Source organism: Vicia villosa, linkage group LG7 (genome assembly GCF_029867415.1).
Source record: "Vicia villosa cultivar HV-30 ecotype Madison, WI linkage group LG7, Vvil1.0, whole genome shotgun sequence".
NCBI classification, from domain to species: Eukaryota; Viridiplantae; Streptophyta; class Magnoliopsida; order Fabales; family Fabaceae; genus Vicia; species Vicia villosa.
In genome coordinates, this window is record NC_081186.1 from 91,110,252 (window position 1) to 91,173,680 (window position 63,429).

The 63,429-nt window shown below is 32.2% G+C and overlaps 3 protein-coding genes across 6 annotated transcripts; 2 read left to right on the forward strand and 1 right to left on the reverse strand.

Annotated features, from left to right (window-relative positions):
* Positions 1-437: 437 nt before the first annotated feature.
* LOC131619673 (uncharacterized) lies at positions 438-1,056 on the forward strand. The gene has a single exon (XM_058890745.1). It carries the CDS (start codon positions 438-440, stop codon positions 951-953), a length of 516 nt encoding a protein of 171 aa, XP_058746728.1. The 3' UTR covers positions 954-1,056.
* Positions 1,057-16,428: 15,372 nt separating this feature from the next.
* Positions 16,429-17,018, reverse strand: LOC131617815 (uncharacterized). The gene has a single exon (XM_058889067.1). The coding sequence runs from the start codon at positions 16,981-16,983 to the stop codon at positions 16,468-16,470; it is 516 nt and encodes a 171-aa protein (XP_058745050.1). The 5' UTR covers positions 16,984-17,018; the 3' UTR covers positions 16,429-16,467.
* Positions 17,019-24,229: 7,211 nt separating this feature from the next.
* Positions 24,230-28,150, forward strand: LOC131617816 (uncharacterized). 4 transcript variants are annotated; one of them, XR_009288684.1, is made up of 6 exons: positions 24,230-25,074; positions 25,320-25,480; positions 25,897-26,193; positions 26,334-26,556; positions 26,701-27,165; positions 27,283-28,150. XR_009288684.1 is itself a non-coding variant. In XM_058889068.1 (5 exons), the coding sequence occupies exons 1-4, from the start codon at positions 25,287-25,289 to the stop codon at positions 26,345-26,347; spliced, it is 402 nt and encodes a 133-aa protein (XP_058745051.1). In that variant the 5' UTR covers positions 24,230-25,286; the 3' UTR covers positions 26,348-26,556; positions 26,701-28,150. The 4 variants fall into 4 exon arrangements, 1 of the variants encoding a protein (XP_058745051.1); XR_009288683.1 differs by having other exon boundaries at positions 26,701-27,145; XR_009288682.1 differs by having other exon boundaries at positions 26,701-28,150.
* The last annotated feature ends 35,279 nt before the right edge of the window (positions 28,151-63,429 follow it).

Sequence of the window (63,429 nt, forward strand, 5' to 3'; positions counted from 1 at the left end):
CAAGTTCCACTATTTGTCTCTCTTTTCGCCTTTATGTCTTGTGTGTATATATATATATATATATATATATATATATATATATATATATATATATATATATATATATATATATATATAGGGGATGTATCAAGTAGGAGGAATTTTTAAATAAGAAATAAGAGCATTCAATCCTAACTATTGGATTAATCAAGAGAGAGAAATTAAATTATTTATTAAAATATTAATATAATTATTATTTCTCTCTCTTGATTAATCAAATGGTTAGCATTGAATGCTCTTATCTCTTATTTAAAAACCCTCTACTTGATACATTCCCTATATATATATATATATATATATATATATATGTCTACAGCCTCACACTCATTCTCATGCTTATTCTTCCTACCCAACTTCTTTCACCTTTGTTTTCCTCTCTATCATCAATCATCAAAACCATGAACAAAGTTGATAAATCTCAAACTATAGTTCTCTTTTTCCTTGCTATTCTACTTATGATCACATCCTTTTTACCTTCCTCTCTAAGACCTACTTACCTTTACTTAATCTTCAACATCCTTATCATTGCACTTGCTGCTCAAGCCGGACTTCTCTCAGCCTTCTCTGAGCCTTCACAAGATACAAAACATCATGTTTTTGTGTCTTCTGCATGGCAACATACAATGCAAGAACCAAAAGAGAAGGAAGCTTCATGCATAAACAGTGCAAACTCTATCTCTGAAGAACAAAAAGTCAAGAAGGTTGTTTGTGTTGGTGAAAGTAAAGTTGATAAGGTGAAAAGATGTCCATCTATGCCAAGTCTTTTTTATATAGGAGATGAAGAAGATGATTTGGAAGTAGAAGATGAGATTTGTGGTGTTAATGGACAAGAACTTTTTGCAAAAGCTGAAACTTTTATTGGAAATTTCTACAAACAGTTGAAGATGCAAAGAGAAGAGTCTTGTGCTTCTTAGAAAGCATATTTAAGAGTTATAGTTAGTTTTTTTTTTTTTTATCTTTCTGAGGAATAAATAATTGTCTAGTTGTGAGGATCCATTGTACAGATTTTGATCTGGAAATAGAGGTTATGTTATGTTAGTTCTGTTTGCAAATATTCAATTTTCTATTATCATATTATGAAGTTTGTTTTAATTAAAAGAATATTGAAAAATTGCACTTACTTTCTTGGAGACATGTTTAAACTATATTTATATATAGACAGAAAAAATTATTTATTTAATTAGGTGAAACTCATAATCTTGTTTTGTTTTACTATGGGGAGTTATAACTTTGACTTAGTTGCTAGAGTATCACTACAAGATATCATCTCCCCAGCTACATATTTTAGCGACGTGGAAAACACGTGGCTGATTATTTCCAGTAGCGACGTGAAAAACACTTCGGAACGTGTTTTTAAATTTTAAATAACTTTATAGCCATAAAGTAATTAGAAGTCAGACATTGGGGTATGTGAAAAAAGTTGCGACGTGGGATACACATCGCTACATTAAGTTTATAAATTAAAATATAAAAAGCTATAACATTCACATAAGGGAAGATTCAAATTTTAAAAAAATTGGTTGTGACGTTACAAACACGTCGCAACATTTAGAAGCAAAACACAACGTTACACTGAAGTGACTGGGTGACAGCATTGCAGGCAGAGACATTAATTAAATGTTACCGTTGTCATGTTGCGACATGAGTCTCACATGGCAAATAGCGACGTGATTCTCACGTCACTACTTTGTGTATTTATTTACGCCATTCACTTCACTCCACTAGCACTCATCAGGATTTATCTGCGTTTCTCTCCCAAAACAAAAAAACCAGTAACCTTCCTCCCACAAAATCCTCAATTGCATACCAATTCAATCTTCATACCTTTCAATCCCAAATATTTTTCACAAATTTCACATATTTTTATATCAAAGGTAAGTTACATCAGTATATCAAAGGTAAGTTAAACGTGCTCCTGCGACATAGCAGCCCACGTCGCTATTGTTTGATTGTGACGTGATTTTTAACATTGCGGCGTGGCATCCACGTCGCTGTAGAGCATTTTTTTTGGTAGTATATAGTGATAATTAAGGAGGAGGGTGTTTAATTTTCTACTAAAAATTACTAACTATACTAATACTCATCAAACAAAATATTATACTTAGCTATTTGGTGAAGTTTTGGGAGTCATTTGCAGGCTAATGACATTTTAATTGTGACAAAAATATTAGGGGTGTTTGCGGGCCGGTTTGATTCGGTTTTGAGAGAATTCGATATCCAAACCGATTAAAATTAAATGGATTGATTTGGATTGGATTTGCCAATTTTTGCAATAATGCCCAAACCAAACCGAACCAAAAAACAACAATTTGGTTTGGGTTGGATTGATCAGGTAGATAAAATAATGCAAGAATATTTGAAAAAAATAACACTACGCCAAAATTGGCTTTTAAAAGCGCACCTACAACAGCGCTTATTCACAAAAGCGCTTTCGTAGGTTTGGTTAAAAACAAAATAAAAAAACACGCTAGAAAAGCGCTCTTAAAGGGGGGGCAATGAAAGCGCTTTTCAAAAGCGCTCTTATAGGAGGTGGCTATGAAAGCGCTTTCCAAAAGCGCTCTTAAAGGGTGGGGTATGAAAGCGCTTTTGAAAGCGCTCTTAAAGGGGGGGGGGGGTTACGAAAGCGCTTTTAAAGAGAAAGCGCTGGTATAGAGTGGCCTATGAAAGCGCTTCTGAAAAGCGCTCTTGTAGCCCTCATTAAATATTTTTAAAACTAAAACACGCTCTTTTATTTTAATTTCCAGAAACATTCTGAAAGTTCTTCTTCTTCCTCTCACGCTCTGAAAGTTCTTCTTCTTCCTCTCACGCTCTAAAACACGTCTGAACCACTGACAGCGCTTCTCAACCACTCTCCGTCGTCTTCTCACCTTCAGGCCACCGCCGCCGCCGCCGCTGCCGCCGCCGTTCTTTGGGTGGGATTTTAGGGTTTTCTTGGTCAAAATCAACATCTTCTTGCTGCTTCTGTTCAGGTAAAATCTTCCCACTATTCTGGTCTGGTTTAGGCAATTTCTGTTTAGGGATTTTAGGAATTTAGGGATTTTAGGATTTTAGAACTTGTAATTGCAAATGAAATTTCTGGTCTGGTTTGAAGACAGTAATGAAGTCAGTGATACATTCTTCTGTTATGGATATCAATAGAAAAATTAAGAGAAATATAATGTCTTAAAATGCTAGAAAGCAACACACTTACTGATTGATACATAATTTTGAACTAAAGTGTTGCTACTCTTGGACATTTTCTTCCACTCTTACCACATTTCATTTAGAAATGTAACTGAGTTTTTGAATACAAAACTACTTGCTGTTGCTGCCTAAATTAAGGTATCTCAAAAAATGAAAACAGAGACAATAAACATCATCGACTTCTGTGAAAGTTCTATTTTAAAATATTTGTACGGTGATACTACATATATGGTTATAACATATGTTAAATAAATAAATATTAAGTGACATAAACTTCAAAAGATAGGTTTTTATTTTTTTTAATTTGTAATTATAACTAGATTGCTTCTGTTGATGATGATGTGAGTTCTAGTTTTGTTTTTGTTTTTGTTTTTGTTATTTAGTGATGATGTGAGTTATAGTTTTGTGATGCATTTGTGTAGTTTATGTCAATGGTGATGAAGGTTAAAGGTTATTATAGTAATGGTGAAATTATAGTAAGGCAATTTCATGGGTTTATGGATGGTTATTTGGTTGTGGGTTTATTATTATTCTATTAAGTGTACTTTTATAGTTACTTTGAAGTCTATGGTTTCTACTTCTAAAATCATAGTAGTTTGTGCTACAGATTGCATATAGTTCCTTCACTTTTATGATATTTGTATTTAACTGCATCGTGCGTGTGTGTTTAATTTTACAGTTACTTTGAAGTCTCTGGTTTCTACTTGTACAACGCCGATTCAAACCTACCCATCTCCCACATCAAGTCTAACTCAGGTTACTATCCCTTTCTTCTTGCTTATAGTTTGTTATTTTCTGCTTATAGTTTATTGTTTATGGTTCTATTTAATATCAATTTAGTGTCTCTCAACCATTTTTTTGGTTTGTGGACTTATATTACCTTGAAATAAGGTAAGGTCTTCTTTAAGAAATCGGGTATTCTGATTAGGTATTCTGATTAGGTATTCTATTATGATGATAGCTATTTATTATCTTGACAGAATTCCTTAGTACCTGATAGAGAAACCAAGAAGCATTTGTTTAGCTTAATTAAGTCATGGATAAGACATGGATGAGATCAAACCGATTGTCGAAAGAGTACGAGAAAGGGGTATGGGAATTCGTTGAGTTTGCGGTTAAGCACTCCGAAGACCCGCTTCGAATGCCGTGTCCTTGCTTGGGTTGCTGTTATGGGGATAAGGTTGACGGGAAACAGTTGGGATCCCATTTACTACGGTTTGGAATTGATAGAAGTTATACATGTTGGACAATGCATGGTGAGAAAAGTAACAGGAATGCTGGGTCGAGTTGTAATAGGAAGTATGCTTCAAACGACGATTGCACAGACACATACGATTGCGATCGAGTCGAAGAGATTGCAGAAGCGCTTGAAGAAGATCTTGCGGATTGTCCCAAAATGTTTGAGAGGTTGGTAAGCGATGCAGAGAAACCGTTGTATGATGGTTGTTCAAAATTCACAAGATTGTCTGCGGTGTTAAAGTTGTACAACTTAAAGGCGGACAATGGATGGTCGGATAAAAGTTTCACAGAGTTATTAGCCCTTATGAAAGATATGCTACCAGAGGATAATGTTCTTCCCAATCGAACGTATGAAGCCAAAAAGATGTTGTCCTCTATTGGCATGAGCTATGATAAGATACATGCATGTCCAAACGATTGCGTTTTGTTTCGAAACGAGTATGCAGCGTTGAATGAGTGTCCTAAATGTGGTGCCCCTCGATATAAGAAAAAGTTGTCTCCTGCTAAAGTCTTATGGTATTTTCCTATAATTCCGAGATTTAGACGCATGTATCGTAGTGAGACCGATTCAAGACACTTGACTTGGCATGCAGATGAAAGAATTATTGATGGAAAGTTGCGACATCCGGCAGACTCACCACAATGGATGAAAGTTGATACTGATTATCCTGAATTTGCAAAAGAAGCAAGAAACCTTCGATTGTCATTGTCTACTGATGGAATGAACCCGCATGGTATTCAAAGTATCTCGCATAGCACATGGCCTGTGATTCTTATGATCTATAACCTACCTCCGTGGCTATGTATGAAGCGTAAGTACATGATGTTATCAATGCTAATTTCTGGGCCTAAACAACCAGGAAATGACATAGACGTATACTTGGCACCGTTAATCGAAGATTTAAAGTTTTTGTGGGACAACGGTGTGGAGGTTTACGATGGGTATAGGAAGGAAAGTTTCAACTTGAGGGCGATGTTGTTTGGAACAATTAATGATTTTCCAGCATACGGAAATCTATCCGGGTACAGCAATAAAGGTCAAAAGGCGTGTCCCGTTTGTGAAGATGAAACCGATACGACACGATTGGATCTTTGTCAGAAGAATGTCTTTCTCGGTCATCGTAGATTCTTAAATTCTAATCATCACTACCGTGGGTGGAGAAAAGCATTCAACGGAAAGGCCGAACATGGTACAGCCCCGCCTTTTTTGTCAGGTGATCAAATTTTTGAAAAGGTGAAAGATGTGAGCACTCAGTTTGGCAAGCCTTTTGCACATTCACTTGTCAAGGGTGGGTGGAAGAAGAAGTCCATTTTTTTTGAACTTCCATATTGGAAGTCGTTGTACGTAAGACATTTCCTGGATGTTATGCATATTGAAAAAAATGTATTTGACAGCGTTATAGGTACGTTACTCAATATACCAGGAAAGTCTAAGGATGGCGTTAACATAAGGAATGACATGGCAAACATGGGGATGAGAACTGAATTGAGACCCGTGACGAAAGGAAGACGAACATATCTGCCACCTGCTGTTTACACTCTATCTAGAAAGGAGAAGAAAACATTGTGTAAGTTCCTCAGTGAAGTTAAAGTTCCAGAAGGCTACTCTTCAGATATTAGAAGACTTGTGTCCATGAAAGACCTCAAGTTAAAGAGTTTGAAGACGCATGATTGTCATGTTATAATGGAACATTTTTTACCAATAGGTATACGTTCTATTCTGCCAGAAAAAGTAAGAAGCGCAATAACTAAGCTGTGTTTCTTCTTCAGGTCAATTTGCAGTAAGGTGGTCGATCCCGCGATCTTACCAACATTGCAAAAAGAGATAGTTGTTACTTTATGTGATCTTGAAATGTATTTTCCTCCCTCGTTTTTTGACATAATGGTTCATCTAGTCGTTCATCTTGTGAAAGAGACACAATTGTGCGGACCAGCTTATATGAGATGGATGTACCCTGCTGAACGTTATATGAAAATATTAAAAGGGTACGTGAAAAACAGAAGTCGACCGGAGGGTTGTATTGCCGAACGATACGTTGTTGAAGAAGCGGTTGAGTTTTGTACTGAATATCTGTCAAATGTTCAATCAATTGGACTCCCCAAATCTCATATTGTCGAAAAAAAGAAGGAAAAAGGCTAATTGGAAATAAAGTTGTGACAGTATCAATGGTCGAACGGGATCAAGCGCACTTGTATGTTCTGCACAATGAGATTGAGGTTGAGCCGTATGTTGAAATGCACAAGGTTGTTCTCCGAGATTTAAATCCAAATAGAAATGAGAACTGGATAGTACGAGAGCACAATCGAAGTTTCATTCCGTGGTTTAGGGATCATATTTATTCAAAGTATCGTTCAGATCCTGCTTCAGTAACAGAAAGGTTGAGATGTTTAGCCTATGGTCCAACTGTAATTGTGCTTTCTTATAGCGCATACGCTATTAATGGATACACATTTTATACCAAAGAACAGGATGATAAAAGTACTATGCAAAATAGTGGTGTTACCTTGGTAGCTGAAGCAATGCACATATCAAGTGCGAATGACTTAAATCCGAAATTTGCAAATTTGTCATATTTTGGGGTTATCGAGCGCATTTTGGTGTTTGATTACGCGAAGTTTCAGATTCCTGTATTTGGTTGCAAGTGGGTTGAAAATAATAGTGGCATACGAATGGATAAGTCAGGATTTTTGCAAGTGGATCTCAATAGGGTAGGGTACAAAGATGAGCCTTTCATTTTAGCCTCTCAAGCTAAACAAGTGTTCTATGTCAATGATCCGACAAGTACGAAATGGTCTATAGTGCTTTTATCTAACAAAATAGTAGATGAAAACATTGAAGATCAAGGTGATATTGGTGTTGGCATTGAATCTTGTACAAGAAACGATCAAAATGAGAATGAATCTTGTACTAGAAATGATCATAATGAGGGTATTTGGATCAATCCAACCGTCCGCGTTGTTAAGAGACGCGTAGAACACAATCCTACCAAGAAAAGAAAGAGACGTTAGTGATAAAGGTAATAGTATACATATTCCGACTAATTTGTTTTATTCAATTTGTACCGATTGTTTTAATCAATAGTATAGTACTTATTCAATTTTGGTGCATATTCTCGTTTTGTACATAACTTTTGAACCATGTATCCGTTTGTCGACTTCTTTACATGTAACTATACTATTTTGACGATTCCGGAGCTGCTCATGCACTTATATGTTCATTTCGGGACTGTTTTTTTATCGGTTTTGCTTCTGCCCGTAATCAAAAGTCGGGCTTAGGGTCTGAATTTCGGAAAACCGACTTTATTTTTGAGTCCGTGGGGACGTTTTACCATAGCCATGTAAATTTCGTTCAATTCCGACAACTTTATTTGTTGACGCTTATTTTGATTTGTACCGATTTCGTTTCCGATTTACTTGTACATGCATGGTTTGACTTCCATTTTACTTGTATAGATTGTTAGCTTATTAATAGTGTACTAATGTGCTTTAGTTTGTTTGATACAGGTTAAATGGCTCCGGATAGAGATGCTCCACCTGAAAACTCACAAGAAAGAGATGCTCAAGAAAGAGATGCCACGGATACAAATGCTCCACCTGATACTGAAGCAAAAGAAGTTGCACGAGGCATCACTATCATGAAGGGAATCGTTCGACATAGAGACCAAGGATTAGTATACCGATTGGAATGGAATTCTGATAAACAAGCAATTGGTCCTAATTCTGCAAAGTTGACAAGTTATATTGGTACACTTGTTCGTATGCATATTCCGGTCTCCGTAGCTAGATGGAATATGAAAAGCAAAGACTTGGATGAGAAAAAAGACGCGATTTGGGACGAGCTTCAGGTATATATCATATATGGTTAATTGTTGTTATTATCTTGACGATAAATTGTTTAAATTACTTATACTAACACACTATGCGTATGTTTTTTTGCAGAGGACTTTTGAGATACCAGATGATCGTAGACGCTACATACTTGGTTTGGCCGGCAAAAGATATAGAGGGTGGAAAGCTTTTTTGACAAACACTTATCTTAAGGATAAAGATGGAAACTTTCTTGAAGAGGCACCGGGACGGCCAAAAAAGTATGAGATCTTCATTGGTGAAGAAGATTGGGCTAAGTTTGTAGAGCAAAGAGATGAAGATTTTCGGAAAAGGAGTGCCAAGAATAGTGCGAGAGCATCCAAACCCGCATATCCATACAAAAAAGGGCGTTTGGGATATGCACGCTTGGCGGAATTGCAAGCACAAGTCTCTGAATTGCAAAGAGATAAAGAGGCGTATATGAGAGAAAAGTGCAACACTTCATCGGTGAAAGAAACTAGTGATAAGGCTAGTATCAACTATCAAAGGAAATTTCCCGAGGTAATTATAATTTTTTTTCCTTTTAAATTGTTCTATTTTATTAATGATAATGACTTTATATTTACTATTGGTTTAGGGCATTTCATCTTGCCAACTATACTTATCGGAACCGAGTTATCGACTAGTTGGCAAGGGAAAAGTGCACAACACTTTGGGAGATTTACTTCACCATAGACCGCTCCCGGATGGACACCTGAAAGTATCGGTGGATGTTGTAGTAGATCATGATGCGATGCTACCGGTACCTGACATGGTCTCAGAGACGACATTGCTGCGAGATGCAATAGGATCATTTGTTGCATGGCCCTCGGAGCTCATTACCATTAGTGATGAGGTATATTGAAAACGATTATGAATCATTTAGTTTTCGAATGTCAATTCTAAACCGTTTATTAATTATTTTTTACATTTTAATTTTAGACTGCTCCTATAAAACCCACAGTTAAGGGTAAAGGGATTTTACAGGAGGAGGAGTCCGTTGCATCACTAAAAGAGGTACATTTAAAGTGTTAATAATTAATCTGAATCTAAATCTGCATGATTTTATATTTTACATAACTTATATGATTTTTAGGCATCCGCTCGAGAGTCACAACAAGTGACGCAGCAAGTTCGTACCGTACCACCCACTGGTCCTCCGAAGCCAGCGGGAAAAAAAGGCGGTGCTTTTGTGCCTCGGTACCGGTCGACGCTCGCAACAATGGTTGATATGTCCGATTTGACGGATGGTGCTTTACGTGAAATCGTTATGGATGAGAGTGTCTTCGGTATTGAATTCAAGTCACTTATTACACTTGATGACTTGGAGGAGATTTTTAAGCATGATCAACTAGGCGTCAATAACATGCACTCATACATTCGGTAATATTCCCTCATCCGATATATTATTTAATTAGTCCCACAATATAATTTATTTACACATTTCAATGAAAATAATCTAATGTTTATTATGTTTTTATTTAAGGTTGTTGTATGACAGAGTGTTGCGCGGGACTCCGTTGTCTAACAGATTCCGTTTCGTGTCTTCCGCCCACTGCAGCGGAATGGCAATTGATTCGGAACCGGAATCAGTTAGACAGTGCTTAGTAGATAGATTCATGTCCACCGGCAATACAGAATGTCTGCATCTTTGGGCGTATAATACCCGACCAGTAGGGTTAGTTTCTCATTCTTTGTTCATCTAATCTCTGTTTCTTTTGTGTATAGCAAAATTTTCATATAACCTATTGTTTTTATTTATAGAGCACACTGGTTGCTGCTTGCTATCAACCCTATAAGGGAAGTCGTGTATTATCTGAATTCGGTAAATGGTGAATGGACCAATTATCCGGCCATGAAGGACATCGTTGATTTGTAAGTGGGATCGTTCTAAATATATATTCGTGTATATTTATATATATATATTTACTTATTTGTGGGATTGATCTAAACATATGCTTTTATATATTTGTTAATTAGATCAATACAAGTGTTCCGAAGTCAACGGGACGCACAGGTATCCCGAACTAAATCTAGCAACATTACTTGGATCCAAGTGCAGGTACATTATTTTTCACAATGTTGCTTATAATATATTTATGCTACTTGATAAAACAATGCACAACTATAGAATCTTATTTGTTTTTCTATGTAGTGCCCGCAACAGAAAAACAGTTACGATTGCGGATACTTTGTATTGAGGTTTATGAAAGAAATCCTTCAGGCAAATCAATTAGAGATTCCGATCACGGTATGAATTTATAACTTAAGATAATTTCATATAATTTATTACATTTAACTAAATGTATCATTCATATTTTGTTTTTGTTTTGTAGTACCTTGACGAATTCCGTGCCACTGGATACCCGAGACTTAAGTTGGAAGAAATAAAAGAGGATTTGTGTCATTTTTATATTAAGCGCTTTTTCATGTAGGATTTGTGTCGAATTGAAGTACTATAATATTATTGATGTTGTAATGATGTATATATATATAATATTGGATATTATAATGGTATTATATTAGTATATATATATATATATTGTCTTACCGATGGCTGAAATAATATCGTCGAAAATAAATTACAGGTCGAAAATATTACAGGCTGAAAACATATTACAGGTCGAAAATATTACAGGTCGACTGGGAGGATTAAATTACAGGCTGCACATTAAAATACCTCAATTAGCTACTAAAGCGCTTTTTAAAAAAGCGCTCTTAAAGGCCAACATACTAAAGCGCTTCTTTTTAAAAGCGCTGCCAAAGATTACTAAAAAAGCAAAAAAAAAAAAAAAAACAACATACTAAAGCGCTTTTGTAAAAGCGCTCTTATAGGGGGGGCTATCAGAGCGCTTTTTCTGGAAAAAGCGCTCTTAAAGCCCACCCTATAAGAGCGCTTTTACAGAAGCGCTTTAGTATGTTGCGTTTTTTTTTTAATTTTTTCTCTCACAGGTGGGCCTATCACAGCGCTTTTCTGGAAAAAGCGCACTTAAAGGGGGGCCTACCAGAGCGCTTTTTCCTGAAAAGCGCTCTTAAAGGGGGGCCTACAAGAGCGCTTTTTCCAGAAAAGCGCTCTTATAGGGGGGCCTACCAGAGCGCTTTTAAAAGCGCTTTCGTAGCCTATGCCAGCGCTGGCTTTGGCAGCGCTTTAAAGCGCTGTTAAAGGCCAAAAAAAGCGCTTTAGTAGCCCTTCCTCGTTGTAGTGTAACTTATTTATAAAAATTAATTTTTCATAATAATATAATTATTTTTGTATAAATAGTGTTCAATTGTAAATATTAGACTAACAATTTTTCTTTAATAGATTCAAAAATATCTAATAAGATAAATATCTAACATTAAGACTTTTGAATCTATAACTTATCATTTGAGTTAGTATGATAATGAATGTGTTTCATAACTCTATGCTCAGTGACCATATTACACTAAGAATTTTTTAATAACAAATTAAAATATCATAATTTGTCCACATACGACGTTTCACTTTTTTTCTTATCGAAGTTGAATACTTGATAGTAATTTTCGTGATAATTAATTATGGTTGGTTTGAGTTGGACTTGCGGGTAGAAAATTGAAAATTCGATACCGAACCAATTGTCATTGGATTTCATTGGTTTGGTTCAGTTCTTGCCCGAACTGAAAAAATATCCAACCCAAACACTATGGTTTGGTTCAGATTTACCCAAACCAATGAACACCCCTAAAAAAATATAGAACAATTTATTTTACAAGAGTTTAACATTTACAAATATGTAACATTAAATACTTTTCTCCCCTCTTGTCATCAAACACAAAATTTTGGGAAAGATATTAAAGTGACAAAAAGTTAAAACAACGAAAAAAGAAAAGAAAAAAAAAAGAAACTCAACAATAAAGCAAAAAGTTGTTTGATATGAAAGTTGGTTCAAATACAAGACTCATAATAAATTTATCAACTCAACCTTCTAAGAGGTTTCATGATCCCATTCGATGAGCAATACTATCAACGTCAACACTTTAAACACATCCGTCATTACCTTGATCACATTCGTTAAAAGACACCTTCAATGTCTTGATAAAAAACATCAAGATTGATAAACGCCACCACATAACCACTTCTTTTTGTATACCCAATGTATACACATGCTTTGCACAACTTTATTGAATCTGCAAGGAAGACTCCTTCAAAGCTATGAAACATTCCTTTTTCTTTATTAATGTAGAGCTTTAGATTTCTTTGTACATTCTTTAGGTTAAGCTATTTAATGAAGAATTCATATGATCGATGAATTTGTAATCCAATATAGTATCATAAATGCCCTTGCACAAGAATTCGTTAGTAGCACCGAATCGACAAAAACATACAAAAGAAAAAAAAGAAGAAAAAATGTGCTCAGTTTGAAACAGAGTTGTATCATCCTTCCTTCTTAAAAACTTATTTTCAAGTAGAAAATTTATTAAACTAACCAAGCTTAGGATCTTGTTTCAAATCGTAAAGAGCCCTTTTCATTTTGAAAACTTGAGTAAAGAGTGTTTTATACAATCGGGAAGATGGTCAACATACATTTGCTTATGGATGTAACCGTGTAACGAAGCTTTTTTTTGTTCGTGAAGATCAGCTCGTAAAATCTACATAATGATTCTTGAGCCCAGTTAGGTGAAAAACTATCAATTTGAGATCAATCCGATTAAAATCTCTCTTGGTTTCTAAGTTTAGCATGGTATAAAAGCTTAGTCGGTTTGAGATCATCCCGGTAAAAATATCGTCATGGTTCATGGTCAACCTGTGTAAAACCTCAGTTGGTTTTGGAAGATAGAAAACTCAAAACTTCCAGTTTAGTTCAAGATTATCCTTGAAAATCTCTGTTTGTTTTGGAGACTAACTGCTCTAAGCTTTGTTCGTTGTTTGGTTAGAAGTTAGCCTAAAAATTTCATTTCTTTGTATAAGTAGGTTCGTGGACACATCCTTCAAAAGTCTCTCATGTTTAGTGGATACTCTTAAGAATAATTCTTGGAGACAGGAGTAGGTCATTCTTAGACCAAACTTGTATAATTCTCTAGTGTTCTTCTCTTCCATTATCTCTTTTATTTTTCAGTACTTTTCTTTCCTTTGATTTTCTATTGCCTATTTATGTATTTGTTTTGCAAAATATTTTCAAATCAATAGCTTAAAAGGTTTAGCTCAAACATAAACAAACACTTCCTAAGGAAAAATAATTCTTAAAGCATTGTGGCTAAAGATGTGTGAGAAAATGAAAAATATTTTAGAGAAAAAATAAGAGAGAGGAAGGTAAAATATCTCACATTTTTTGGATGATGAGAAATGAGGGGGGAAGACCTCTATATATAGGCCAAAGGATCCCTCAAAAAAGAAATAATACATGGGCAAGTATTAACTCACCTAATCGATTAGGTACCATAAATAAACAATTGTTTGTACCACAAGTCATCCTTCAACTTTATTTAGAGGAAAGGTTTAATTATATTTCTTGTGCATCTTTGACCGCTTGAACCAACTTTATCACCTGCTTGTTGTTGTCATCAAAGGATATTACATATTCAGGAGTTGTCACCATCAAAACCATGATGTTATCAAGGCTAGGCATATTTTGCTTATCTGTGAGCTTTGGTCACTTTCTGATTAGTCCTACAAGCACATAGTTCCCTTTTGATTATGACAACTCATCTATCATGGATGTTGTAAAATAAAAACACCAAGTTATGGTTTATCCCAAGTGTGATGTCTTAATGTTAATAACATTAGTGGGTCTTTCAACAGTTCAATTTGACAAGGCATGGACAAAACCAATTTTGATAATGTGTGAGTAGATTAAGAACTGTTTAATGAATAACTTTGTTATCAATTAAGTTAAGCTTGATAAATGAAAAGACAATGTCATGTCCATGCCTAGAAAAAGACTTATTAAATATGTTTTATTGAATTGTCGATGGCGGCCATAGAGTATGGGTGACATATGGCAAGTTAACCATTTATTCAACAGAAGTTACTGTTGATCTTGGGTAAAAAAGTTATTTAGGGTATTTTTGGGTTTTAGTGGGTGTACTTTGTAGACATTTTGTGGCTTCTATGAATTATCAAAACCCGAGCCTTGAATTATATGTTGATTCTTGTTATATGAGGGAGGGATATCAAATATGTTATGATTACAATGTAAGTTTCATCAATGGTATAGACCTGCGGTCGATGTTGATGTTGAAGGGTGTCTACCACCAACTTATAAGAAGGGTCCAGATAGGCCAAAGAAGTTAAGGTTTAGAGAACATGATGAAATAGGATCAAGGATGAGGAGGTCTGGTCACTACAAAAAATAATATAAATAGCGGAGGTCTAATGTATCTTATAGATGTATCTAATGTGATAAATTTGATCATAATAGAAATGTCAAGGAACATGACCCTAAATCTTTGAAAAGAAAGGCAAATTATTATTGTTTTGATATTTTAAACAGACTGGTAAACAATCCTAGCTTGTTTTCTGTGATTAATTGCACGAATTCGTTTATTTTGGTGCAAATTAAAGAAAAACTCCAAAAACAATGAGTAAAACCAAGAGTTTTGTAGCTACTCAAGGAACAAGTGTAACAAATGAAATCAGTTAGCAAAATGTGTTTGATGACCCTGAAATAGATGATTCAATTGAATAGCTTATTGATGAGCTTAATGATGCAACTGATCCAAAACCTACAAAGTCCAAGACAAAAACTCCTAAGTCCATGACACCAAAACGTTTTAAGCACATTTGTTCGTAACAAGAAATCATGGGAAGAAATTTTAAGACAACTTACTCAACATGAAAGCTAGAAGTCAGTTTTTTGTTTTGTGTTTTGTGTTATGCGTTAATTAATGTATTTTAAAGGTCCAATAATGGTGAAATTTGGAATTTTGCCTATTGAATGGGGGGAGAAAATGCAAGATAAAGGTGAATTTCTAAGGATTTAGGGTTCAAGGGAGTGAAATGTATCTAGAAAATGATTAATCAAAATTAATTTCCAACTAATAAAATTTTAAATGCCACATGTTTTAAATTTGAAATTAAAATAATAAAAAATACAGTATGTCAATGCCATATCAAATATTTTGATAACTAAATTTAATGAAACACAAAAAAAAAAAAAAGAGAGAATATTCAAAATCCAATGAAAAATATTTTTTCTACCTGACACGAGATAATAGATATTAACACAAAAATTAAAATATAAAATTTATCACCATCGACTATCTAACATTGTGGATCGCTGAAAATGAAATCCCAACACTTTCGAATATTCTATGCATGTTTTTGACTAAAAATCATTCGATTATGATTAAAAAAAACATCCAACATACTTTTTATTATAATAAACACAAGTTGGTCCTTTATCAGTCATGCATGACTTAAGAAACACAAGAAAACAACAACGAATATTATTTTGTATTTTAATAGTTTACTCTAAGTTACAATAAGTAGCATCAATATCTTTCATAATCATATTTAAAAACAAGCTTATTATTAAATATGGAACAAAAATATGTACAAGCTCAAGACAAATATTTTGATAGTTATGCAGGCTGCAGCAACTAGTCATGCATAAAATATAATTAGTTTTTTAATTCGGCAATTAAGTTAAAATAAATCAAATTTAAAATATAATTGTTATGTATTGTCCGTGTAAAAAGTTTTACACTGTCAATCTATCCCAACTATTCATAATTATTATTTTATGGGTTTAATGGACATGCACGTGTAAAATAATTTTATACTATCATCTAATTGGAATATAATATTCTGTCATGTCATATAAATTATTTAAAATGTTTCTGCCATATCATATAAATTATTTAAAATTTTCAGTATGACTGCAGAACACATGATAATCATTGGTTGATATGCATATTCTTTTTCTCCTTACTTTATATATAATTAAAATAAAAGTCAAACATTATTTAAGATCTTAAAATTTGACGGTTACGATTACACCGTCGGTATATTCCAATTAAATTCTCATTTTAATTAACATAAAGTATAATCTGATAATGAAAATTAAATATTGGAAACAGAACTAACATTACATTATCTCCAATTCTAGATCAAAATATTTACAATGGATCCTCATCAGAACTAGAAAAGTATTCATTCAGAAAAAGAAAAAAAAAACTAACTATAACTCTTAAATATGGTTTCTAAGAAGCACAAGACTCTTCTCTTTGCATCTTCAACTGCTTGTAGAAATTTCCAATAAAAGCTTCAGCTTTTGCAAAAAGTTCTTGTCCATTAACACCACAAATCTCATCTTCTACTTCCAAATCATCTTCTTCATCTCCTATATAAAAAAGACTTGGCATAGATGGACATCTTTTCACCTTATCAACTTTACTTTCACCAACACAAACAACCTTCTTAACTTTTTGTTCTTTTGAGATAGAGTTTGCACTGTTTATGCTTGAAGCTTCCTTCTCTTTTGGCTCTTGCATTGCATGTTGCTGCGTAGATGACATAAAAACATGATGTTTTGTGTCTTGTGAAGGATCAGAGAAGGCTGTGAGAAGTCCGGCTTGAGCAGCAAGTGCAATGATAAGGATGTTGAAGATTAAGTAAAGGTAAGTAGGTCTTAGAGAGGAAGGTAAAAAGGATGTGATCATAAGGAGAAAAGCTAGGAAAGAGAGAACTATAACTTGAGATTTATCAACTTTGTTCATGGTTTTGATGATTGATGATAGAGAGGAAAACAAAGGTGAAAAAAGTTATGACAAAAAAGATAAAGAAGAGTAAGCATGAGAATGAGTGTAGGGTTGTAGACATATATATATACAAGACATAAAAGTGAAAAGAGAGGCAAATAGTGAAACTTGTTGGTAGCATTATTGTTGGAGACATGATATTTTGATATCTTAGTGAAACTTGTTGATAGCATTATTGTTGTAGATACGATATTTTGATATCTTATCATATTTTTAAAGTGAAATGGTATTTTTACACTATTTTTTAATATTATATTATATTAATTTCACTATTTACTGATACGGTGAATATGAAATATTATAACAAAACATTTTAAAAAAAATATTTTTTTACTTTTTATTTTTTATTTTAATTAAAGAATATGATATAAAATTATATGATTAATCAATTTTATAATTTAATTAACCAACTTTTTATATTATTAACCACTTTGTTTAATTACTAAAAATTATTTTAAATATTTAGACATTTATTAAACAACTTTATTAGGAAGATCCTAAAGTCCCACATTGGTCGGAGATAGAGCATTGAAAGAGTATGATAGAGCATAAGAGTCCCACATCGGATAATATATGGCCTAAACATGTGCTAATAAGTGGGGGCAATACTCAGCTTACTAGCCGGTTTTGTAGGATTGTGTTAGGCTCAACCACATTTCTTAACATGGTATCAAGAGCCTCGTTTAAGATCCGGTGGGCCACCTATTATGGTTTCCGCTATCGGACCACCCACCATTTATTTCCACGCTCCAATTGCCTAGTCCGAAGCGTGAGGGAGTGTGTTAAGAGTCCCACATCAAACAATATATGGGCTAAACATGTGCTAATAAGTGGGGATAATCCTCACCCTACTAGCCGATTTTGTAGAATTGTGTTAGACCCAACAAATTTCTTAACATCATAACTTTATTAATCTAACATTTTACTTTTCATTAACTAATTTTGTTTTAAAAATTATTTTTTAATATTTAAACGTTTATTAATTAACTTCATCACTTCAACAACCAATTTTTTATTTTTTATTAACTAACTTTATTTTGTTACTAAATTACTTTTTATATTAATGTTAACCAACTACATTAATTAATTTTTTATATTTCATAAATTTTATATATATATATATATATATATATATATATATATATATATATATATATATATATATATATATATATATATATTAAAATATTAAAATTTATTATTCATCTATAAATACAATAAATAGTATATATGGTATAAATATTTAGTATAGGAGTTAGCGTAAATATTTTTATAACATTGTTAAAAGTGTTGTTTCATGTGGAATTTAGATAACAACAAGCTATATGTTGTCTCATAAGACCATGTGCAATGGGTGGGTTTATTTGAACTCAACATGGCAAAATCTCCTTCAATGGGTGTTTAGAGTAGTATTGAGTGTGTGTTGAAAGAGAGAGAGATGTTGAGAAAACTCAACACAATGTACACTGACGCAGGGGCGCATGTGGCAGCGTCTGGTTGGCTCAAAACAGGCGCGTGTGGGCCACGCGCTGACAGTGAGAGTGGGCATTATTCCACGCGGAGAGAGAAAGAGAAAAGGGATAAGTTGAGCCACGTGGCTGGGCTTGATTGGCTAGCCAGATTTTTATCCATTTAATACTTTGAACTCAATTATTTCGTTGCAAATTAATTTTTTTTTATTTTTTTTTTACCAAAATTCATGATTTTTTTTCCCTCTATAAATAGAGACTTGATTCATTTGATTTGGACACAGAAAAAAAAACCAAGTTTTTCACTATCTTAATCTTATTATTATCTTTCTATTAGTGTTTATTTTGAAGTTAAGTGTCTTTTTTTAGTGAAATGGATCCCAATAATCATAAAATTTTATGTCTTTCTATTAGTGTTTATTGTAATTTTATGTAATCATAAAAATAAAAATAAATTTTAAATAAGAATATGAAAATAAAAAGTGGTGGGGTAGGGTGTTGAGTGAAAAACCATTGGAGAGGGTAAAAGTTGAATGAGTGTTGAGTTATTAGGTGGAAGAAAGAGAAAATGATGTGGAGTGTTGGGAGTTGAAAAAGTGGGTGTTGAGTGTTGAAACCATTGTACATGGTAATACATACATGAAGTCAATTATGAGGTACCTACCAGGTGAGCAGGTAGATAGCTAGGCTGTTGATGGATTGAAATATTTCTACATATATTTAATATTTACCAATTTGATCATACAATGATATCATAAAGTTTAATCCAATTTGGATAAGAATTGCTACTTGCAAACCCACTTGTTACTTTATTTTATGAAGGATATAAAATATGTTATCAATAATGTCAGCAAAATCAATAACATTGCAGATATTTATCTAAAACCATTTTATTTTCTACACTTCTTCTCTTCATTCTTTTGACATTGTTTTGGAGTTCACTAAAGTATTTAATTAAATTAATCTGTATGACATATTAGAAACAACATATTGATTTGATTAGTTAAGTTTTGGTACAAAAATATTAGGACAATGTGACATTATAACATTTGCAAGTTGAAATTAAACTTATTACATTATGATTAGTTTGAGTATTAGTGGATGTTTTATGATAAGGTCGGTAAAAGAATATATTCCTCAGCCTTTATTTAATTTTTTGGACAAAAGCAATGAACCTTTCTAAAACTTCTATGGCATCTTGGGTGTTGAACCCCATTCCCAAAATGGTTCTTGAGATGAGTCCCACAAGGCATTTTTGTGGAATCTACTAGCAATATAAAGTTTGTTAATACTCTATACTATAGGTAGTTATTATGCTTGTTCTTCATTTTTATATATATTAAGTTTGTTAATTATTATTGATTAATTGATCTAATTACTAATAATTTGTCAATATTTCTACTTTTATCTCATCATATATCACTTCTATCGAGGAAAATAATAGATCACAACTTAAATCAACTTAAATCAAATCTGATCTATTTAAATTAAATTTTTATTATTTTATTTATTCACTAAAAGTATAAATGAATCAAATCTTGTCATATATCATTACTATAAAAATTCACTTTTATCTCGATTGAAAAATGATTGTTACATCGGTTGGAGGTCCGAGATAACGAACGGTATTGTAAAAATTACACAACTTTTTCTCTCGAACCATTAACCGATGTAGAAAACTAGAAAGTGCACAACTTTTTCGCTCAATTGAGAGGATAATTGAGGGAATATCCATCACTTTTCACATCGATTGGAATTTAACATATTTTTTATTATAACCAGTATTTTTGTAAAAGAGAACCTAAATGACACATTTTGTACCATATATTTAATGACCGCAAGATCAAAACAAAAATTATACATATTTACATCAAATAAACTAATCAATTATGTTTAGAGTAACTCAGAAATACACATTCATTTTTTAAAACAAATATCTATTATATAAATGATTCAATTGAACTCATAAAACTCAAGGAAGCAAGTTATCTAACGTGAACAAACATACGTCATATGATTCTTCTTTTGTGAGTGGTCGGTGTTCATTTGTTAAACACCAACTTAGAGATCAATACTCCATATATTGTTAGAAGGATCAATAACATAAAATATTTTTCCACTTCAGATGCCATGATGAAATATTCGTTCAGATAAGATGTCTTGCAAAGGTCGGTTGAGAAAGAGGTGGCACTATTAGAGGATCCCATGATTGCAAATTCAAATAAAAAGGATGAAATGCTTAGCGAAGTGGTGCTAGAGGACATTACACTTATTCGCGAGTCTTTGGTATCAAGGGAAGATACAAATTATAAGCCATGTAGCTCAAAAAATAAGAAAAACAATAGGCAAAAGGCTAATAAAAATGGTGCAATCACATACAACACAACGTTGCATGGTGGTAACACAAACCATTAATAATGAAAGTCTTTTATTGTAATTCGTATACCTTTTAAAGATCTTCATGTATCGATGTACTGGATATGTCCACCTTAAATAAACTGGGCCATAAAATCTAATCTCCCTTACTAGATGAGCAATTAAGTGAACTATAATGTCAAAAATGGATGGTGGGAAATACATCTTTAATTAACACTAGATCATTTCAGCCTCATGTTTCAACTAATCAAAATTTTTTGGATCAATGACTTCAGTATATCTAGCATTGAAAATAAGCACAATCTAGTTATAGTTTCCCTTACATTTTTCGGCAAGATTCAATGAAGAGATTCTCGGAGAAGTTGTTATATCAAAACATGACAATCATGAGATTTTAATCCAATTAATTTGAGATCTTTCGTTGGTACATGTTTCTTGACATTTGATGTGTACCCTTGGGAAAGTTTTATATCCTACTAACACATGCAATTTTTTTATTTTCTAGACAAAGTGTGATAAGTTATGGGAAAATATGTTCTTTTATCTATTTATTTTGGGGCTAACCCTTTTCTTATACCCATCTACACCATAGTTAGACATACATTCTTACCATTTTTTCCCTTGAATGTTGAGATGTGTCCCAGTTACAGTATCACACACATTTTTTTCCACGTGTATTACATTAAGACAATATCATACATCGAGGTTAGACCAATATGGAAGATCAAAGAACACCGACATCTTTTTTTTTTGTTCTTTCTAAAGACAACATCAAGGTTTTATTGTCTTTGATAAATTTCCTCCTCGGTTAAGGGTTTTAGAGTGATATCAAACTCTTTTTCTCTATTAAAATCTTTCTGTAATCTACTAAATGGGTGATTAGATCTTAGAAATTCCCGATGCCCAAGAAAAGCAGTATTTTTCCTTTTTATTAGTTAGCGGAGGCATGTATCAGTTTCACATATAAGACACGCTTTATGTCCCTTAATTTTGTAGCAAAAAAAAAATTACCATAGACAGGAAATTCATTGATTTTGCAAAACAATATTACACATATCTTAAAATTTTCACCCTAAGATGCATTATCAACTTCAAATCCTTCCTCCCACAAAAATATTAAACATTTAACCAATGAACTTAGATAAACATTTATGTCGTTTATTGGTTGTCTTGGGTCCGAAATCAAAATAAATAATATCATATATTTGTACTTCATGGATAACCACAAAGATATATTGTAAATTATGAGAAGAACAAGCCAAAAAGTATAGTTAGTACTCAAATTACCAAACAGTTAGAATAGTTATAGCTATTGCTTTTATTAATATTTGGCATATTTATCAGCTTGATGTGAACAATGCTTTCTTGCACTGACAACTTCAACAGAATGTGTAATTGTTTATTACACCTGGTGTTAAACATACGGAGCCTACTCAAGTATTTAAGCTTGTTAAGTCTTTGTATAGGTTGAAACAAGCATGTAGAAAATGACATGAAAGATTGACTTCATTCCTCATCAAACACCAATACAAACAAGCTACTGCAAATGTATCTCTATTCGCAAAGCAAGATCAATCATCATTTTCTATAATGCTTGTACATGTAGATGAAGCCATTGTAGCAAGTAATTCTTTGGAGGAAATGAAAAGGATCAAAGATGCTTTACACAAGGAAAGTATTGTTTGGATCTATTACAAACTTAGGCAGTTAAAGTACTTCCTTGGAATAGAAGTGGCTCATTTCAAACTTGGCATTTCTTTGTGTCAAAGAAAGTATTGTTTGGATCTATTACAAGATTCGAAGATGTTATGTGCCAAACCAGTGTCCACACCATCAGATCCATCATCAAAACTTCACAGAGATGGTAGTTCACCATATCATGATATTCCTACATATAAGTGATTAGTTGGAAGACTTTTATACCTTAATGCTATCAGGCATGATATCACATTTTTCTCTAAACAATTAAGTCAATATTTGTGTGCTCCAACTATGGATCATTTCAATGCAGCCAATCGTGTTCTTAGGTAACTGAAGTCATGTCCTGAAAGAGGAATATTCCAGCCGAGAGATTCACATGTCAAGCTGCAAGGGTACTCAAATGATGATTGAGATGAATGTTCAGATACTAGGAGGTCAATTTTAGGTCAATACTTCTTCCTTGGAAGATCTCTCATTTCATGGCGAACCCATAAGCTATTAAATGTATCTAGATCATCAAGTTAATCTAAATATCGAGTTTTGGCTACAACTACATGTGAACTTCAATGACTACTATATTTGTTCAAAGATTTAAAGGTTGAATGCATAAAAATACCAGTGATGTATTGTGACAATCTAAGTGCTTTGTACATTACAACAAATTTTGTGTTCCATGAAAGAAGCAAACACTTGAAGTTCGACTACCATACTGGAAGAGAGATGATTGCTGGTGTGAAGAAGTTGTTGCCTTGCTCTTGAAAGGATTAATTGACAGATTTCTTCACCAAATCATCTCCTCAACCTTTCAATTGCTTACTATCCAAGTTAATGGTGCTTGATATTTATCAACCATCTTGTGATCACAATAGAATATCTAAATAACTAACCATTATTTATAAATGTGATGAAGGTGTTAGAGATTAGATCACTATGTATGCAAACTCATAAATCATAGCATGTTATGAAGTTGTTAGAGATTAGATGACCATGTATGCAAGCTCATAGATCATATCATGTACCCTTGTTTGTACTATATAAGTAATAAGTGTATTCTCACATTACAAACAATGAAGCTAGAATCATTTTCACGCCAAAATATGTTATTCATAATACACATATTAGTTAGTTGAATAATTTAATTAGAAAAAAAATCATTTTGAATCAATATTACCTCGAGTAACATTGTTGTCAACTTTTAACGTAGGAGCAAACTATTCTTTTACACAAACTGTTCATTTCTAAAATTATATGTAGATAAGAGGTAATCTTTGACAAGTAATAAGAATTCAAAATATTTTTTTCTTTATTAAAGATATTCTCTAAAAATTAACTTTGATATCATTCATTTGTTTTAGTTTAGATTTTTGTCAGTTTATGGAAAATCATATCAACAACAAAAGAAAATAATTTAAAACTTGATATTGTGTACAGCGTTTTGGAGACCATATAATGATCTCAATCTTTTATGATGGATGAATGGAGTTCATTAGTCAAAATATAAGAGATTCTGTCTTTAGTTTAGTGCTAGAAATTCCATATATATTTTTCTAATATATTGAAAATCAATGAACAACTTATATTCGGCAATATCATAAAAGTATTTAAAATAGTATATGATTTTCCATAAACTAGTCACAAAGCATCTACAATATAAGAAAGTTAACTGATCTGGAAAATACTATTTTGCCCCATGGCTTATATGTTGTGCCAAGTGGACACCTTAATTGCAAAGCTTCCCAATCTACTACCTCATGGAATGGAATCACGTTTGGTCTTCAGAAAATCCAAATACAAGCTTTTATGAATATTTTTATTTTACTTCTTTCTTGGAAAGACAAATCACAACTTTAATTCAAATATTTGTACTTCAATTTTCTGAATTTGCAGAGGAAAATGGTTCCCAATGTAACACTAAACCTTTTTCATTTTCTATAAACTTCTCTCTCTTTTCTTTGTTCATCTCTCTCTTCTCTTTCATCTCTGGTTCCTGCAAACAAACCCTAACCGGGTTGCGTTTCAATTTTTGTTCTTCCTCACTAACGAAACCAGATCTGCTATCAAAACTCACTAACGAAACCCTAGGCCCTAGCCAAACCCAAAATCTTCCACACAACCTAGATTATTTTTTATCTCTCTAACTTATCTGTTGAGATGTTTACCTTTTACTGTTTTCAGGTTCCATTGATGCAGTTGGAGTATTTGGTCGACTATCTAACAGAGTTATCGCTTATAGTTTATGATATGACGATCTTTTTGTTTCTTTCTTTTTCAACTTCAATAATGTTTTATCCATTCATATATCAGTTTTTGTGATATTTTCTGATTTAGTGTTTGTTGTTTGAGGTTTGGATCTGTTGGCTCACACGGAAGGAAGAATATGTACGCGACCGACGATTTGATGATGTTGCTGAGCGGTTTCGTTCGCGCTTGAAGTTGTGATATTCGGTTTTGAACGTTTGGTGATGAATGTTGAGTTGAAACAAGTCTGAATCGGCAAAGCTGGGTGAGATCTTTATGAGTTTATGTTATTTTCTCTTTAACCTCTCTTCTTTTCTCTCAAACTTTCTGAAGGGTTTGTGAAATTAAAAATGATGAACAACTTTTGGATTTCTTGATGTTTGTGATTTCTCTGTGTTTGATGTTTGTGGTTCTTTAACGTGAACAATGGTCTTTCTCTCTTTTTTCCTCACATTTTGAAGGATTTGTATTTTAAAGATGATGATTTTGTTCGTAATTGCACTTCCTCAGGTTGCTGCACTCTTCCAAGACCACCCAGATCTTCTTGATGGGTTTATTCATTTTCTTCCCGATGTTTCCGCAGCTGCCCCTGCTCATACTGTTGCTCGGAATTCTCGGTTTCGAGATAGGAGCTCTGCACTGCATACAATGCGGCAACTGCATATTGAAAGGTAACTCTCTATTTTTTTGTCCCTTTCTATAGTCATAGGCATACCTAAGGAGCTGAGGTCAGATGCCAACACTGTTGTCAATCGCAAATTGCGGAAAACAACACTTTGTTCTAATTCCACTACTCAGTAGATTTGTTCAAATTCCAATATGCCATAGTTGCTATTTATCAAACACTGAACGCTAGAGGGGACCAACACCCTTTTGCTGATTGTAGCTTTACTCATTCAATAAGGCGTTGTCGCGCTTGCCTCTATGGTATTTATGGTTCATGTGAGGCATGCCTTCAACTGATTATTGATAGCTATAACAAGTATAATGCCAGCTGCAGCTGTTTAGTCTCAAATTTTCATTGATTTATTTGATCTTCACAATTTTAGTTTTTATACATTAATATGTGAAGTACACTAAACTGCAGAGCAAACATTATTTTTATGGTGGAGGAGAGATGTTTTGGAGACGGAGCAAACAAATCGCAACATGTGAAATGGATGAAGAGCTTGAGTGGAGGTGAACTTAATAAATTCTTGAGTCCCTCTTTTAATGATAGTTTCAAGGTGAACGTCAACATAATTACTTGGTAGAATAGTGAAAATTACGGTGGAAACTGCAGTTGGCGATATAAATTCTGATTCTACTATTCTTGGTAAAACTAAGTTGAAGCTCTCAGTGAAAAAAGATTCAAAATACCGAGACTTTTTGAGCATTGCTGAAGGTACTTTTTTCTGTTTGATATGTGACTTTGTTTTCGGGTATAGAACTTACTTCAAGTCTTACAGATTATGATTATTGTAATGAATACATTGTAAACAGCGTTGCAACTCATGGCAACAGATTAATTCATTTTCATGACAGGTTACTGGTGTTGATGTTGTGAGATCATTTTCAAGACATTTTAAAATATGCTATCAACCATTATGTAGTAGTGATCAAGTAGAGCAATTAGAGCATAGAGTATCAGCGTTACAAAGCCACTTAAAAGATGCTGAAGAAGAATTGGAGAATGTCAGAAGAGGGAACGCTAGGCTTGACTCATTGTTATCATTCATATGAATAATGATGTCATTTTAAAGCAAAGGTTGACTCAGACTTATGTTGCCCCTGCTACTGAAAAATAACTAAGCAAAACAAATCCACTTGCACTTAGCATGATCTCTAGAAGCATTTTTGACTTAGCCTTATGTTGTGAAATTGTCAATACTGATATTTTTTCATTGAACAGAAATTGTATGAGGAAGCAAGTCAAGTGGCGAATGATGCAGTAGGGAGTATACAAACAATTGCTTCTTTATGTTCTGAAGAGAAAGTGATGGACTTATATAAGCAAAACCATTCGGGAGCAATTGAGTTGCTTATAGAGAGTTTTACTTCTTCTAAGAAAAAGAACAAGCCTTTGCCGAGAAAAATCAGCTCTATCCATTGTGCCCCTTATCAGGAACATACTGAGCTCTGTTGTTTCTATTTGCAGCCTCCCGCAATCTCTGAATGAGATTCTCTCTGATCATTACCCGCAAATCTACATTGTCGACTGTGATATTCGGACCTGTTTATCTTCTATTCCGTCATTTGAGTCATCATGGCCTTACAGAACATTCGTGCTGGTAACAGTGATGATGTCTTCTACAGATATAAGATGCCTAGAATGATAACAAAAATTGAGGGCAGAGGTAATGGCTCATGACTTTAAGTAAGCATTCAAAACTTGGTATTGAGAAGCTGGGCCTATTTGTCTTTCTTACTTAATTGTGTTCAAGGTCATTAGTTATATCCAATGTGAAACTAAATTCTTAAGTAATCCTTTCAGCCAGATCCAGGTGAGATAACAAAAATAGATGCAGAAGGGATTCTGACTTGCTTGCAAGACGCAATATGTTCTCTTGAGGAAAAATAGGTAATGCACATAATTAAAACTGGTCGTGACATAGTAAGCAACTATTTTAGTTTTTTTTCTTTGTACTGGTCTTGGTAGGGCTGCATTAACAACTTCTATGATAAGTGACACATATGCTTGGATTTTATTCACATTGTTTGTTCCATTTTCACTTAATGGTCTAGCAGCAATATACTCAGTGATAAGCACTATAATATTTGCTATCATTTGCATCTTTGTGGTGCATCATATCGTTGTGAAAGTCATTGATCACAAGATGAATAGGGAAGAATGGGATGAAGGCCAATTACTCTATGTGATTCGAATGCTGCTGTTTGATGAAGTTGAAGTAGACACCTCGAGTCATACTGAAGCACAAGGCATATTGTTTGTTGTAATGAATTGTGAGAAGCAGAAGGAGTTAGATGATGAGTGTGTGAATTCATTTAGACTGACAGCGGTAAATAGCAATGATTTTATAACCTGTTCAGAGGTTGATGTTATTCAGGAAAAGATATTCCCACAATCCTCAATGAGCTAGACAAATTTGGTTGTGATTTATACACAATTGGACAAGGGAATCGTAGGAAATCTCAGGTCTTTTCAATTTTATTGGAATGGTCCGACTGTCCTTTCCCTAATGCTCATTTAGATTCAGCTATTATTACTGGTTTATTTGATTATGTTTGGGTTCAATTTTACAATGATGGGCATAACATCTTGAATATAGCACATCAGTATTAATAAGAAAAGAGGCTCTAACATCTTTGACAGAAGCTTCTGTCAATGATTACTTTTGTTACATCTTTGAAATCTTACATCAGTATTTTTTTCACTCCCCTCTTGCATCAATCAAATTTTCTATAATGTTGAAATTACCAATCATGTTAGTGGTATAAATCAAGGCTAATTTAAGTGTCAACAGAAAATGAATTTTGATTAGACAATGAAATATTCAAAGCAATTTTTTCTGTTGCATTGTCTTTTAATTCTCCACATTTTTTCTGTAGCATGAATGGTATATGTCTCTTCCAACATATCATTGATCGAACACATACGAGGGCAAGTCCAAGATTTAGTTTATGAGTATTTTATGACAAAAATCATGAAGGGTTACTAGATTAAGGTCTACCTTTAATTATCTTTGAATCCCTTTCGACACCGTGGACACGTTTCTACCGCAAGAGAGTAAACAAATTCGTATGAATCAGATGTTTGTTGTAAGATTGAGAATGTCATAGCATATAAAGTGATTCAAAGCGGTGAGAGAGGTGAGGGTAAAAGCAAATGGAAGCTACGAATGAGAAAGTCACATTGAGGATATACAACAGTTGCTACTTTATAACTCGGAAAGCAAAATGCCTTTGACCAAATTTGTAGAGAAGCTTTGTGGAAAACTTGAATTATTTCTATCAGTAGTCAACAAACATTTTTATTTTCAACAAATTGAGGTATTATATGAAAATCACGTTTGTTAACCATCAAAGTAGGTAGCAGGAGAACATCATATTAATAAGAAAAGATGATGGTCTTTAACCTTTTAGTTTATCAGTCTAATAAAATTTTCAGATATTTTGACTATGAGACCATTCTTGATTGCAAAAGCATTATCAACATAAAAATGCTTTAAGCAGATGAACCTATTCAGTTATATAGACACAGTAGTTTATGAAAATTTCAATGGAATGAAATGTTTCATACTCTTGAGTGAAAAGAAGAGCAACAAATAAGAAAGAATAAAACTCCCTTCTTAAAGAAAATTTTCATTATGTAGGAATCTTTGCTTTTTAAAAAACAATAATATGAAATAATAAAATTACATTTCAGATAAGAATTATCAAATTTATTAGTATTACTTTTCTTTATGTATTAGTTATTATAAAAAAATATCACAACAATAATTTTCAGTTTTTATTTTAAAAAAATATCTCATACAAAATGTTACTACCATTATTTTCAATAACTCACATTTATATGCATTTAAAATATTAATGGAATTATTAAGCTAATCAAATATATTTAATACTTAATTTAAAATATTTTTTATACTAACACGTATATCATATACTCTCTCTATTAGGACACTCCACCCCTCATTTAAAATATTAATAGAGTTATTAAGCTAATCAAATATATTTAATACTTAATTTAAAATATTTTTTATACTAACACGTATATCATATACTCCCTCTATTAGGACACTCCACCCCTTTAGGACACTAACTCAAATATATTTTATTTTATTAATTGTGTGAATTTTATAATTATAAATACCTTATAAATTAAATCAATTACATTTTTTTTGTACAATTTAGAAACAAAAGAGTGTAATGGATCAGTACTCATCCGAACGCACGAGTGTCCAGATTAGAATATCTGCGAATTTACGAGTTTATTACACGGGAATATTAAATTACTGATCAAAATATTGTAAAGATCATCTAAAGAATAAAATTAACAATAATATGTAAATAAATATTTACGTTTTTTACAACAATAAATGTCCAATAAAATTTTTTAATCTAAATTATTTGTTTGTTTTTTTATCAATTAACTATTTATGTTTTTAAAAAATCTAAAGAATATGTAAATAAATATTTATCGATTAACTATTTATATCATATGCTATTTTTTTTCTTTGGTTCAAAATAAATTTTTTCTTTTCTTTCTATTTTATTTTAAAATTATTTTATTTTTTATTTTTTTCTTTTAATTCCATGAATATTCATTTACAATGACGTTATTTTCGGTTTGTTCAACATTCATCCACTAAAGTGTATATCATTTTTTAGAACATAAAAATTGTAAGTTTTGATTTCATCATTGGTATTTTTTAAGTTAGTTTTTGAGATAACATATAAGAAAATTTTATGTTTCTAAAATGAAATTAATAATATCTTTTAAGTTAGTTTTAGTGTATAAAATGTGATGCAAAAATAAGATTATGTTTCACTAAACTTTTTGTACATGGAACATGAAATTATTGATCAAAATATTGATTATTAACGGGACAGGAAGTTACTGATCAAAATATTACTTATTAACGGGACATGAAGTTACTGATCAAAATATTTTTTAAGGTAGGTACACGGAACCTGAAGTTATTGATCAAACTAATATTTGTACAAAATATTAATTATTAACGGGACATTAAATTACTGATTAAAATATTTTTCATTAATTATACATTCAATTATTGTTTTTTATGGATAACCTAATATTTTTTATTAAAAAATATACATTTGAATTTTTTATGGATAACCTAATATTTTTTATTAAAAAATATACATTTGAAACAAATGCGCGTTCCGTAGCAGAACCCGTGCGAACGCACGGGTTTGTTACTAGTTGTCAAAAAAAACGTACACAAATAATAACAGGCCCGGACCACCAAATTCCTAACACTAAAAGGCCCATCATACTTTGGTACAAATAGCAATCTTTGATTAATTTATGCATTTATTTTCTTCAAATTATGGGTTCTATTTCAACCATGGAATCTTTCAACGAGTTTCAATCTCACAATTTTAAATTTTTGCATTTATTTTTCTTTAAATTATGGGTTCTGTTTTCTGTACTTCCTCTACTCTATCATCCCTTAAAAATTTAGTTAATTTTTTCTACTTCATATACTATGTTATCCATTAAAAATTTACTTAATCCAAGAATTTCATAATTTAGTAAAATTGAAAGAATGAGATCCTTTATAAAATCAGAATTACCTCTCTGCACATAAAACAATAAAATAGTGTTCTTTAACTTTAAAAATTTGATCCTTAGAAATTAACAAAGAATAAAATAGATTTCTTTTTTATTTAAAGGAACAACAATGTTGTTATAAATTAGGCAAAATACTATATCCTCTTATTTACTTACGAGGAGTGCTATGCTTACACCAAATTTCTACACCTATAGTTACACCATATAACATAGTACAAAAATTTGTATTCAATAGTATTAGAAAAGGTAAAAAAATAATTAATAAAGAAAATTAAAAAAACCAAACCGTATTAACATACGGTGTAGTTGTCATACTTAGTGTACAAATAGCATTCTTGTTTACTTTAACTCCATTTTTTTTTCTCACTCTCATCTTAAACGTATCTTCCCTCTCACTTTCTTTTCTCAAAGTTTCCATCTTTCATGTTTTTTCTTCGGAACAACAATAAAAGAAAAATCTTTAAACTAATTTTAACATAAGATCACAAAAATAAGTCGAGAGAAATTTATGAATGGAGGCGTGGCCGGAGAGAGTTTTACTGGAGCAGAGGCGTGATGGTGATTTGCGTGGAAGAGAGAACGGTTGCCTTTTGAGACGATGTCGATCGTGGAAGAATGGTGGAACGGATCTGTTGCATGGTTGTTCACGCGAAGGTCTTATGTGGTAGTGGCTTTCTGGCGTGTTGTCGGTGTATGAGAGACGTTGGAAGGAGCTTCGTGCGGCTGACCCATTTTGTTCTTGAACTTACGGTTCTAACATTGTTACTATTTATAACAAAGCATTGAACTCGTAACATAAAAAAAATAAAGTAAATAATAAAAAATAACAACAATAAGAAAAGCAACTGCATGAGTTAAGGAAATCATCGGATAAACAACACAGAACATGTGTAGAGAGTTTCATTTTGCGAACATATTTTCTTTTGAACTAGGTATAGTTTCACTAAAAAAATATTGTTATAGGCTAAAACCCAATGGCTCTAATAAATCCATTTAAAAACAATGGATTTATTGGAGCAATTGACTTTTAGACTCTAACACTATATTTTCTAGTGGAAATACACATTGTCCAAAAGAGAATATCAAAATGAAACACAACATGGATATGTAGTTGTTAGTTTAGTGATTTCTTTAATTGTTCCAGCTACTTCCCTTGCCATAATTATTTTCTATATTTTTTACATTATTTATCTTTTTTGCTTAGGAGTCATTCCATACTTCAATATAAATATGTAGTACCATTGTAATGAACCTAAAGTTAAAGAACAATAAAATGATGTTGATGATCGTGGTTCTATAATTCATAAAAAAAGTTGTTTGCCTTTAAATAAAAATGAAATCTTTTCCTATGAAAGATCGTGTTTCTTTCAATTTGACTAAATTCTGGAATGCATAGATTAGAGGGAGTAGAGAAAACATAACACAAAATAGAGAAAAAAAAATACATAAATTTGAAATTGTGAGATTGAAATAGTTTAAAAGGCAACCTTTAATTGTATCAACAATAGAGAGTGTGTTACCAATGACAGATGTGGAGTCACGTAACAAAAAATCTCCATAACATTCCACACATCATTACATTACATGGATGGAATATTAGCATTTGTTGCACCCTATTTTTATAGCCAACAAAAATTACACCAAATTCAACTTGCATGGTGAATAATAGCTAAATGAATTAGTCAAATATCACCAACAATAGCTAAGTGAACTAATCATATTTGACTGATTCATACTTAATTGGTTTATGATATTTTGTTCCTAATTAATAGGTTAGTTTCTAGATAAACCACCCTATTTTGATTCCAAATTGATAAGCACTACCCCACTTTTAGCTTATAATAAGTCTATGAGAAAACGATAAATATAAAGCGCTTGTTTAAAAATATGGTGGAAGTTTAAATATTTTTTATATAAAAAATGCACAATAAAGTTTTTAATTGAAATTATTTTAAAAAATATCTAACATATTTTGAGATATATAAATTTAAAATTTAAAAATAATAAGGGACAAAATAAAAAATTCATCTTAAATCTAGCGACAGGTATAATATTACTTAATAAATTACATGGTGGGGATAACATTAGCGGCACGGAGGAGCGAGAGTTGACCAGAACCAACGAAGGAGTAAGCAAGAGAAAGGTGAATGTTGATCGCAAGACCTACAGCGAAGTTATCAACGAATTCATGACACTTGTATGGAACAACTTCTCAATAAGAAGCATGAGTTAGGGCTTGTTTCTTGTTTTTAAAAAGTGTAGCCTATTATTTTCTTATCAAATAAATATTGTTTGTCATAAATTTTTTTACATAACATGCCTTTTAAAATATCTTGATTGGGGTGGAGAGATTTTACCAGCGATTTATATAGGTCGACATAGCGCTTGACCTATTTTGGTCCTAGAGTTTCCTCTCAAGAGTTCTACTAAAAATATCTTGAGATTTTTATAGGATATGCCAACAAACCTTTTTAAATTCTACTTTGGTTAATTTTTATTCCTCGGTCATTAACCGAATAAAGGCTTTCATATCTAATTGGAGGCATTACAAATGTGTTAATCAATTAACCGTAATCTAGTAATTAATTAACCCATCAAAAAACACTCATAATTGATTAAATAGATCCTTAATCAATTAAGTACGCGTATAAAAAAAATTTCAGGTGTTTTTGTAAAATATTTAAGTCTATGTGTTTAGGTGAGTAACCACAACAGAAACAAAATGCAGAAAAGTAAACTGCAGAAAATAAAGAGATAAACTTAGAGAGATTGCACCAGAGATTTATACAATGTTGGTTGAATGTTGGCCTAATCCTGTCCCTAAGAGGTCTTTTTGAGAATTTCTCTATAGACTTTGAGCTTTTAAGAGGTTATGCCCACAGACCTTATTACAATCAGATCTTGATTTTTTAATAGGCTTATCCCCATCCAAAAGACAGCTTTTACCTTAGGCTCTACTATCGAATCAATTAGTGATTTATGGTTGATCTCTTTAACCAAAACAAGACTTTTTTCGGCAAAGCTTAAGAAACCAATCACTTATATTTTACCACAAGTTGATATCGAGAACCAAAAACTCGATCTCTTAAAGGTATCATACCTTTAAGAATTTAAATGACCAGTATGACACTTACTAAAACATCTCCCTCACAAGCTTCACTCAAAAGCACTTAGGGAACCAAAAGAGGAATACGAAAATTTTCAAGGAGAGGAAGAAGATAAGTTCCAAAGAAATATGAAATCAATGGAAAGTGGCATGGTTTGAAGTGAGGAAGACCCTCCCTTATATAGTAGTTGGAAACAACGAGAAAAGAAACGATCGATATATGCCAATTTTATTATCTAATCGATTCGCAAAATGCTTTAATCGATTAGAAAACTCTATTTTAATCGATTGTAAAGCCCATTTAGAAAGGTTTGGATATAGAGTCGTTGCAAGTCTTAAATGTTCTATCTTTGTTGATTTCACGAACGATCATCAGTCTTCTAACCGATTATGCAAGTGGCACAATTGATTAGATATATGAAAAAGTTTTGCTAATCGATTTGCACACATATTTAATCGACTAGATAGTTAGAACAGGTTTTAGATAGATTTTTTGTTACTTGTATTTGGCTTAGAAAATTATTTTGAAGTTTCTGTGAGAGTTTCCTTGATACTGTTAGGTTACTATGTTATTTTTACAGTACTTAGTTCACTTGGACTGACTGACTGACATGATTTGACGAGTTTTCACACTTTTTATTAGAGTAGCTTCAAGATTTTGTTGGATATTATCTGTTTGTATAAGCATTTGATCTTAAGGTATCTTATATGATGCTTTGGTTATTATCGATGGTGATAAGCTATTGTCATGTGTTGTTGTCATCAAAACTTTTAAAATAAGCTCTTTCAAAGTCAGTAACCAAGTGACAATTGATTATGACATGTATGACAATCGATTGGCGTGTTTTAAAACATCAAGTTTCTTTAATTTTCCAAAACTTTCATGAATGAAAACATGACTAAATAAACTTCTAAAATCTTAGATGATGTGAGATACTTGAGCACTAAATGTTTAACCACTAAATTAATTTGCCACAAGCACCTCGATCAAAATAATATTTCCATGGCTTAGCACATGAATAGATGATTTAAATCTTTTTCTTCTTTGATCTCTCTTTCATGATAATCTTTTGTTTTCGTCAAAGCTAATGATGACAAAGACGATGAATATCTTCACGTAACCAACAATAATAGAGTGAGTTATTTCTATCTTAATGGAGTCCTACTAATCCATAAGTTCGCTCAATCAATGGAGTTCTTAGGACGACAACCGTTGTAATAATTAAGAGAATAAATAACCTCCAAAGAGAATGTTTATGATTATGACACAACTAATAGAGAGTGGTTAAATTATTAAAGGATTCAAGAAGCTATAGCTACAACAATATTAATACAGAAAATTAACTGCAAAATTAGTAATTAAAGGATCAATAGAACTTTTTTTAAACTAATTTTGTGTTATGATTTCTAAAAATGTGAGTGAATATGTAATTATAGCACAAATGCAGAGTTGTTTTGTTGATCACCATCACTACTTCTCTACATATTTTAGGAAATTAAAGTTTTTTTTTACAATTTTATTGTTCAATTCACTTTTGAAAAATTAAAGTAAATGTATCCAAACATAAACAATTTTATATTCATCTCACTTATACATAAAATCACTTTTCCAAAATCAATTCATTCAAAAATTAAAAGTTTGTCATTGCATAACTAAACTTATACTACAACTACTATTACACTTCCATTTCTCACAAATCACAAGCTATATGACTTAGAACTAGTAATACACTTAGTATCCATTTCTCACAAGTCATAAACTAACTAAGACTTCAAACTAGTACAACACTCAACATCCATTTCTCACCAATCATAAACTAACACAAACTAAACTAATACTTTGGGAGGCCATAGTTCCATGGGCATACTAGACAATAAATAAATAACTAGTAACAACAATCGTCACAGATATTTATGTTGTTATAAGGCCCGAATCATCAAGGAAGCAGCAGAGTTTTCTGCATTCTTCACTCGAGATTTTTCGTCTCCAGGCATTTTAAGTATAACAACCGGAGTAATTATCTGAACAGCACTGACAAATATTTTATCCTGAGGGTACCTTCATCTTTTTTAATGCTGTCAAACACTATAAAGTAAGAAATCAGTTTAAAGCTCGACACAAGCAAATCAACTTAAAGAACAAATTAAAAATAATAAGGGATATCAATCCGGTAGTAGAAACTAGAAAATATCAACTCTCCAAAAACAATTATTGTTAATGTTTTATTTCAAAATGCCATTGCAAATTATAGTGGCAGACTAGCCGTGTTTACCTGTATACCGGTTTAGGCCACTTTTCCGTCCCACAAATGGCGTATAACTTTTGTTTTGCAGCTTCAACTTCAAAGGTATCATCAATGTCAACACAACAGTCAGGCATCATTGTAGTGGTAGGCAATAAGCTTTCTAGTTTATGCAGGGCAGCCTTGGAAGCCTCAAGCCTTGCAATCTCCTTTTGATCTGAGGAAGCGGTTGCAACCAACTCTCCGTCAACATAGACATTGGCAGTGCTTTTGGCATCATTTCTGTGTTGTTCTATGTCAACTTTTTTACCATTCTTTTTGGCAGATCTCGTAAAGAATTGTCACCGATTGCGGCTTTTAAACATTTTGATATAGAAAAAATTCAGGAAAGAATTAAGAAACAATACCAACATAATTATTTAATATAAAAAATAAAAGTTAATTATTAATTTTTCTATTAAAAATAAATTAGAAACGTAATTAATTTTAAAATTTATTATATAATAAGTCTTTTAAAAAAATTTAATTTCTCTCTGTTTTCTTGCAAAACACACTCCAACTGAATTTCACTCAAATATTTCTTAAATTTTAGTTTACAGATGTATCTTCACACTCACTGTATCTATTGTATTTTTAATTTAACAACTCAATAAAAAATCCAAAAGAATATACTTAAATTTGTGAAACGAGAATTTAAAAACATGCCACATTTGCATAACCACCATTATTTATTGTATGCTTCAAACTTCAAACTATTAGTAAAAACGTTAAACATATAAATTCATAAATATAGATTGATTGTTCTCTAACTTTAGGTTGATTACAATGGTATTATCTAAGTTGTAGCATGGAACTCGTAAAGTAAAAAAATAAAGTAAAAAAGTACAAAATAACATGACAAAGGAAGCAACTAACAGCTAAGTAAATCATTAGACAAATCCATTTTGTGCTCCATTTTAATATATTTTTTTGAACAACATATATTTCCATTGAAAATACACGGTTAAATTCCAAAATCCAATAGTTCCATAAGTCCATCAATGCAGTTTTGAAAGTTTTCCTTTGAACAATTAAACTTTTCAACAATGTCATTGACAAACAATTGAAAGATATCGGATTTTGACCTCTAACAGTGCATTTTCCAATAGAAATATACATTACTAAAAAGAAAATAGTAAAATTGAGCACAAAATGGATCTATCTACACATCTCAGTGTTATTTATTTAATGATTTTTTTTAATTGCAGGGACTACTTTCCTTTCTCGTGTTATTTTTGATTTTTTTTAAGTTTATTTTTTATTTTTTAATTTAAGAGTCATTCCATGCTTCAATATAAATCTCCAGTACAATTATAATGATCATAAAGTTAAAGAATAATAATTTTATGTTGATGAACTTATTTATTTCATGTATTTACAAATAGTTTGATCTTCAAAATAAATTTTATTAATTTTCATTTAAAAAATAAAAGTTGATTATTAATTTTCTATTAAAAATAAATTAGAAACATAATAAATTTTAAAATGAATTATATAATATGTCTTTTGAAAACATTTAGTTTCTCTATGATTTTTTCGAAAATACATTTTTAGATGCACTGTGATCACACCAAAACACGCTCCAATTTTTTTTTAAACCAAAAGAAGAAGATATCATTAAATAAAAAGAGAAGACAAATTACACAGGGGAATCAAATCAAGACCCTTAATGACAAGTCCTAAGTTTAGGGGTACCCGACTTGTCTAGCAAGTAATTAAGAGATGTATCTCCAGACTCAATCTATCAATTTTATTTTTAATTTAACAACTCAAGGATAAGTCCGAAAGAATACATTCAAATTTGTGAAATAGGAATTTAAAACATGTCACCTTTGCATAACCACCATCATTTATTGTATGCTTCAAACTTTTAGTAAAAACATTAAACATATTAATTCATCAATATAAAATCATTGTTCTTTAACTTTAGGTTCATTACAATGGTATTATCTAAATTGTAGCATGGAACTAGTAAAGTAAAAAAATAAAATAAGAAAATCAAAAATAACATCACAAAGGAAGCAACCGCAACAGCTAGAAAAAATCATCAGACAAACCAATTTTGTGCTCTATTTTAATATTTTTTTATTGAACAACATATATTTCCACTGAAAATACGCGGTTAGATTTCAAAATCCAATAGTCCTATAAATCCACCAATGCAATTTTTAAGTTTTCCTTTAGGCAATTAAACTTTGCAATAATGCCATTGACGAGCAAATGTTGGATTTATCGAAGGTATTGGATTTTGGCTTCTAACAGTGTATTTTCCGGTAAAAATATACATTGTTAAAAAGAAAATAGTAAAATTGAGCACAAAATGGATCTATCTACCAATCTCAGTGTTATTTGTTTAATGATTTTTTTTAACTGCAGCGACTACTTTCCTTTCTCGTGTTATTTTTTATTTTTTTAAGTTTATTTTTTATTTTTTTAATTTAAGAGTCATTCCATGCTTCAATATAAATCTCCAGTATAATTATAATGATCATACAATTAAAGAATAATAAATTTATGTTGATGAACTTATTTATTTCATGTATTTACAAATAGTCTGATCTTCGAAATAGTATTAGTATGTTAAAAAGAGAGTGTTGCATCATAGATAATATAAGTTTTAGACAGTAATCTTGTAAATTACCTTCAAGTAGTGCAGAGTGCAGCCCTGTTATATTATATAATACTAGTAAAGCAAAAGCATACCATAGCTACGATGCACATGTCCGGGGACAAATCTGCAGCAGTATGAAAATATGTTAATCACAAAGCTGAAATCACATAGCAGAACCAACTAAAAGATAACTATATATAAGTTAAATTACATCAATTATCAAATTTGAAAGAAAAGCTAACAGCCATTTTAGGAGTTTAAATGTTAAACCTTTGGAGGTTCATCTCATCACATGTGATAAAGTGATTTATGGCTCCAGCAAGTAGACCAGTACCGTCTGAAAGGAGAATGAAACATGTATTACACATGTTAATGTTTAGACATTTCATAAACAATGAAGAAACTGTGATTTAGGGCTTGTACCAAACGCTTCTTTGAAAATTTAACCTAAATTTAACTTTTTTATTAAATAAACAAAGTCAGATTTATATAGATAAAAACTAAAGACTTTGTTGGTAGGATTGACCTATTCTCATTCTTAATTCTTAATTGTGTGATTGTTGGTAGGATTGACCTATTCTCATTCTTAATTGCGTGATTGTTGGTAAATTTGACCTATTCTCATTCTTAATTGTGTGATTGTTGGTAGGCCTAAACATTTTAGTAGATCGAAAATTCAGTAAAATATTTGGAAACAATAACAACATAATTCGTTTAATATAAAATAAATAAAGGTTGATTATTAATTTCACTAATAAAAAGAAATAAAAATTGAAAATAATATTAAAATGTATTATGGCTTTGAATGATATTTTTTAATTTATATTTTATAAATTATAACCTACAAAACATTTCAATGATGAGGCTGACATTTAACGTAGATGTCTACAAATATCTTCCACTTCTCAACACAGGAGCTAACCTAAAAATATTTAGCTCAATTTCTTGAAAAGACTACTTGTGCGTCACATCATCATAAGCCTTGGGCAAAACTGATTTGGGTCATCCACCTGTCTAATGTGGGATAGGCCCAACTAATACCCATTGCATATATACCATATCGTGAACAACAAAAATGTATGATTTTATTTAAAACACACTTTACCTCGTATTATTCACAAACATACTTGAGCATTATAGTGCTAACCTTGTAGCTCCACCTCACGTAACCGCACTACACCTGCGCCTATAGCAAGTTATTTCCTCTATTCTTCTGGCGGGGACAGATGGCCCTCTACTCTTTCGTCGGGGACAGATGACCCTCTGCTAGCTAGACATCCCGGCCAATAGCTAGTTTCGGGCAGTCTCCCAAGATTCCTAAACATACTCCTAGAATCCTGGCAGTCACGCATTTTGGGCCTAGCTCTGCGATCCAACCCAAAGATGTGGACTAATGGCCAAGCGCTGAGGGAAATATAAAAACCCTTTCATTTGAGAGGGCCAGGTAACACAATTTCAAAACCTTGAATCACTAAAACGTATTTGTGCTCCTACTTACTTGATCGTCGGAGTGCCTTGTAGGTACACCCCTTCCTCCTCATCATCACCAACATTGTACAGACGTCCCTGGCCCATCTCTAGTTCTGATAAGCAGGTCAGATCAGTGTCGCCGACTGTGGAAATCATTTCCTCTCCCCGTCTTCTCCTCCTCAGCGAATAAAGACCAACGAAATTTTCAAGAATCGCATTATGGCCAGTCACGACGATGACCACAATGTTTACTCCACCGTTCTTTATCTCGAGCGCAAATCCGACCTCGGCCTCGCTAATCTCTTCTTAGAGGACGTAGTCCCCCATAAACAGGATGGTGATACTGCTTCTCCTTCCTCATAAGGTGCTCGCGACCTTGGCTCCCTCAATGATATTATAGAGGGATGTGGTGTCTACTACGATATACTTTACCTTTATGGTTTTGGCACTTGCACCCGAACCAAAATATTGTTTCGAGGATGATATGACCTCTAACCTGCATCTGTTCGCCCCTATAGACCGATCTAAGACCCTTGAAAAGATTCAATGTTCTAGGGATCCATCATGAGCCCCTAAAAGATGCTCTATAATAGGATGTCTAGAGAAAATCATCTTAACATGAGTAGACATATAATCCTTTTGAAACGCATAATTGTTAAACTTCTACTCTTTTTAAACTCTCTGCCTCTTTCACATTCCAATATCTTCTTGTCTATCCTTCCTAATTTTTTCATTAGTCGAGTCAGGTCGAATAGTAACTATAATCAATTCATATTATTTTTCAACTATAAGTGTTAATAACAATGCGTCTTTACGAGTTGAAAAAATCTATAAAAATAATAATTCATATATTAAACCAACTGATCTTAAATATACTTCTGCAGTAGTAAACACCTTAATAAAATTCACAGACAATTAGTGTATTATAACATCATCCTACATAGCTTAATTTAATAGAAGAAAAAAATAAATTCCATATACTTCAACTTTTGGAAATGTGGTAAACTTCCAAAATATTCAAAAACTGCTGTATTTTTTATTTTTGATTGAAGAAATAAAATGTTTATTATTACATTTCAGATATTTCAAAAAAGTGTAGAAATAAAGGCATTCCGGAAATTTGGACTAATCTTAAAGATAAAAAAAATATTTTTCTTAAAATTGTACTCGTTTCAACTCGTGCTAAATGTTTTGGATTTTAGTGTATATTCTGCATATTTTAAGATTTTAGGAGAAAAAAATTAACTTTTGGATCAAATATGGAGTAAAAAGTGGGAAAAAATAAGATACATTGAGAACAATAACTTTTTTTATGGGGTATGGAGTATAATTAAGGAGGTGCCTAGAAGATTAATCTTTTATTTTAAGTTCAAAGACCAAATTTCTCGTTGCAATTATTTATAGGCTTAAGTTAGCTTTGGACAACTAAGCCCAACGTTTACTCTTCCTGTTAAATCTAACACCCCAATTTTACATATTGAAAAAAAAAAGTACTTTCAATTATTTATCCCATCTCAAATTTATATTTGGTTTAAAAAAATTTACTCTCAAAGAAGTTATAAAAAGTAAAAAATCCGGTTGTACATTTAAAAAATACAGTATAGTTTTTAGTGATATAAGTCAAAATTTCATGTTTTTATCGGATATTTAAAAACCCGATTTCAATTTTTACTATATTTTTAAAAATCTAATATGTTTTTTATCGATTTCTTTTAAATATCTTGTAAAATGCGAATAGCACATATATTTGTAAACTTACAGTGATTTCTAAGATATTTTGAAAATTTTATATACCGGATTTTTAGCCCTCTTCTAAAAAATATGGTAGTTCAATACAACATGCTTTTGTTATTCACATATGAGGTGGATGGTTTTTCTATCGGTTTTACCTAGTTTTTCACCATTGACGTTGTATGTTTTATTTATATATTGTTTTTATCTTGTGAAATATTTAATCGACTTTTGGCATCTTTTATATAATTCATTCATTACATGTTTTAATTGATAGAAATTTTCCTCCTGGACCTTTGTGTTATCATGACACAATCTATTGGGAGACAACATGTTATTATTATTGTTTTTTTTTATACAACAAATGAGCTCATAGAAAGGAAAAAATTTTGATTATGGCTTGTGAGAGAGGAGAAAACTATAAGAATTAGAATTCCTCTGAAGACACTTTTAGTAAAAAAATTTAAATGTCTATTTATGTTGAGATCTGTGTCAAGCGATAGTGCATGAAAGATAACAGTTAGAATGTTAGATATGGTATTCATAATCATGAACTAGCAAATAATTTATTGGGTCATGACGTATTAGGTCGTTTAAAATCTTATGAAAGAGTTTGTGAATGAAATAATCAAATACAACATGGCGCCAAGGTACATAGTTGCCGCTTTGAAAGATAGAGATCCTAAAAATCTAACGAGTATAACAATGTGTATAAGGCAATATTTATATATTGGTCTACCACCATAGGTACACTCATGGAAATGCAACATGTGTTAAAACTAATTCATGATGAGAAATACACATGTTGAACTAGAAACAAAGGAGGAATCAGATGTTATTGATGATATATTACGAATAGATCCTGAGTCTGTGAAGTTATTAGATTTGGTGACACGTCATTGTTTAGATTCTATTGGCTAATGATTGGTTGGCTTGTAACCAATTTGACCTTATATAGACGTTATAGCATAATGAATGAGATAATCATATTGCTAAAAGATTCTTCTTCTCCATACAAATCTCTTTTATTTACTCTGCAACTCTACATCATCGAATAACATTCTTAATCATTATTGTCTCTGAGCTAGGGTGGGGATATTGCTCGTTATCTCCCTAATATCCAAAGGATTTGTATCAAATTAAGTGTATGTAAGTTATGTTTAATGATGAAGAAAAAGAAGGGATGCATGAAGAAGAAGAGAGAATGCATGAGGAAAAACAACACCAAAAGTTAGAGAGAGGAGAGAGTTTCTATCCTTGATTGGCTTGAAATAATATTTGAAATTTTACTAGATTTACAAAGTGTGTTAGTGAATTGGACAAATATAGAGTAATATTAAAAAATTAATGAAAATTTTGAATAGTTTTAATTACCAAAATTATAGTGATACTGATACACCATAATTTCAAAAATAAATTCTTGGACAATTCAAAGATATGTATCAGGTTGTTTAAAAGGTATTTCACTTGAACCATAATATTTATCATATTTATAAAAATAATTTGTCCGAAAATTATTACTACTTTAATTTCTAATGAAATTTTAACTATTTATATTTTAATCCTACAATCTAATTAATTAAAATTCAATTAATTTTATGTAAATTACTTTTAAACTATTATTGTTTACTTTTTATTTATAATAGTAAAAGTAATTAATAATAAGATACCTATTAAACACAATTTAAAAGGGTAGTAAATAATGTTGAAAAGTTAGAGTGTAGAGTTGGATATGGAAAGTATGACAACTCTAAACATTTTCTAAAGTGCAAGTTTTTTTTTCAAATTTGAAACTACGGCGCTTGCGCTTGTAGTGACGAAAAAGGATTCCATCATGGATGGATGGTGGTCCGTAGTAACGAATGGTGTGGTAGTATGCGTCCTCTTTACCATTACGGGTTAGTAGTCGTGGTAAAAACATAATAGCGCGTAACATATCACTACGGTTGTAGAAATCACTTGAAGTAATAGATTGAGCTCAGGAATTCGATACCCAACGACAGTATTTTTCCAAATTTCTCAATATTTCACTACGGTTGTTTAATTTCTTCCAATCGTAGTGAAAGATGTAGCACACAATATTTTACCACAGTTATAGATACCAACCGTGGTGATATGCTCACTTGAGTTTATTATACCTTATGTGAAATGCTTATCTCATCAACGGTTCACTAATCGTATATTTTTTTTAATCAAATTTAAAAAACAATACAATGCCAAATTAAATTATATGGTTAAATATATTTTTAGTCCATATAAAATAACAAATTTTGTTTTTAGTCCCTATAAAAACAAATGACATGTTTTGGTCTCTACAAAATTATTGTGCACGTAGTTTTAGTCACTACTGTAAAACCAATGTGTATTTTTGAATGGTTCTTTTGGAGACATGTTAAGAATGTTTTAAAAAGTTTCTTGAAAAAAAATAAACTCAAAATTTGATTTTTAAGTTGAGATTTTCATTACTTTTATCATTATTTTTTGAAATTTAAAAAATTCATATTTAATTCATGTCATTCTAAAAATTCTAAAATTTGGTAAATAAATATATTACACTATTCTAAACATGTATAAAAAAATTATTCAAAATTTTAAAAATTAAAGGGTAATTAAACAATTTTTTAAAATTTTAAAAATAGCAGGGACTAAAAATGCATGAAATTTTTTTTAGAAGGACCGTTTATTGAAGGAAAATTTTTTAGGGACTAAAATTAAATGTTGGCTTATTTATAGGTACGAAAAACTTATTTAACCCTAAATTATATTAGCTGACCAAATTACTAATAAATGTTTTACGAGTTTTATACAACCTATTATTCATATTTTTCTCTTTGACGGTTCAAATATGTTTCAATGCTTCTAATTTTTCAACTAACACTTCTTTCCATACTAGTTCATTCTACAAAGTATTCATTACTTTGCAGACAAAACTAGTAGTGAAGGAAGTGATAACAGAAGAATTAGAAGCATTGAATCAAATTCTAGCCTTTAAAGAGTAAGATATGGATAATATGCTGCAGAAAGCTCGTAAAATATTGATTAATGTAAGTTGTTTTCTAATATAACTTAATATCTCATATTATTATTTTCTATTTCAATTAGAAAGATTATATATTTAGCGAAGGGTTGGTAAAAAACTAAAATCACATACGATATAATAAATCCATCTTCTAATGGGCAGAACAAAATGAAAGTTGTAATATACAAGAAGTAACATTAACAATAACATAAACAACAATATTTATCAACAAAAATATCAACATATTTCAACAAAAACATCTAAAATAACACAAACAACAACATTCGTCAACAAAAACATAAATTTACTTTAACAAAACAACAACATAGCTCAACAAAAACATCAACATACATAATAAAAAAATATCTACAATAACACAACCAACAACATCGATCAATAAAAACAACAACTTATTTTAACATAAACAAGAACTTACCATAACAAAACCACAACATACCTCCATAAAAACATCAACATGCTTAATAAAAAAATCTACAATAACACAAACAACAACATTTATCAACAAAAATAACAAGTTACATTAACATAAACAACAACTTACATTAAGAAAACAATAACATATACTTCAACAACCACTACAACATTTTTGGCATACGACCATGCTAAATTTTTCCACAACTCAAAAACTGTGGCCACATATAAGCTTTAGCCAGGGTTTTCAAATCGTAGACATATGTTTTAAAACATTAAATCCGGAGTTTGAAAGTATGGCCTTTTCTTCATTTGCCACGGTTAACAAACTGTAGATATTTTAAGCCGCAAATAAAAACCGCGACATTATAATTTTCACTTCAAACTGTGGCCTAAGCCCAAAAAAATATACCCCGCTAGAATTTCCCTCTTCTTTTTAGATTCCCTCTTGTTAATTATTTTATTTTCTTATTTTTTTAAATTAAAAAAAAAACATTGGAAATGTAAATACAATAAGGTGCCTCATTCTAACCTAATTTTTCCTCTCAAGTACTAATCCCCTTCTCACTGAGAAAGTCGCCATTGCCTAGAAGAAACCCTAGCATTTTTTATTTCAATTTTCCTCTCCCTCAGAAAACCACCACGCCTTGTACACCTTAAACCTCGTTCAGTGAAACCATCCTGTTCTTATAACCCCAACAAACGAAGAAATCACATTGACTCTCTTCATGCGAAAACCAATATTGCCCAGAACGAAAACTTGTAAGGTTAAAAACTCTTCTATGTCGAACGCAAACTCTCATGTTTCTCTCTCAGAATGAATGCAATTGTCACTCCATTAGGCAATCCCCTTTTTCCCCTAACTTCTTTAATTAGCAATTTTGTAACCTAATTTCTTCCCATTTTTAATTTAATTCTTTCCGAAATTTGATGGTTTCATTAATTTTTTTTTGTCAGCTTGAATATATAAAAAATGGAGAGAGATTTTTTTAGGAGTAATAACATTTCCGCTGTCGTCGACGAAGATTTCTTGAAAAAGTACCCCACTCACACCTCTCTTTCTATCTGATTGTTTATTTGTTTTATTGTGTTGTTGATTTGAGTTACAAAAACATGAAATGGATCATATCTCATGCTTTTGATATTGAATTTGATTTTCAGGTTTGATATTCAGTTGAACAATGCCATTCTCGCTGAAGATAAGCACAAATCTATGTAAGCTTTTAGGTTTGTTTTGTGCTAGAGTGTATTTTAGGATAATATTGAGTTTTAGCTATTTATTTGGTTATTTTAGAGTTTCTTAAACGTGTTTACTTGATTTTATTTTGTGTTTGTCAGAATGGTGTGGGACCTTTCAGTGCCATTGTTTTATTTCTTAGAAGATTTGTATCATCCATCTCCAATCATACAAAATATTTTATGGCCTTTTCTTGACAATCTTGTTGAACCTCTTCTCATGCATTGGCCCTACTCAATCTTGCTTAATCATGTTATGAAACATATTCACTTGACAGTTTACTCTATACTTTTATGTATTTACCTTTTATCAATGCTTACGAAACTTGTTTATGTTTTATTTCTTCAAAATGACATATTGTAATTGACAATTATCTTTCAAAATACTCAATATATTGAATCCTATAGACTGTTATTAGACGCTAATAAGGTCAAAGGCTTTTAGATATTATGCCACTATTGGCAATACTTTCTGGAACAATGGCCATATATATTAATAAATGTTTGATCAAATAATTCTCATGTTGAACTTTCCCAGGTCTGAAGTCTTATGTTTTTATAGAGACTATCAAGTGTGAAGATTTTTTCATGCCTGATTTGATGATCTTTGTAACGATAACGATGATCTGGAAGGTGAAAATTGAGGGAAAACCATAGCAATTTCGCTATTTATTACATTTGGCCTGCATTGTGTATTGCATTGTCTACAATATGGGTGAGTTGCGTATGGCTACACCAAACAATTATGAGTGCATTTTCTGTTTTTAAAATTATTTTTGGCTTGTTGGGATTATGGTATGATCATCTGGATTTAAGAATCTTCATCCTCTGTTGTTTTAAACTTTACTTTTGAAAATTTTAAATGCTTAGTTATATGTTATTGTTCATGTCCCTGTCCAATGAAATTCAGCCCTTAAGCAAATCTGTGTACTATTTAGAAAATACAGTTTATTTGTCTTGTAGTTTCAGTTGCACACCATTTATTTTCCTTAAGTGCAACATCAATCAAGTGTTATTCCAGTAAGTGGGGTTGACTAGTTGAATTAAATTACGCCATAATATTCTATTGAGATCATATATCTATCCAATTCGTTTATCTTAGTTCTCGTCGCTGGAGTGTTGCAAGGAGAATTGTTCATATTGGGGAAGGCTTTATCGTTGGATAAGATCTTTGAACCGAAGTGCGCGCCGTTGATTCCTGGAATGGAAGCTGTTAAGAAGGATGCTATTGAAGTTGGAACTTATGATGACTGGTGATGGATGGTTTCTTTCATGTCATACTTGCTTCCATTGTAACACTTTATGCCTTCTCTTGGACAATTTTAAATTGTTTAGAATGAATCTTTGTTCAAGAAAACTAAGGAAAAGTTATATTTTGTAAAGCATTATGTGTGCTATATGTTTCTTAAAGTTGAATGGATCTCATTTCTGGAGCTAATAGATTAGGGGATTATGTTAAGTTAACAAGAATATTTGTGCCTTTGAATAGCTACTTTGTGAATATTCTCTTTAATTTTGATATTTGTTGCTACTTGTTATATGAGAATATCATATTGTTGTTCTATGGAGGAAACTCCTTTATGATCTTGACGTCTGTGTATTATAATCAGTTATTTCAAAATAAATTCTTCACTATATTGCTTTCCTCTTCAAAATTCATATACTTAATTCATTTATGAATGAAGCTTATTAAAATTGATTATGATATACAATCCGTGGTTTAAAAAATTGAAAGTTTTTGAATTAGCCGTGGTTTTAATTAATGGATATAAACAAACCGTGGTTAGAACTAGGCAACTAAACCGTATGGTGTACATTAAATAAGAACCGTGGTTTTATGATTTGGCCATTGTTCAGAACTGAGGCGCAAGATAAACCGCAACCTTAACCTAGATACCTAAACTGTGGCCTATACAAACCACAGATGTATATAAAACATGACCCAAACAAGAAAACAATGTCTTATACTTTAGGCCACGCCTGCATATCCCACAGTCATGTTTTCGTGGCCAAAGCGTAAAACCACGGTTATTTTGCATCTAGCCGCGGTTTTCTAGACGTGGCAGATGACCTTTTTTTTGTAGTGAATAAAGTAAACCCTTTACTTATCTCAACAAAAATAATAATATAAAAACTATAATCTCATCTTAACAACAAGAAAACAATAAATCCTAGGTTGGATCAAGACAAATGTTTCACGTATATTTTGAACAAGAAAAACACGAAAAATATTTTGAATAACAACAATATCATAACTCATAAAATGTTTCATGAACATACCTTTTAATGAAAAGTGTAACACCCCATATTTTCTAAATTTAATTTAATTGGAAATTAAATTATTATTTGGAATTATTCAGTATTTTGTGGAATTATTTGGAAAGAAATATGAGATAGGCTATTGGGCCAAGTGTGGTGTTAGTAAAGAGGGGGTACTATGTTAGTAGAGCCTTTACTAATTAAAATGTTATGTTTCATAAAATAAGGAAAATTGGAAAATGAGGAAAAGAGGCAGAACGTGAAAAAGGAGAAGTGGAAGAGAAGAGATGAGGAACGCAAAGAGGAACCAAAGAGGAAGAGGACCAAAGATCAAGAATTCTTGGCTAAGGTAAGGGGGGACTCTTCCGGTTAATTTCTATTATGTGATTATGGGTAATGAGATGGATTAACGTATGATTCGATTCGATTTGGTATATTGGGATTTGATATTGTTCGGTATGTTATGATTTGGGATAATTGATGAATTTGTATAGATTGTTGGTTATTGATGTGTTGTTTTGATGTATAATGATGTGTGATGAGAAATTCGATGATTATATGCTTGTATGCGATGTATGGAATCGTTTTTGGGTGAAAAGGATGTGAAATCGCAGAGTCTGAATGCAGACCCGTAATTCTGCAAAATCGCCAGGTCGCGCCGCGAACCACTGTTTGCGCCGCGAACCGTTGGGCAGAAAACCAGGAAGTTGTGAATACGCTCAGGTCGCGCCGCGTCCATGTGTTGGCGCCGCGAAGGCGTAAGTTTTTCTCATTTCGCGCCGCGAACCCGGTTGGCGCCGCGTGCTGTAGCGATAATTGTTTTCTTTGAAAAATGTAAAAATGTGTAACTTTCAAACCGTAAGTCCGTTTTAGACGCCGTTTTGGACGTTGTTCCTTAAATTGAATTTTCTACCATATAAAATAAATATAACAACAATAACTTGATTTTATTTTGAAAAGTATCGTTTTCTTCAAATGCGGTTTATTCTTGTTTTGCGTAGTTGATGAGGTGCAATGGTTTGTTGTTTGCATAATTGAATATGTGCAATGATGGGTGTTGTTATAATGTGATTGCTTCTGCTTGTTATGCAAAATGGATGTTGTTCATGGTAAATATGGTTATCATGTGTTTTGATGAATGATGATGTAAATGCTCTGTTATTGTTGGGTTGATTTGTTGTACTTGGTACACGATTGTGAGGGGTGCTATTGTTATTGCACTGTGTGGTGAATGTTTTATCTGATATGATGTCGTGGTTGTAACTGGTAATTGATATACATATATTGTTGATGTAAAATATGTATTTATTTATAGTTGAGAAATAGCATAACTGTGTGTGGCTATTGATTATCGTGGTAGTTGATGATTATGACATTTGGTTGTTTAATGTTGATGGTGAGCATGTTATGGTTGATACATGCATTTCATAATCATGTTGTGGGCTGTATCCCTTATGGTGGTGGGACAGCGGTAGCTAATTCCCATTGTGTGGAATTGGTGAGAGAAGTAGCCGAATCTTTATGGTGGTGGATCGGTGAGATGGGTTATCCCATGTTTGGTACCACATGCATATAGTTGCATTTGCATTAGGTTGTTGTGTATAATTATAACATGAATGGAAGATTGTCCAATGTTATAATATTTGATGACGGTGTAATTGTTATGGTGTTGTCTTTTGGTAATGTATTCTATTATTGTGTGAATTGATGAATAATAGATGTGAATCTGAATATATGACAAATTGGGTGAATGATATATTATGATGTTTTGTTGCTTATGAATGCATAACATTGATTAATTGAGAATGAGACTCACCCTTACTTTGATGATTTCAGATTGGCGAGTAGCGGCTTTTGGCTCTGGTGAGGATAGCTCATAGGCCAGTTTGTTTAAGTATGGTGTCGGTGTCATGCTCTGATATTGTAACACTGGGGGAACGTTAGATTAGAGTTTTATGATGATACTCTATCGTGTTGTTATTGTATTAGATTATGTGGGATATTGCATAGATGATGTTATGCTTATCCGTATGATGAATTTTCCGCTGTGTAAACATGAGATTTTATGTATTATGGTGAATTGTCCCTTAGTGAAAGCATGACAATGAATTTATGATGATTTGTTTTAAATTGAATTGTGGCACCCTTGTTTTCATGTTTTACTCTGAAAATTAATTATTAATTTCCGTGGGGTTTAGAAGGGTGTTACAATAGTGGTATCAGAGCAGGTCGGTCCGTCCGGCCAATTGTTGAGTCAGTTGAGTTGCGCGACAGTTGTATATTGTCGGCATTTTATTCCTTGGTACGCGACATGTGAGTAAATCACTGTCGGTACTTGGTTGTTTGTTGCAGGTGTTAGATTGAAACAAGTGGGGGAGAAGCTTCGCTTCTCGGTTATGTTTCAGTTGTAAGAAGATTGATTCAGTAGGCTGTTGTTGGCAACAGTGCGAGCGTCGTCGGAGTTTGTTGTTTCCCGAGTTGAAGGTGACTTGGAATTAAGACTTCACTGGGAATTGAGTTGGAACATCTTGAAGGAAGGTGATTAGAGGTAATTGACAGTTATTGTAAGAGAAGGAAATTGGAAAGTTGCAATGTGTCAGCTCTGCTGGTGTGCTGCGAAGCTGTCAGTTGAGTAGCCTTACGACTCAGAAGAGGTTCAGCTGCAAGTTTGCGAAGAGGATTGATGTAGTAATGTACCAGAAATTGCGCTTCGACGGTGGGAAGTGTTGCTCAAGTTATAATGATGTTTGGAAGTAAAGAGATATGATAAGGGACTGTTTGGAATGTGATAGAGTTGAAGAGAATGAGTTTTGGAGAGAGATTTTCGTAAGCAAAACGCAGGAAAGTTGCTGAATAGCTGCGGAATTTCGAAAATTCATAACTGGAGTTCTAGACATCCGATTTGAGTTCCGTTTGAAGCGTCGGAAAGCTAACGAGATGAACTTTGCTATAAAAATAGTTGCAGCAGCTATAACATATTTAATTGTGACAGGATGACGTTGGAAAGAGGTGAAGTTACGGTTACTCTTGTTCTTATAACTAGACTTGTTTATTGGTACTGCACGGAATGTCAGTGTCAGTGTTGAATGGATCAAAGGAATATTTAGAAGGTTTGTTGAGGAGTAATTTTAAGAATTGAATATAGCATTTGAGGAGTTTTGGATATATCGTATAGAGTGTCGCTGCATGATGTCAGTGTTGCATTTTTGGGCAAAGATTGGAAGTTCGTATCTTGAGTTTCGAGTGTCGGATTAATGTGCCGTTTGAACCTACGAAGAGGTGGAATTATGTTATACCTTATGGTAGAGTTATAAATACAGTAGAGGCGATACTATGAGGAGATATTTTGAATTCAGTTAAGGAAGCGTGGAACTTGTTGAATAGGAATACCTACTACCGCGATTGTTTGAAACACAATTGAGTGGAACATGTTGTTGATGAATAGGCTGATGAGATGTTCGGTAATAAGGATGGTTTGAAGACCAATGAATTTTAGTGAGAGTGCATTAGTAGTAAAGATGGGATAAACTTTAGAACCCTTGGAATCGTAATTGTGATGGCAAAATAACGATAAGTATAAAAGAAGAATTGTAGGGAATTTCTAACATTTGTTGACGTGAGGAAGACTTTGTTGAGATTCCGAATGGGATGATATTTGGACGTGAAGGATGTAATAGAATTTGGAGTAGGACCACGAGTTATGAATGTTGTCTTGGTCTTGCAAGTTAATTGTATGGTTTAAAATTCGAAGTGTGTAGTGATCATAAGAGTTGAAGTACCTCTTTGATCAGAAAGGGCTTAATATGAGGCAGTGGAGATGATTAGAGTATATTTTTGGATTAGGATTTTGGTTTGAATTACCATTCTAATGAGGAAAATGTTGTGCTATTGTGTTGCGTAAGAAGTCCTTAAAATGTCGGTGCTAATGATGAATGAGTTGGATTTAATTGGACAATTTAGAGACTTGATTTAGTATGTGAAGTCACTCCTAATAGTGTTAGATTGAGTATGCTAGAAGATGACTAGTGGTATGCTTGACGAGATTTGAGAAGGTCAGAAAGATAATAGTTGAGTTGATCGATAGGTTGACCTTGAATTACCAAAGGTAAAGGCGGTGAATTCAGAATCGATGAAAACAATGTAATGGGGTTGAGTGATTGGATTTGTGTTCCTGATGCTTTGAACTTCGAAAGAATATTCTAGAAGAAGGACACCGTAGTGGATTATTGAATTATGACGATGTTAATAAGTTTGGGTGCAAACTCAGAAGATGGACACTATTATGTAGTAACGACGGTTTATGCTTAAATATGATTTTCAACTAATATTGACAAATTTAGGACTTGATCACCCTAAATCTCTTGTTGGTAGTAGACGGAAATCATATAGATGGGATGAACTTGTTTTGTTACCTTAATGGTATAAGTTGTGATGGATATTAAGTCGTGAGGATAATCACTCACTATGTTGTGTAAACTTATGAAGAAGTGAATATGAAAGAGTGCAACATGGTGGATGATGACTTAAGATGGGTAATCAGAGTCGCGCAGCAAAATTGTGATGAGGAGTAGTGTTATGAGTACTACTCGCGGGAAGTAAGGAATTAATATGTCGGAAGCCTACATAGAGAATATGTATTGATCTATATGTTGGATTTAGAATTCAGTGGATGTAAGGATGTCGTGTCGGAGAATTATAACTCTTTTGAATAATTGCCGAGATGATGAATATGTTATTACGGTTGTACGTAGTTAACGAGTATGTATTCGGCGAAATTAAAACGAAGAGTTGATGCTGTATGACGTGTAATGATTTGTGTTGTTGACAAGGGGTTATTGTGGATTCCAGATATAATGAGGAATTATACTCTATGAAGGGAGAAATTGATTTAATTCTTAGAAAAGAGCGAAACTCAAATTGAGTTGTTTTGTAAGAAATGGCGTATTGATGCTGATGAGTGTGACTATAATTACTTGTGTGTACTTATTCTGATGGTTAGAATGTTTAAATAGAGGAAGTAAATCAGGAATTGGTTTTCATTGGATGCGAGTAAGGATTTCTAAGTGGTAGATTAGTACCATGAATGATGAAGAATGATTCTTGAAACGAATGAGTAAAGAGAGTCGGAATCAGGTAAAACTCAGAAATCTATTTAGTATAGGTGATTGTGATGAGTAGTCAGAGTAGTGCGGAAAAAGCGGAATGTAACGTGTTGGATAATTACTGGTGTGACTTAAGAGGAGTCAGATAATTGGAATTCAATGGTATAAGAATACGAGTATTGAGTTTCTTGAAGGAAGTGGTTGATGAAAAATGTAAGTATTACATTATCACTTAGATGGAAAAGTGTGTCTAAGGTTGGTATGTTTGGTAGATGGAATGCATTACTGCAGTGTTGATCAGTGTGATCATACTATAAATTGTGTAATTGTATTACTCGTTTGTTGAGCGTATTGTATAGGTTGTACCTCAATGTTCTATTGTTGTTAACCTTTTGGAGATATTATGAGTGGTACACCTTGGATGGTCAAATGTGACGTAAGAACTGGGATTGGAATGTATGAAACATGTTTCCTTTGGTTATGTTAATTGGGATTGACCGATGGTAACGTTAATTGGGAACTGGAGAGTCAGGTGAAGGACTCTTATACGAGCTGGTTACTTGAAGTATGTTTTCGAGGACGAAAACTCTTTTAGTGGGGGAGAGTTGTAACACCCCATATTTTCTAAATTTAATTTAATTGGAAATTAAATTATTATTTGGAATTATTCAGTATTTTGTGGAATTATTTGGAAAGAAATATGAGATAGGCTATTGGGCCAAGTGTGGTGTTAGTAAAGAGGGGGTACTATGTTAGTAGAGCCTTTACTAATTAAAATGTTATGTTTCATAAAATAAGGAAAATTGGAAAATGAGGAAAAGAGGCAGAACGTGAAAAAGGAGAAGTGGAAGAGAAGAGATGAGGAACGCAAAGAGGAACCAAAGAGGAAGAGGACCAAAGATCAAGAATTCTTGGCTAAGGTAAGGGGGGACTCTTCCGGTTAATTTCTATTATGTGATTATGGGTAATGAGATGGATTAACGTATGATTCGATTCGATTTGGTATATTGGGATTTGATATTGTTCGGTATGTTATGATTTGGGATAATTGATGAATTTGTATAGATTGTTGGTTATTGATGTGTTGTTTTGATGTATAATGATGTGTGATGAGAAATTCGATGATTATATGCTTGTATGCGATGTATGGAATCGTTTTTGGGTGAAAAGGATGTGAAATCGCAGAGTCTGAATGCAGACCCGTAATTCTGCAAAATCGCCAGGTCGCGCCGCGAACCACTGTTTGCGCCGCGAACCGTTGGGCAGAAAACCAGGAAGTTGTGAATACGCTCAGGTCGCGCCGCGTCCATGTGTTGGCGCCGCGAAGGCGTAAGTTTTTCTCATTTCGCGCCGCGAACCCGGTTGGCGCCGCGTGCTGTAGCGATAATTGTTTTCTTTGAAAAATGTAAAAATGTGTAACTTTCAAACCGTAAGTCCGTTTTAGACGCCGTTTTGGACGTTGTTCCTTAAATTGAATTTTCTACCATATAAAATAAATATAACAACAATAACTTGATTTTATTTTGAAAAGTATCGTTTTCTTCAAATGCGGTTTATTCTTGTTTTGCGTAGTTGATGAGGTGCAATGGTTTGTTGTTTGCATAATTGAATATGTGCAATGATGGGTGTTGTTATAATGTGATTGCTTCTGCTTGTTATGCAAAATGGATGTTGTTCATGGTAAATATGGTTATCATGTGTTTTGATGAATGATGATGTAAATGCTCTGTTATTGTTGGGTTGATTTGTTGTACTTGGTACACGATTGTGAGGGGTGCTATTGTTATTGCACTGTGTGGTGAATGTTTTATCTGATATGATGTCGTGGTTGTAACTGGTAATTGATATACATATATTGTTGATGTAAAATATGTATTTATTTATAGTTGAGAAATAGCATAACTGTGTGTGGCTATTGATTATCGTGGTAGTTGATGATTATGACATTTGGTTGTTTAATGTTGATGGTGAGCATGTTATGGTTGATACATGCATTTCATAATCATGTTGTGGGCTGTATCCCTTATGGTGGTGGGACAGCGGTAGCTAATTCCCATTGTGTGGAATTGGTGAGAGAAGTAGCCGAATCTTTATGGTGGTGGATCGGTGAGATGGGTTATCCCATGTTTGGTACCACATGCATATAGTTGCATTTGCATTAGGTTGTTGTGTATAATTATAACATGAATGGAAGATTGTCCAATGTTATAATATTTGATGACGGTGTAATTGTTATGGTGTTGTCTTTTGGTAATGTATTCTATTATTGTGTGAATTGATGAATAATAGATGTGAATCTGAATATATGACAAATTGGGTGAATGATATATTATGATGTTTTGTTGCTTATGAATGCATAACATTGATTAATTGAGAATGAGACTCACCCTTACTTTGATGATTTCAGATTGGCGAGTAGCGGCTTTTGGCTCTGGTGAGGATAGCTCATAGGCCAGTTTGTTTAAGTATGGTGTCGGTGTCATGCTCTGATATTGTAACACTGGGGGAACGTTAGATTAGAGTTTTATGATGATACTCTATCGTGTTGTTATTGTATTAGATTATGTGGGATATTGCATAGATGATGTTATGCTTATCCGTATGATGAATTTTCCGCTGTGTAAACATGAGATTTTATGTATTATGGTGAATTGTCCCTTAGTGAAAGCATGACAATGAATTTATGATGATTTGTTTTAAATTGAATTGTGGCACCCTTGTTTTCATGTTTTACTCTGAAAATTAATTATTAATTTCCGTGGGGTTTAGAAGGGTGTTACAAAAAGATTCGTGGAAAATGAAGACAAAGAAACGATCGATTTGTTTCGTCTTGTAAGGACTCGTGACACATTTCCTTATAGAAGTTATGTTGGAGTTTTGAGAAATTGGAATAAGGTGAGAGAAGTTAGGGTTTCCTTTGAGCGGAGTCTGATCGCAACTGATATAAGTAAGCTTTTATAGATAATATATTTCACTATGGTTGATAAAAAGAACCGTGGTGAATTGCTATGATATTTAACTACGGTTGTTAATATGAACCGTGGTAAAACATGTTTAATTTTTATTTAAAAATAGAAATTATGAGAACACATCCTTTTTTTTAACGAAAAAACATAAAATTGCATATGTTATTATTTGAAGCGTGTCACTATTTCACATATCACAAGAGTCATTTAATTAAACTGTGATTACGTGATTTAAAAAAAATGAAAAATGTCTAATAAATATATATTACTTCAGTCAGTTAAATGATCATAGTAAAAAGTGTTACAAAATATGTTTTTTATAGTAGTATTAATGGGACAACACTGTTGTTTACACCTCCAATTTTAGAGTTCTTTATTCTTTTAGCAAGAGATTTGTAATAAGTTATTTAGTCGACAACCAAATAGGTTGAGAAGATCAAAATCTTTTTATGGTGGCGGTCAAAGGTCAAAGGAAGCCTATTTCGATTTTAGTTTTTGGTTGGCTAACCTCAGCACTAAAATGAAGTATTATAATTTATTTTGATGTTTATGTTCTTCTTTATTATTGTTATATCCATTAAACAAATGTTGTGAAGCTGTTTAAGCGCCCAAGTGATTTTATCTTTCCTTTCTCTATGGTATGGGTAATTGGGATAAGTAGGGTCATTTGAACATCCAAGGAGAGGTAGAGCTACTACAAGTGCTTGTCTTTGTCTAGACCCCAACCATATCAGACAAGCATGAGGGTTTCTTTCTAACCCCTTAATTAATTTGTCCCTTTAGAATGATCCCTCCCTAGATTCGGAATCTTGCATGTTCTTTCTCATGCTATGTTCTTTCTCAGACCATCCTTCCTATTCATCAATCAAATCCTAAAATAGTATTGTTATTTTGTGCAAAATATAGTTTGGGGGATATTCTCTAAGACAAATTTAATTCTTTTTGTTTATCAAATTAATACACTCTCAATATTAAAATAGTTGACTTTTCTTTTAAAAAAATATTCTAAAAACTGTCAAATTATCTAAAAACTGTCAAATGATATTAATAATATATCTTTTAAATTATATCTTATAATTAATATAATAATTCTATACTATAAATTTCAACCGCTTTTGTTCACTCAACTATATATTAAATTTCAACCATTAATAATTTTATTTGTTAATAACGTATCACTCATATTATTGTAGTGTTCTATAAAGATTTTTTATTTATACGATGTGATACATTTCACAAGTGACATATTATTAAAAAATTTAAAATATTATTAATTTTGAGTGCAAATATGTGCGATTGAATCAAAATTATTTTTATTTAAAATATAAATTAATTATATAAGTAAATTAAAATAGGTGAACAAATTAAAAAAGTATAATTAAGTATAATATTTATTAATAATAAAACATATAGTAGCTGATTTTATATCTATTTTACTTATATATTTTTAAAATTTTGTTTAAATGTTCAAATAAGTCGATGAGTCAATTATTGTGAAATAAAAAGAGTATATAATAATCCGATTAGTTAAAACTTAAAATTGTTGAAAAATAAATAAATTAGATGAAGAGACACTGAGAAAATATCTTGTTATGTTTTATTAATTTTATTTTTTAGATGATTTAAAAAATTAAAAATGAATACAAATATATAAAAAAAAAACAATAATTTATTCAACAACTCTACAAATTCATCCATATCAAAATTAAATATATATTTTATTATTCTAAAATGATTCCTAATAAAAAGTAATTATAATCCTTTTCTTAATTTATTTTAGAAATTCTTATAAAAAAAGATAATTCGAAATTTTGCCTAACTTGTTGAGTAATGTAATGTACTATAGGTGGGGGTTTCCAACTTTGTGCTATTATTTTCATCAATGCACACATCACATGGAGTGGAGAAGAGAACCAATGGTCTCAAAAAGGACCCATCCCTTATAGACAGATATCCATTCATTTCATAAGGAAGTTTCATGGACTATACTTTTTTGTTTGTTGCTTGAGATAGAGAAAGCGCATTTATCAACAACCAAAAAAAGAAATATAAAAAGTGCATTTATTTATCATTAAAAAAAGAGAGATAGAGAAAGTGCATGGCACTTTCCATGTGTGCCACTCATTCCTCATCAAAATTCAAAGGGAAATGAAGAAAGGTATTTCAACGAGACGAGATTTCATGTCCACAAGAATTTCATATAATTTTTAAGGAAAAAAGAAAATATATTATTTTGCAAGATAGGATTTACGTGTATTTATTTTAACGCATCGTTTATTTCTTCGTGTGCAAGTTTAACGTATAATTGGGGATTGGTAAGGAAAAAATAGCTACGGACATAAATGTCCCCATTGATAATTATTTAGTTTCATAATAATATAGTATATAAAAGTGTCTCCTTTTACTCTCTAAATACATATACACACACACACATATATATATATATATATATATATATATATATATATATATATATATATATATATATATATATATATATATATATATATATGCAATTTTGCCAACTTTACCTTTGATAATATAGCATATAATTGTTCTACTTAAGAACCATAGATGTTTGATGAAATGATAGAGTAAAGTCTTGACGTATCTATGATGTGGTGGCGTGAGATCGACCTCCAAGATTAATACTCTAATAACGTCAAAATCAGTAAGAGAATAGAGAGTAAATATGAGTTATGACTTAGAAAATCCCTTAGGTTTCACATGGGATGTGTTATATATGAAGGGCGATTATGAACGTCCTTTGCTTTTCGAATGGAATGTGGGAGGTCGTCTAATGACATCTAACGATAGATAGCAGTCTATGGTGTGGATCTAGTGTTGGACTCTAGAGCAGATTTACATTGTATATTTAATGCCTTGGTTAAGTGACTTTGTGTCGATGATTGGGCCTCCCCCTTTAGGCTTTTGGTCTGTCTAAAATTGTTGCCTCCAAGGCTTGTTGTGGCGTAGCAATGAGAAATCTTTTAGAAAACTGGGTTGGACTTCTCGTGTTGAGTTCACTGCTTGGAGAAGTGGGGAAAGAATTGGGAGCCAACATGAGTGATCTTAAAAACAAGTGCATTAAATGCTAATCTCATCATTGAAACGTCTCACATAATTGTTCTTACATGTGACCCTAGTTCCTTCGATTATGACGATTCCCTCTAGGATGCTTAAGTATACTCGAGTGTCGTTATATTCTCGAGGCAAATCTAATAGTTGTTTTTCATTTATCCGTTTCCTTTTATTTAGGACCATTAATTTACCTGCCTCACCTCAATATATAAAAGTTATTTCACCTTCCTAACCATTTTCATTATTTGCACAAACTATAATCCTTTCCCTTTTTTACGAACTCTGGTTGTTTCCTCTTGAGCCCCAATGATTCCCGTTTTATATGTTTTTCTCCTTTGTTGGATTTTGCAGTGTCTCGATTCATCGCACCCTCAATACTACCCTCTTTCTTAAATATTTCCTCATCTTTGATATTTTTCAGGTACCGTTTCTCTTCTTGTTTATAGTTTGTTGTTTTCTCTTCCTTGTTCTAGTCATGGACAACGTGGGGGATGGCTTGTGAATATTTTATATGTACCTAATGGTGAGAACGCAGGTGATGCTTCATCTAGCACTGAAAATAGAAGAACAAAAAATGGCATATGTTGTTATTTTTAGCAGTTAATCGATCCATTGCGAACCTCATAGTTCTCAATGATAGTTCCAGTTCTAGTGAGGTTTCTATCAACGATGGCAACGAACCTTCTAGTTTCCATTACGGAGGAAATACAAATACTATGAATACTAATATTGGTTCTTTTTCTCTCGCCCGACATATGGTGGATCTTAAGTCTAATGAGGCTTATCAGGATGAACAAGGGACTCGTCTGTAAATTGTCGGGAACCTAGTGATATGGAGGTTAGGAATCACCTCAACTTTCATATTCATTCCATAATTCATGATAACCTTTATCTTTTTTATGGCAGTTGAAAAGACATGGTTTGAAAGGATTGTCAAGGTCTTGTAATGCCTGTTAATGTTGCTCAACACTATTAGATGCAGACAAAGTTAATAGGATGATTTCCTTATTCAACAACTTTTATATTTTGGAGGGTGTTTATAAAGATATGGGATCGTCCTTTGATTGCCATGTTTCGCATGTCGACCCCATTAAGAGGATATTTATCTCCTTTGATGGATGTTTCATACATCTTTATATCTCAGGGGGTACTTCCGATGAAGTGCAATCTTGCATCCCCTAAGGGGAATACACCTACATTTGAAACCTCTATGATACGACTAAGTTGGAGCTAATAGTAGAGACATATTTCAATATGTATAAGGGTGTTTCCTTGTTTCCATTGTAGGTTGTTGGTCCTGGTGAGGTGTTTGCTCCTAGTAACCCTTTTAAGGAGAAAGAGCTTTTGAAAGTCCAACACGATATTTTCATTTATGAGCAGAACTGGTTCCAAGAGAAACTTATTGGTCCTGAGAATGACATAGAGACCTATAGTGTCCTTTATGAAATTGACTCGGTTGTCTCCTCTCTGAAGGAATCCTTGGCAGAGAAAGAGAAATCCCTTGGAAAGGTTCATACTTCTTTGGCCTACTCTAAGAAGAGATGAGAAGCATTGACTTACAGGTCCAAGAGGTTGAGAAAACCCTCCAGGAAAATAAGAAAGACTGCTCCAAGGAGGTGAAGGCTCATGAAGATAGCTTGGTTAAGGTGAATACGGAGCTTGGTGCCTATGTCAATGATAATATCATTGTTGTTCATGCTACCTTTTAGAATGCTCTCAACTAGGTGAAATTGTTTTTTCCTGGGTTAATATCCCTTGGGAATTGTTTCTTGTTGTTGAGATTTAGATTTAAGGTTTATCTTGTTATTTTTGTTAAGATAAGTAAAAATTTTAGTGTCGTTGTTGTTGTTTTGAGATTGAGATTTAAGTTTATTTTTTGTTGTTGTTGTTGATGAGATTGATATTGAAGGTTTTATCTTGTTGTTTTGTTGTGATCATAAAATGTTAAATATTGTTGGTTTTATTGAAATTGAAGGTTTAGTGTTGTTGTTATTGAGATTGAAGCAAAACTCATCCATTGCACTAATATCCTATAATATACCAACATCTTTTCCACTTTGTTATATATATTTGTTTTTCTTGAAATTTTTTTTAGAACTCTATAGTGAATATAAATTTTTTTAACATAATGTTGTTGTTGTTGTTATTGTTTTGAGATTGAGATTGATGTTTTTCTTTGTTGTTGTTGTTGTTGTGGTAATATTGATATTGAAAGTTTTATCTTGTTATTTTGTTGAGATAAGTAAAATGTTTAAGGTTATTGTTGTTATTGAGATTGAAGGTTTAGTGTTGTTGTTATTGAGATTGGAGGTTATTTGTTACTGTTGTGGTTGAGATTGAAAGTTTAATTATTGTGATTTTGAAGGTTTAATATTGTTATAGATTTATTACAATGTGACTTAGCAATATTTTCATTCAAAATACATGGTTTGGATAGTATTTTGAATTTAGATGGACCATTCATCTAGTCACACTCATATAAATGATTGTTCTTGTAACACCTTAATTCTACCCCGCAATTATAAGCGAAAATCAGAGTGCATTTAAAAAAATATTCATCAAAAGATAGAATGTCACATTTTGATTAACCAAACAAACATATTTATATTGCACTTAACATGGATACATAGCATTCGGAAAACACCACGTTATTCAATAACTTCCAAACTTCAAGTTATAAATTAGAATCGACTTAGAAACATCTTTCATTCAACTTCTTATAAATGTCAACTTAGAATACAACAACTTAAATAATAACGGCCAATCCCCCTGAGTGCTACGTATCAGAGCAATGGACACCAACTCGACTTGCCATAAAGCAACATAAAGACTTCATGAAGTCACTTCGAACATCCACATCTAATCTTGAATACCTGCCCATTTCCCATGGTAGGGGAAATATGAGCAAAGGAGTGAGATATCTTACAATATAAAGGAATGCATGATAAATAATATAGGAGATATAGATCATACACAATTTCACCACTTCGCATCACATACCATCTTACAACAATTTTCATCACAAAATAACTTATCAATATAATACAACTTTATCAACATATCACA

Coding starts and splice junctions, on each gene's coding strand:
- LOC131619673 (XM_058890745.1), top strand. CDS start 438: ATGAACAAAGTTGATAAATCTCAAACTATAGTTCTCTTTTTCCTTGCT.
- LOC131617815 (XM_058889067.1), bottom strand. CDS start 16,983: ATGAACAAAGTTGATAAATCTCAAGTTATAGTTCTCTCTTTCCTAGCT.
- LOC131617816 (XM_058889068.1), top strand. CDS start 25,287: ATGATGATTTTGTTCGTAATTGCACTTCCTCAGGTTGCTGCACTCTTC. Junction 25,481..25,896: donor CGGCAACTGCATATTGAAAG/GTAACTCTCTAT, acceptor ACTAAACTGCAG/AGCAAACATTATTTTTATGG. Junction 25,989..26,091: donor GATGAAGAGCTTGAGTGGAG/GTGAACTTAATA, acceptor TGGAAACTGCAG/TTGGCGATATAAATTCTGAT.